The 60,102-nt window shown below is 37.5% G+C and overlaps 1 protein-coding gene across 1 annotated transcript; it reads left to right on the top strand.

The window, feature by feature from the left end:
* The first annotated feature begins 26,667 nt into the window (after positions 1-26,667).
* On the top strand, positions 26,668-57,316 carry LOC126828663 (inosine-5'-monophosphate dehydrogenase 1a). The gene is made up of 12 exons (XM_050558579.2): positions 26,668-27,507; positions 30,247-30,345; positions 34,577-34,625; positions 42,476-42,577; positions 43,397-43,471; positions 47,352-47,558; positions 48,861-48,948; positions 50,135-50,237; positions 51,725-51,821; positions 52,529-52,619; positions 56,683-56,778; positions 57,258-57,316. Exons 1-12 carry the CDS (start codon positions 27,410-27,412, stop codon positions 57,314-57,316), a joined length of 1,164 nt encoding a protein of 387 aa, XP_050414536.1. The 5' UTR covers positions 26,668-27,409.
* Positions 57,317-60,102: the final 2,786 nt, after the last annotated feature.

Genomic DNA, 60,102 nt, shown 5'->3' on the forward strand with positions numbered 1-60,102 from the left:
CGGCCGTGGTTTCGATTCCCCAATTGTACGTGACAAGGAGAATGGTCGACTGTCCAACCTCGTTGGTTTTCTCCGGGTCCTCCCACTGCTAAAGACCTCAACGCGCAAGCGAATTATTGAAATAAAATTGAACTATGTATAAGTCGCGAAATGACCTAGTTTGTGTCGAGTGGACGTTACACCCCATCTCTCTCTCTCTCTCTCAGTTATCAGGACAACTCCAGAGTGAATGATGACCATTTAAATCCCACATAATATTTATTATGATGGAAAGCCTTATAAATGTTAATAGTCAATAAAATTAGATTTCTATCAGGCGAGAATGTAATTATTTCTATTCAACATTATGCAAGAGCTAAATCTACCTATTGCAGGCCCCGAGTTAACAAAGCATTCTCAGCCTTAAGTTAAGAATTTACTCAACTTTCAATCACTGTTTATGAGAAATATCTTTGATCCAGAAACACAAAACTTTGCACATAGTTTCTTATTGGTGTATTTGATAGATTAAAACAATAAATTTTTTATAAAGTTCTATATTTTAGTTATTATAAGGCGAACAATTTTGAGTAAATTCTTAACTTAAACATGCAAGAGCAAAATCTGCTTATTACAAGTTTTTCTTTAGGCCTGAAATGTTATCTAAATTATCAATTAGACATTATTAACTTATCCAGACCATAATAAACTCTCGATGTCAAGGCTAGCCTTCGATGTTGGCTGGATTAGATTCCTATATGCCGCTAACGACCGTTGATAATTAAATCAAAAAAAGTGGATAATCGAAACTTGCTGTTTATATTAATGATTTTAGTAATGATGACCGAGACTATGCCAAAATTTCACGAGCTTCTTTCTCGGCTCATGGTGGATCAATTTGACTGAAATTTTCAGCAAATTACCTTTACACTATCTAGTTTTTAACTATTATAGCGAGAACTGCCATCTCGTTATCGTATCTCCCATAATGTATCTTTAAGTCTCAGAATGCTTTGTGAACTCGGGCTCAGGTCTTTCTAAGGGTCTAAAATGTTATCTAAATTATTAATTAGACATTAATTAACTTATCCAGACCATAATCAACTCTCGTTGGAGCGAACTTAAGTGCTAATTGTAACACGACACGCAAGAAGAAATATAAACAGTGAATGTTCAAAAAGATATCGATCAACGTAACTATTTTCTGACAATATGTGTTTAGTCAGGTGTGGTTTTGGTAGGTGAAATAACAAATATATTTATTAAATAAATAATGTTGATGTTCAGATCCACTTACTTACACCATTTGTTTCCAGTTTCAGTTCGAATCAGGTAATAAATATTTTAATGACATATATCAAGTCATCTTGGTGTATAAAATCACAAACTTTCTGATGGTGTTTTTCTAGGGAATCTGATTAAACCACAGATCCTATTTCGTTTCGTTTTTTATAGTTCAAAAATGTCGTTTTATATGTCTTCACAGCACTAGGATCATGAAGAGTTGTTATATATAGAAACGTCAACGCTGATTGATTAATTAATGTCTGACGTCATAGGGTCAAAAGCAGTTTATGACCCCAGTACCACTGGTCAGATCTTCATGTAGTGTAGGCCATCGAAATTATATAAAAACAAAAACGAAACGAAATATAGATCAGTATTTTAATCAGATTGGTTTCCAGGAGGAGTGTAGCTAAATAAAAACAGTCGTCTCCTTCCGATATTTCACATATCTATATACGAACGCCAGTGAACACATTTAACAGGGTAGAAAACTCGATCATGAAGCTTAACGCATCACTCTCCTTCCGATATTTCTCATATCTATATGCGAACGCCAGTTAACACATTTAACGGTGTGGAAAACTCAATCATGGAGCTTAACGCCCTACTCCCCTCCCGATATATATATGAGAACGACAGTTACACATTTAACAGTGTGGAAAACTCGATCCTAATTAAAGTGAAATCGAGCTTAACGTCCTACTCTCTGCGGACGACTAGAGACGGTTCCTTCCCAGACAGACTGTCCTACAACACTGGCAAGGGAAAACACTGGAAATACCGAAATGTATTAAAAGTGCCAGCCTTATCTAGTTATGTTTGGTGGTAATGTGTTATTGTAACCCATTAATGGACAGAATGCCATATTGTTTTGATTTTGACACAAAGTGCAGAATATAGATTGGAAACAAAGTGTCATTTGCAACATATCCTCCAAACAATTTCCTCATTCTTAATCCCGCCCCAATATTATTTGTAGAGTATTTTACAATGCATTAATTAAAGATACATTATGGGACATTAGATATAATAGTTAAAAACTAGATAATATAAAGGAAATTTGCTGAAAATTTCAGTCAAATTGGTCCACTCTGAAACGAGATTTTAGAGATATGATGAAAAAAACATATATAGTCTCGATTATCCATTTCATAATTAAATTATGAATGAAAGTCGAACAGCAAATCGGAACCTAATCCAATAAACATCGCAGGCTAGAGATGGCATCGAAAGTTGATTATGGTCTGGATAAGTTAATTAATGTCTAATTTATAATTAACATATCATTTCAGACCCTTAGAAAGACCTGAGCCCGAGTCCACAAAGCACTCTCAGACTTAAGTTAAGAATTTACTCAAAATTGTTCGCCTTCTAATAACTAAAATATAGCCCTTTATAAAACTTTTATTGTTTTAATCTATCAAATACACCAATAATAAACTATGTGCAAAGTTCTGTGTTTCTGGATCAAAGATATTTCTCATAAACAGTGATTGAAAGTTTTGTAAATTATTAACTTAAAGTCTGAGAATGCTTTATGAACTTGGGGCCTGCAATAGGTAGATTTAGCTCTTGAATAATGTATGTTGAATAGAAATAATTACATTCTCGCCTGATAGAAATCTAATTTTATTGACTATTAACATTTTTAAGGCTTTCCATCATAGTAAATATTATGTGGGATTTAAATGGTCATCATTCACTCTGGGGTAGTCTTGATGATAACTGAGAGAGAGAGAGAGAGAGAGAGAGAGAGATGGGGTTTACCGTCCACTCGACACAAACTAGGTCATTTCGCGACTTACACATAGTTCAATTTTATTTCAATAATTCGCTTGGGCGTAGAGGTCTTTAGCAGTGGGAGTACCCGGAGAAACCCAACGAGGTTGGACAGGCGACCATACTCCTTGTCACGTACAACCGGGGAATCGAAACCATGCCAGGTGAACCAATGAGACCTTATGATACAACGCCCACGCGTTAACCATTCGGCCATACCCCCCCCCCCCCAACAACAAGTGAAAAAACTGGTTAAACACATTTTAGATATAATTTTAACATAAGAGATCTTTGCTTCGGGTTGTGTGCTAAAAAGGAAAGCATGAGAGATATCTGCACTGCCTGAAGTAGAGAGCGATAACCAAGCCAGTTGACTCAATGACAGACCTCATGATACAGCGCGCACGTTCTAACCATTCGGCCACCCAACCCCCCTGATAACTTCAGAGAAAGACAAATAGTAGACTTCATTAACAACACTTATTTGTCCTTATTAAATGACGATTCGTCAACTTATCTACATCGGGCCACGGCTTTTTTTGCTCCTTTTACGTGGAGGGTGAATGATGATCTGTGTGGTAGTGGAAATACCTCTGAGTGGGAAGTTGGAGAAGACTGATTGGGCTTGTCTTGATCCTCGTTTGATGTAAAAGGGTTGGAAGACGCAGACGAGTCCATATCCATGTTCAAGTCAATTCTCCAAGACCATGACGGAACCAAAATGTTTCAACAAACCATGGTATAATTACGATTGCAAATTCGCACTTAAGGAGCGTGAGCGTATTCGGAGACGACTTAAGAAACACCCTTCCATGGACAATATTGCTGCATACCATATGGTCCGGCCGAAGGCCCGTAGAACCATTCGTCAAGCAAAGAAATCTTAATGGCAAGGGCATGTCTCATGCATCAATTTCCGTACTACATCAAAATCGGTGTGGGATAGGATTCGTAGGATTAAAGTGAAAGGTAGCTATAGTGCATTATCGGTTAATCATCTAAATGTTGATAATAAAATAAAACCAAGTACGAACAATCCAAACCATAAGACAGAATTCGAAATACCATCTTAACAACATTTCCTGATATTGCTAATTCTCTGGCCAGTACATTTTCATTTAATTCATCATTATCCAATTTCTCCTCTGGTGCCTTTTAATGTTTAAAAACAGCAACTGGGGAAAGGCGGCTTACTTTCAAGTCCCGTAATGATGAATGTTATAATGAGCCCAACAACCTTATTGCTGACCTCCAGTGTGGATTTCAGTCCAAAAGGAGCCTTCTTGTTGATCATCTCGTTCGATTTGAAACGTTCTCCAGGGACGCTTTCATCCAGAAGCAACATTTAGTTGCTATATTTTTTGATCTGGAGAAAGCTTATGATACCACATGGAAATATGGTATCATGTGCGACCTCTATAAACTCGGCCTACGAGGTCGCTTACCCATCTTTAATATAACTATCCCCCACTGGAATGAATATTTTCTGACCCATTTCCTCAGGGAAGCATATTATCCCCTACACATTTACCTTCAACGGCGAACACTTTATGCAAATCAAAGGAACTGCAATGTGAACCAAGTGGGCACCAACGTATGCAACACTCACCCTGGGGTATTTAGAAACAATTCTTTATAAAAAATCTGAAGAAATGTGGGACTCAGAATTTCAACAATATTTAGTAAAAAATTGGAAAAGATTTTTGGACGATTGCTTTATCTTATGGACTTATGATCATGAACGCCTTAAAATACTAAATCATGTTTTAAATACACTAGACCTAAACATTAAATTCACCATCGAAGTTAACCCAAAGGCGATACCATTTCTGGACATATTAGTGGAAAAAATAGGAGAACGAATTACCACAGATATTTATTATAAACCAACGGACACTCATCAGTATCTACATTTCGGGTCATGTCATCCTGGACACACAAAACGTGCAATTCCGTACAATCTAGCGAGGAGAATATGCACAATTGTGAGCGAAGAAGACACCCGAAAAACGCGCCTAAACGAACTAAAAATCTACCTCAAAGCACAAAATTATCCAGAAGGAATTATAGAAGATATAATTAAAAAGGCGAACGAAAAAGAACGAAAATCATTATTAACTCAAAAGGAAAAAGATAAACCTATGTCATCAATTATACCTCTAGTCACAACCCACAACCCACGGAATCGCAACATCAGTAAAACGGCAAATCATCTTACCACATTACTTAAAGAGGACGAAGGTATGAAATCTGCACTAAAAGATAAACAATTCATTAATAGTAAAAGACAAGCTAAAAATTTACGAAGAATTTTGTGAAAATCAAATTTCGAAGAAAAAACCGGCCATGAAGTTTGTAAATGCCACGATCCGCGATGCGGAACTTGTACATATCTACAAGAAGGAAAATCAAAGCAATTTGGACCCAGAGTTTACCGTTAATGCCAATATGACATGTGAATCCAAAAACTTGGTTTATGTTATAACATGCCCCGGCTGCAACGAATATTACATTGGAGAAACGGGTAACACCCTCAGAGCTCGGGTCCGTGTGCACAAACAACATATAAATGTTCCAGAGTACAGGGAGATTAAATTTAGTGAACATTTGGATATTTGCGGAAAGAAGAACTTTAAGATATTTCCATTTTATAAACTATTCTGTTCATACTGAAAATTTTCAGGTCATTTTTATTTATGAAGGATTACGTAGAACAATAGACACACCGACATGACGTTACTATAACTACTTATCAAATATCAACCCCAGAAATTTGGTTTCATACATAACTGGAAGAGGGTTGCCATCCAAGTTCAGGATCTGGATGCAAACCTCGGAAACCAACTGAATGATGATGGTAACCAACAGAATGTCTAAAAGACAAAGTGTCAGAATTCTTTGAGAAGGTTTTCTGTAAACAAATAGCTAAAGGATTGTATTTTTGGATTAATAATTGAACTTCATTAAAAAAAAAATATGGTTTTAATCCACAATACCATTGAATAATGGAATTGAGCATTGCCAGGGAAAATTAATTTTTGGTGGCTTACCGATTGGGTCCACATGGACACCCACTACAGTAATATCGTCAATCAGATCATCCCCATATTTATTAAAAAGAGTAATGGGTTTTTTTAACCTTTTGAATCTTTTTCTCGAAATTTTACAAAATTTTCATGTTTTTTTGGAATGCACTACTCTTAAATTGCACCACTGATCCAGTGGAACTGGAATCAGCAGTGTCAGCTTTAAAGGAGCGCAATGGAGGGACCCCATGGCTTTTTTGGGTGGGAGTATATGGATAATCTCAATGACTCCAGATCGAGGCAAACAGGATACAACCACACCACGTAGAGGTAGTGCTTTGAGTCGAGCACTCATTGGAGCTCGAAACCCCTTTAATATGATCTAGTGTAATAGTCAAAGTCTTAGGGTTTTTCTGCTTATGAAGCCAGGTTATATCTGTTTGAACAGATATGGTTTTAGAAGATACTTTACTGCACTTCCCTTCAGATGGAATGGGAAAAAGTACAATCAAATCTACCTGTTTTCGAGCATCAAAATATGGTATTTTTCGCTCTGACATAAGCTGTTGGGATTCTCTTCTCTTTCTGCCATATTCGACATTAAGGGAATAAGCAAAGTGCGTTCCTTACAATTTACACAACTTAATTCAGTCTGGCAGGTTGCGCTATCATGGCTTTCATGGCCACAATAAGCGCAGGTGTATTTACCTCTGCAGACAGTTTTGCTTTGTCCAAACGTTTGGCATTTGTAGCAAGGAAGAAGATTGGAGAATGTATGTTTAAATAACCTGTCTTGAGAGTCTTTGGTATGTCGGGACGATTGGATGTGAGAATGTAGGTGCTTGTTGGGATCGTCTTATCCCCTCGACGAACACTAATTCTTTTGACGTGTTGTACACCTTGAGAAGAAAGATATTCTACCATTTCTTCCCCACTGCTGCCCCCGGCAACGCATTACACCTCTACTAGAATTTAAAGACCTATGGGGAGACACCTTAATAGGAATGTCTGCCAAAGATGATGATTTAAGAAGCATGGTAGCATACTGTTCTTTGGCACATTCTATTAAGAGTGTCCCGTTCTTAAGTTTTCTAACAGCCTTAGGGTCACCAGCCAAGACAGCTATCCGCTTAGATATTTTAATCATAAAATTCCATTAGATTTCATAAAAATATAAATTTTTCCCCTGATAATGTTACTCTTCATATTGTAGCGAAATTAAAATTCCGATTTTTAAAAGAATGTAATCGCAAGGTTCGCCATTAAATACCATTTTATGTTATTTTTAAAGATAATGTATATGGGGCAATATTGCAGACATTTGTTTTTATTATATTATTACAGAACGATGTAACAACAAGTCTGGATACCAGCCATTAATTGGTGGATTATTTTGTATGAAAGCATCTAGCAATACCTTACAATGGTCGACAGCTAACGCAAGATGGTGGAAATTTGGTAATCTTGAAACAAGTTGAGTTAGCACTAAAACTTCCAGCAATTAAGATGCTGCCTATTCTGTCTGGTAAGTACATTATTGTGTGGACTAAAATATTTTCGATAACCGCGATCAAACAAAATCAGAATTTGCCACGAAAAGATGGTTTTTTTTAACTTTACCTAGAAAAGAAACCTCATTTCTCGATCCGGCATCACCTTTGCTTGATCAAGTTGCGGGACATTATCTTTTTAACAAAACTGAGGAACTATGCATAACAAGGTTGATATAGAGATACTTCACTTTTCGACATAGCAACAATAGACAATCAAGCTATGATTATGAAATATTCACACAAGCTTGGTTTGTATGTCAAATGACATTTTTCACTAATGGTTTAGGATGATAATACATAGCAACAATATAAATATAAATACATAGCAACAAGTCATATAATATTCATATCAGCTTGTTTGGTATTTGGTATATATGAAATCAGCATCTTCTTGCATTTAAAAAAAAAAACCCAAAAACTAACACAATTTCTTTTGCAGCTGTGAAACAATCCTTTCTTTCAAACAAAATATATAAATTATTAATTTTTGCGACTGGACCGTTTGAAAGGATACGTGAAGTTGAATGAAAGTTTCGGGTTACAATAAAATGGCTGCCAAATTATCATTCATGTACAATAATCGTTTATCGCTAAAAATTAAATCATGCCGTACGTAAGTGAAACGTATTGAGATTTTATCGCTCATGTTTAATCATGCTGAATGTTGTGAAACTTATGGATATTTTTTGATAACTGAGTATAAAGGATGTTATACTGGTTAAAGATATATTATTTAAAGTAGCTAAGTCCGTAACTCAGTTTCATCCAAAATCTTCGACATTGAAAACACGAATTTTTTGCAATTTAAATCAGCATTGGTGTTGTGATCTTACCTGGAAAAGATGGGCTTCTGATATCCAATATTTAAGACAAAATAAACATTTTACCATTGGTACACGAATCGTGTACCATAATGCGTTTCGGCGCCATTTGTAAAAAGGTGCTCAAAGAATGAGGCTAGGCATATTCCACAAGTCATGTCAAACGGTGATATCGTATTCTTTTTTGGAGAGCATGCGCAATAAATAATATCGGTGTTGACTGGAATAACCAGACGCTAGAAACTGACTTGCTATTCGGACTTCTGGCGTATTTCGCCGAACATAACTGATGCCAATTCACAGTAAGACGGACACGATTGAATGTAAATGTAAAACAGTTTATATAAATTCATATTACATGTGTTGCGACCCATTTGTGCCAATTTCTAGGTCCAAAATATTAGCCAACGTCTCATCCGAATGAATATACGTTGTCCATGGCTCTGTCCTGTACCAGTGGGAACCACGCCGGTGGAATTCGGTGGACTTTCAATATGATGTACAGGGAAAGGTCATCTACAAGTTGGTACCCAAAAAAAACCTTCTAAAGGAATTTGTGGTGGGTCTGTCAGTATTTTGACTAGACTAATACTCAAATAGACTATCGCGAGAATAGATTGACGCATATTACTGTTACAGAAATCTTCCATGTGAGCAATTGGGGGATATTTTGGCTGGTTTTTGGGATGGGGAACTTGGAAGCATTTTGAGGTACAGTCCCGCGAAATGCGGGACGAGTGGTCACCCTAATGTCTCGAGATGAGAAACCGTAATATATTGTTCTTTGCAGATATGTATGGAAGACATAGCGGTTTACTCTGATCAGGATCTTAAAATGAAATGTCACATTCATACTATTACATTTTTATCTATACAACATTGGTAACCTTCGACCATTTATAAGGACTGATATTGCCGTGGAAATGTCCTTCTGGGAATACGAGATGATTTCCTCACCCTGGCCTCTAAACCGAGGAGGCCGTGGGTATGATGTTCCCCTTGGAACTCCGAATGATGTCTAAAGAAGCTTAAATCCGACACGTTCTTCATAAAGAGGACACATGCATGAGTCATGTATTGAACCCCCGGGATTGTGGCCAGATACACCTTTATCTGATTGGTCAACTGCTCAGAAGCTACCCTGGATTTAAACCCATTGTACAAATATGGACATAAGGAGGACAGTTGCCCTCGTGTCTAAAGCACGGGATTACCATTTTTGGATTATCAGACTATGATGTCATTGCCCGATTTTAATCTACCAGACATATCCTTGTTAGCTTAGTTCTCTTTGTCACTGGTACTAGCTAACGACTTCAATACATTAACCAGAGCATTCCCAGAGAACAAAAATAACCTCTACAGTGTATAGGCCCTATAGTATTACAGCCAATGCGTCCATTCGTATAAATTAAATAAACTTTGAACACGTGCCAGTCTTGAAATGACCAAAATCCGTTTTTTTCTCTATCATTTTCAGGTAAATATTACTGGATAGGACTGAATGATATAAGTGTAGAGGGTAAGATGGTTTGGGTGGATGGTTCACCTCTAGATATCAACCTCTGGGCTCACGGTGACCCAAACAACTTGAATGGAGCAGAAGACTGCTGTACTATAGCGTCCCATTATCGGCTGAACGATATGCCATGTTCATGGAATAAACACTTTGTTTGTGAAATACCCTTCATGTTTACATTTTAATTTATTTTAACTCCACTTTATAATTCTTATTATTACCGAAATTTGTATGAATTAATGTCATTTTAGCTATCATTTTTTAGATTCGAAATTACATATTAATTTTCTAGGTAGAGGGGGTTGGCCGCACAGTACGCTGTTCTTTATTAAATGTCTATTGATCACTGTTGTACTTTTGGAAGGGAAATAAAATTGTCAATTCACTTTTAAGAGTTGTTTATTGAATTAGGTTTCTTTCTTCCGTTCTGTTAAGCCAATTACATCGTCACATAGTTGAAGAGATTAGGAACGCATCCACGAGAGGACCATGCAGAAATTGAAAAAAACGATAACCCAAATTTCATCCATAGTCGACAGAAGTCACACGATACAGAGAAAAGTTTGAACGGACAACTTCCGGTATAACTGGAAATTGTTGTTTGGGGCAAAATGTGACATATTTTGACCAATTTTTTACCCTAATTTCAAAACGCTTCTACCCGAAATGTTGTGTCTCTAAATGTTTGATATTGGTCAGGTATGATAGGCCTAGTGGTCGTCTTAAAATCCAACAGTCGTTTGGGAATGGATGAATCGTGTGGAAGTTTCTGTGAGTAATCTTAAAGTGGTCATTTTACATATGTTTAAAACTATGCCACCCTAAAACGTATGCAGCTGCCTCTTTGCAGGTCTGACATAAAATTGCTTGGTGTGGTTGTCAAGGGCATGTAATTTAGACACCTTTTATTGATCAGGGGTGAAAGACAAGTGAATCACTTACAAAGCTCTTCTCCCTACACTTTATAGGACGCTTTTGATGAATCGACAAAACAGTTATAGATGCTCATTATCGTTGTTAATTGACTTTAAAAAGAAAGAAATTAGGTCTACAATCAAATTCTATTAGAAATGTCAAGATTAGCCCTATTTTGTATAAGCCTGTTTTGTTTATTCAAATATTAATTTCCAAAATAGACAATTTCTACACAAACATTAATTTATAAAATACGGTTACTATGGACTACTCTTGTTTCATTTAAAGATGTATATCTGACCACCACCTACGTGCATGCCAATTATTAAGATAAAATTCTACTATGTTAGTCCCGAAATGATATAGTTTGTATCTATCTCTCCGTTACCCGGGGGCCACATTGGCTCAATGGGCAAGACATTGGCTCGCTAACCTGTGTTGACCGAGAGGAAATTGATCGGGACCCCCTACACCTGTTACCCGGGAGCCACGTTGGCTCAATTGGCAAGGCATTGGCTCGCTAACCTGTGTTGACCGAGAGGAAGTTGAACGGGATTTCCCCCTCCACACCCACACTGTCAGCGGTGCTGGACGGACAGCTTAGCCAGGGACAATGTATATTCGTTCAGGTGAGACGAAAAACCGATGTCACGTGTACACTTTGGCATGCAAGTAAAATATAGTGATAATCAACTGCTGTTCACGTTTTAGCGTAAAATTGGATAATTAAACGAGCTTAGCGTTAGGGAAGTGAAGTTTGATTGTAATTCTAACGAGTTATAGTCTGGAACGGAGTACTAGATTGCCAACACCCGACGATGAGTTCCGAAGCTGTCCCTGAACATTTTCCCTCAACAAGGGCTTTCCGGATAAGTGACATGCCAGTAGTTGAAGTTTCTTGTACATTGGATGGGGTATGTCTGGTTCTTGCGGTAGGTGCAAGAGTTTCCTCCCCTTTGGTAATAACGCTATACTGTCTATCAATAATCTCAACAGCATGGGAAACCAAACCTGGGTTGCCCAGAAAGGAGCTATTACAATCCCTGTAACTCTGTCCCTTTCGATCTACTGTAGAGCCTGGGTTAATACACTGAAAGGAGGAAACATAAAAATTATCCTTCCATTCTAATGAAAATTCATCAATGGCCATTGCATTCGGGTCTGGTCTGTAAGCTACGTATTTGTCAAATTGAGCATTAATGCGTGATCCATATCTGGCGAAACCTGCAGCATTTCGAGTGCACTTTGCAACAAAACACTGTTAAGTTTCCATTCGTTTTCTCGACGATCAACACGGGATTCCCTGTCAGCAATGGTATTCTTAACACCAGGGACATGAGCTGCAGACAGCCATAACTGTACTTTTTCTGCCTTCTCTGTTGTAAGTTTAACTGTCATATTGACAGAGTCCAAGTTGAACCCAAAAAAATTTTAATTTTGCGTGGGTTTGAAGATTGATTTTAAAGGATGTACCACAAATCCAAGGGAATCAAATAAATACACAGTATCGAGCACATTATTCAAACAGTCCTGTGAGGTGTTACCCTGTAAATAGCTGTCATCCAAATAAGGTACAGACAAATGACCTTAAATTGGCAAAAACTGCCTTTAAAAGCTTTGAGAATTTTCTAGGACAGCATGCCAAGCCATTGGGAAATACCCTGTATTGATACAATTGAGATTTCCAATAACTTTCAGTAGTTTCCTATGCTCTGGTGCCAGAGGACATGAATAATATGCATCCTTCAAATCTATGGATGCCATCCAGCAATTTGGTTTCATCATTTTAATAGCTGACAAGAGAGACTCCATTTTAAAATTGTTATATTCTACTAGTTTATTTAAAGGTTTTAAATTTAGAATAAACTCTTAACGAATTATCCTTCTTTTTGCGAGTAAAGATATTACAAATATATTCGCCCCTTTTCATGTTCTACTTGTTTTTCCAACAATTTATTAATTTCTTGATCAATAGCAAGAGCTTCCTGTCCATTAAACCTTATAGGAGCTGGTGTATAATTTTGAATTGGGACCTCATCAAACGAAATATGTGTACCTTGTACAGTATCTAAAATTTCTGCATCATTAGTTAATTTATTCCAAACGTCATAATAATTAGCAATTTGTCCCCCGGAAAACGACTGAGTTTTTTTATTTAAATAATCTAGTAGAAACGAGAAATTATTATTATTAAGTACCTCGTTTAAACATGCATTATGCAAGAGCAAAATCTGCTTATTACAAGTCTTTCTTTAGGCCTGAAGTGTTATCTAAATTAATAAGGTAAACAAACACTGCCAGAATAGATCCCAAATTCTATGTATTTGTGTGGATCCGTGTGCCTAAATTACATGCGTCACACAAAACTATAGTATAAAATAACCATGTCTGCTTGTCATGTTTGAAAAAATGTTTGTCACTCTTATTCTGTTGTGAGTATGTTGTTCTATGAAATGTTTTCCCCCATGGCAAAAAATTAGGCGGTCTCAAAAAAAAGTACTCACCGCAGTCGGTCTCAGACTAAATGAATTAATGAGGTAAACAAACAATTACAAAACAGGCGAAATTGACACACGATTCGGTCTCATGTCTTATCCTCACGTTAGCAAGAATTTGGTCCCGAAAAATGAAAAGCTCGTTTAATATCTGAAATTTTTTCGCGCCAGCGGCGCTCGATTCCGTTATAACATTATTCTTCTATTCCTCTGTTTTCTTATACTGCCCAGATATACTGGTGTGTGGGGCGTCAGACTATACAAATGTTATGTCAACTCTTGCAAAACAGGCGGAATTGACAGGGGCAGATCTTGAGATTCTGTACCATTGGTTCACATTTCTGGTCCTCTCGTATACAAGACTTTCTCCCAGCAAAGACCTCAAATGCTGGAATATTGACTCAATTTTTCAAAATTTTCTCAGGTTGCTCAGTGTTATAGGCACAATCATCATATATGACATAAACTTTATGTCAACTTAAATAAAACTGCTTTCCGGCGAGACAACGATCGGCGAACACTATATAATTATACAATTCTGTCTATGTTCTACTGGGACGCTTAATGTTATAGCCAGTATTTTGATAACATTCATTGTGGGTGGGATTGTGGATGGCGCCCTAGATTTGGAACCACCCCCACCCCTATTCCCAGCTTCTAGATCCGCTCTGCACATGGCCCCTAGAAAACTCGCACCTGCGGTGCGCAGCTCCTGACTGCGTCACTTGTACTGGGGGTATGTGCATCAGTCGGTCGCATTTTGGCTAAACACCCCCCCCCCCCCAAACAAAATCGTTATGTACGCCCCTGGTTTTTATGATCGTGTTGTAATTTGTTGATGGTTTCCTTTCGTGCATTTGAATGTAAGGAGCATTGCAAGAGGTAGTGATGAGGATCTTCAAAAATGTGACCACAGAGGCATGCGGGGCTGTCAGCAACATGTCTGAGGTATTTGTGGCCCTGTAGGTCAGAACATCGGAGTCTTAAGTTTACAATGGATTATCTGGAGTTTCCGCTGGCCGTTGTAGTAAAATGATGGAATTTGGAGAGATGATCGGAGAATATTTTAAGAATTCTTGAGTTTCTAGCAGGGAGGCTGAATTTATTCCACTCTCTTATGCTGGATGGAATAAATGATTTAGAAAATATTTCAGTACGACATCGAATTTCTTTAATTTTATCTTCATTTCGAAATGAATATGTATTGGTTGGTTCCAGGTTGTTTATAATTTCGTATAGTAATTTTAATTTGTGTCGATTTCGTCGTTCTTTGAGTGGAATAAACCCAGTTTCCGCGTAGAGGGAAGTGTGGCTAGTACCTTTAACCGCCCCACAAATAGTGCGTAATGCATCAAGCTGAAGGGATTCGAGATTATTAGATAAGTAGTCATTGCACCCGTCCCAGATAACATGGGCATATTCAAAGTGCGGCAGAATGAATGAAGAATATAACGTGTTTAGTGATTTTCTGTTTAAGCGATATTTCAAGGAGCGTAGGCAGTTTACTAATTTAGATACTTTACTAATTATACTATCAATGTGGCTGTTCCATTTACAATTGGTTTGAAAAGTAAGTCCAAGGTGTTTGTGTTCAATTACTTCCTTTATTCTAATTGATTTCATTAAAAGGGGTGGTTTCACAATATTGTGTTTAGTCGTGAGGGTTAGGGTTTCTGTCTTTAGGGGGTTAAACGTCACTAGCGACGTTTCCGACCATGCATTGTTTTTTTGTAGGTCTTTATTTAGGGTAACTGCGCATGCCTCTGGATCATCTATTTTTAAGTACAGAGAGGTGTCATCTGCAAATAGTCTAATGTTTGATTGTATATCATCCACAATGTCGTTAATATATAATAAGAATAACAGTGGTCCCATTACACTGCCCTGTGGGACACCAGCGGGGATGCCCCTGGAGTTCGAGGAGGTTCCATGTATTACGACGCATTGCTGTCGATTATCTAAAAAATTCTTGAACCATAATAATAACCCTCCTCGAACCCCAGCAGCATCCAGCTTGTGACAGAGTCCAGCATGCCAGACTCTGTCAAAAGCCTTGCTAATGTCACAAAAGACGATCCTGGTATATTTGTTATGATCAATTGCTTGACAAAAAAAATGATTTAGATCTATTAATTGGAAGATAGTAGAATCACCTGGTAGGAAACCACTTTGTAGTGTTGTTAGTATTGAATTGTCCTTGAAGAAATTAAAGACGTGTTTATATATAATTTTCTCAAATACTTTTACAATAATACTAAGGAGCGAAATGGGTCGGTAATTGCTGCATTCATTTGGGTGACCTTTTTTGAAAATAGGCGTAACATTTGCAAATTTCCATAAATTTGAAACAGTGTGTGTTTCAAGTGAAAAACGGAAGAGTTGGCAGAAAGGATTACTGATTTCAAGGAATAACACTGTTTAGATTGGTTTAATAAAAAATATCAAATCAAATCAAATTTTACTCCTCTCTTTAAATGTTCAAGCTTTCTGTAAAACTGAATTTCATCCACAAATCAGCGGTAAAATCACGATTTCGTACCTCCTTTTTTTAACCCCGAACTTTTCCAGAAATCTTCGTAGAAAATGGACGAACCGAACGCCGCTCAATGTCAATGACAACACATGAAGTGATGCCGTCAGCACAAAAAAAGTTCGTAGTTGGTACTGGTTGCGGAACCTCTTTTGAGACTCAACACACTGCTACAATGTCTTTTCTATTGATTATATTTAAAAAGTACAATGTACAAAGACATAATACCGGTAATGATAAAGTCAAAATACCTCTAAGACAAGAGTTAAATATAAAACGTCAAATGTTAAATGACAAATGTTTTGTGGGAAAATGCTTTTTTTGACGTGTCTACATTTTACATTTCTCTCATTACATTTTACATTTGCTCTCTGTCACATCCCATTTGTCCTTCACGCATTCTACATAGCATGTTTCGCACAGCATCAACTTGCATATGCAAATGTAGGATATCACGTGACTTATTAACATATACGGAAACCTAGCACACTATAAGCCAGAACAAGGATATTCACGACACTATAACAGGAAATCAGCCTAGCGCACAATAAAAATTCTCACCTTGACCCTTTGGATGGCACTTTTTCAGGTATCATGTTACATATTAGTGAAAATCACATTCATTTCTGTTTGTAAATATGTAAATAGTTTTCTGGTACAATCGTATTTTCATAATTTAAATCCAATAAATATCACACTATTAAAGGGGTATTCAAGTAAAAATACTGGTCTAAATACGAAATTCCAGATACCATGTTAAGTATCACTGATTGCTCTTTTCAAATATGCAAATAATGTTCTGGCACATTCATATTTGCTTAACTTTACAAAATAAGATTAAAGTTGAAGTGAAGGAAGGGTGGGGGGACTAAACTAAACTAAAATAAAGATACAGGGCTTAATCAGAAATTCTCTATGTCCATACTAAAAGATGTATAGTCATTCCTCTCTTTAAGTATATTATTTATTTGTTGGGCACAATGCTTATATATTTCTCTCTCTCTCTCTCTCTCTCTCTCTAGTTGATAAAGCACAATAGAATATAGAATAAACCCCTAGTGCTAAATCTATTTCTTAAGGCTAGCTCAATTTTTGTCAAGGGCGCTGAGAAGTAAAAAAAAAGGTTAGGGTCCGTGATTGTTGGCGAGATTATAGGTTAGGGTAAGCACTCGGATCAGGTCGAGGGTTAGGATTGGTAGCCCTGTTTACATCTCGTGACCTTTGACCAAACTTGAAGTTAGTCTTATCAAATAGATCTAACCCTATAAGCAGTGGGAGGATCACGTGACTAGGTGGGTAAGACGCTGGCTCGCTAGCCTGGAGGTCGGGTGTTCGATCCCTGCATTGGCCGAGAAAGTTCATCCTGATTTTCCTGCGTGGTTTCCCCTTGTCAGTGATGCAGGACAGCTGTCTAGTCGTTCGGATGGGACGAAAAACCGAGGTCCCGTGTATACATTAGAATGCACATAAAAGATCCCTTGGCAGTTGGAATTCGATATAAGAGTAGGCGATAGTGCCGCTGCCCGGGCAAAATTTCCCTCATAGCACACTCTATGGCGTATGCCCGTCTTCATTAGCCCAGTATAGGAGCAGAACAGTAGTCAATTTGACTTTGACTTTGTTTTGCATTTGGATCGCTAGGTAGCGGTTTAACCTTTTTGATATGTTGTAACCGAGTCTAAAAACATACACTTCATGCCATAAGATATGCATCTTCTGGAAAGTAGGCCGTTATGTCCATATGATGGAGATCATAGATTTACTGAACGGTAAACTATTGAGTGGCGTTCGCTGGAAGATCGGAATCCGCCGAAACTTGATCCGGAACTGTATTGCTGGGAGAAGGACACTAAATTGAAAACATTACAACCGATAAACCTGCTCACCATGTGGCTCATCAGATGTGGATGCAAGAGTGGCAGCTCATACAGTACGTGTGCTGTAGCTGCGCTAGGGATGGCTTAGAATATACAATATTTTGCGCTAGTGCTGTTACAGGTTGCAGCTAGAAACACGACTAAAGGATTAAACTGGATATTGCCTAGTTTTGTGGAGGTTATGTTCCTGTTCTGCGGGTAGAATTTGTTTTTTTTTTAAATGTTCAACAAACAGCTTGTGTCTCCCTTTTCAGGACCGACCCGTGTGGCTCTGGAGCCCCTGATAGGGATGTATGTGGTGTCATCCTATCACTCATACGCTCATATGTCCAGAAATATATAGTTTGTCTCTAAATATAGTTTGGTTCGGTGAAATAATCGCCCCCAACCGCGCTACAGAGTTAAAGGGCCATATTGTCTGACATGTCTGATATTACTATCATCGAATCACCCCACAACATAAATGATTTCAGTGTATTCCTTGTCCCCAGAAACATACGGTTAGACACCAAAATTATCATCCTAGAATAAATACTATGGGAGCTATAGGGAATTATTTGAAGTGGTCTCCGTCTTGGGCGCCATCTTGAATTTCTTAAAACGCTCAAGGGTTCACCCGGCAGATTCTGAAAAGGGACACCCTAGGCTACTAAGATTGATCATAAAAAGAACTTTGTATACAATTTCCAGGTTCAGCCATAGTTCTGCCGGACTACACAGTAAATAACCAGTGAACCCAAAACACAAAGTGACCAATACTGAGCTTTATTGGAGAGAGAGAGGGGGGAGGTTAACGTCAACTCGACACAAATTAGGTCATTTCGGAACTAACACATGGTTTGGTTTTATTTCAATAATTCGCTTGTGCGTAGGGGTCTTTTATCAGTAGGAAGAAACTGGAGGACCCGGAGAAACCCCACGGCGGGGGAGGGGGCTGACAAGGGGCAACGTTTATTCTTTCGGATGGCACGAAACAACGAGGCCCCGTGTACAACACTGGCGTGAACGTAAAAGAATCCTTGATAACAGTTGGAATTAATTCGGTATAAGAATAGACTGTAGTACCGCTGTCATATATTACATGACGTATGCCTGTCTTCATTAACCCCATCGAAGCAGACGTTAAACCCCATTTCATTTCATTTTCTTAATCATCCTCGGCTTTGTTTAAAACACACTTTCATCTTACTCTAGTCGGCTTCAGTGAGGATGGGAGGGGAGTAGTGGACTTAACCTCTACCCAATAACGGTGGCCCAGAGATGATCACGCTCTATTGGATTTGATTTAACGAAATGCAGGCATAACGTGGTCTCATAAAGTGGAAGTAGATTTGTATATACATACGAATTTTACTTTCGTTTTTGTCTTGGACTGTTGAACCAAAACAACACATCAGTTATATCCCTCAATTTGTGGATCTAGAAAATGTTAATATAGAAACGGGTTATTTCTGAATTATCAGTAGCTGTTAGGAAAGGGTCGGCAAATTTCTTTTCGGTTGTAGATTTTATATCACTGTAGATTAGGTAATTATGTTCAAGTATGACCTACCATAAGTGCGTTACACCACTCGATTACCAGATCCCCTCGGGATTATAAACTGAAATGAAATGAAATGAAGTGGGGTTTAACGTCCTACTGTTCTGCTCCTATACTGGGCTAATGAAGACGGGTATACGCCATACAGTGTGCTATGAGGGAAATTTTGCCCGGACAGCGACACTACTCTTATATCTAATTCCAACTGTCAAGATATCTTTTACGTGCATGCCAATGTGTACACGGGACATCGTTTTTTTTTTTGCCCGATCCGAACGACTAGACAGCTGTCCTTGTCAGGCGATTATAAACTGAAATGAGGTTATCACGTCTTACATTTCTGCATCTACCGGGATAATGACGACGGTCATGACATTGTAAGCTACTGCGTTGCACCGAAATAGTCTACCTCGGTAATAGACATTATTCATTTATGATAAATCTTATTTTTTTTTTTTTTTTTTTTGTGTCTGTCTTTATGGATGCAATTAAAACTGGGTTAATTAGCAACTGATAACTAGGCTACACTGTTGTCATGGTGATGTAATTGATTTTCATCGAACAACAGCTCGCACATCATTATCTAATATTATACCGTAACATATATAATCATGGAACATTGAGATGATTATTCACAGAATGACAAGCCTATCACCTGCCGCCAGCATAATTAACTACCTGAATGAGGTAAAAATATGTGACCAGTAGGGTCTGAAGAGATAGGTGAGGGGGCGACGGCTCCTGGAATCCATTTCACCAAAGTGTGAAATTATTATTTTTTTAATAATGTGCTATGGCTTACTCTTACATGTATATCGAATTCCAACTGTCAAGGGATGTTTTTCGTGCACGCCAATACGTACTGGGGACCTCGGTTTTTCGTCTCATCCGAATGATTAGACAGCTGTCCTTGTCAGGCCCTCCTTCCTGCATCACTGACAAGGGGGGATCCACGCCGGAAAATCTGGATGAACTTTCTCGGCCAATGCAGGGATCGAACACCCGACCTCCAGGCTAGCGAGCCAGCGTCTTACCCACCTAGCCACGTTTTAAATTTGAAATTCTCGCTATTAACTTAGATGTACAAATGTCTTCCTGGTTCATATTTCTGAGTACTTGGCCCCTAGGTCTATAACCTGACCCCTTGGTCTATACTTGGCCCCTAGGCCTACACTTGGCCTCTAGGCCTACGCTTGGCCCCTAGGTCTATAACCTGGCCTCTAGACCTGTACATGCGTGCTTTGGTCTTAAAGGTAAGGCCCACTGTAATTGCGGTCATAGGTCACGAGCTGTAATTAGGGTTAGGGCACGGGTTAGTGTTAGAGCTAGGTTTAGAACTATATTGGGGAACTGGCTACAGCCCAGACAGCCCCCTCTCCCATAATTAGGAGCCTTCCACGCAGAATTATTCACTGAAAATATATCTGATATTTATCCTGGTCCTCTAGTTTCCTCCCACTGCTAAAGACCCCTACGCGCAAGCGAATTATTGAACTAAAATTAAATCATATATTAGTCCCGAAATGACCTAGTTTGTGTCGAGTGGACGTTAAACCATTTCTCTCTCTCTCTCCTTTGGAAGTAGATTTGTATACATATGAATTTTACTTTCGTTTTTGTCTTTTATCCCTCAGTTTCTGGATCTAAAAAATTCAATGTAGAAACGGGTCATCATACAAACTATAATTCAATCTGCAACCTTACTGTTACCAAAATCAAAGTAGTTTAAGTTCATAACGGGGCTAACATATGGTTCATTTTATTCTAATAAATCGCTAGCGCGTGTAGGGGGCTTTTGAAGTAGGAGGACTCGGAGAAAACCCACGAGGTTGGACAGGTGAACCTACTCCTTGTCACGTACAAATCGATGAAAGACCTTATGACCCAACGCGCACGCGTTAACCATTCAAACCCTGAACCCTAGAACACAGTTGGTCTAGAAGGGTGGAATGTTAATCCGAATTTCATCTTACTGTTGTCTTCATTACCCCGGTAAACCCCCTCTTATTACCCCTCTTATTACCCCGGTAAACCCCCTCTTATTACCCCGGTAAACCGGTAAACCCCCTCTTATTAGCCCGGTAAACCCCCTCTTATTAGCCCGGTAAACCCCCTCTTATTACCCCGGTAAACGCCCTTTCATTGCCCCGGTAAACCCCCTTTTATTGCCCCGGTAAACCCCTTTTTATTTCCGTCTTCATTACCCCGGTAAACCCCTTTCATTTCCGTCTTCATTGCCCGGTTCGTTCTGAAAAGTAGGGCGTTAAATCCTATTTAATTTCAAGACTGCATTTTATTTCTTCTTTTCTCTCTAATCTTTTCGGTGTATATATATCCGATGAACAATCGCCGACAGCTCTAATTATGCGAGCCATTAAAGCTAGAATTTCATATTTTCTAAGAAAGACAAAACATAATTATTTCTATGTCTTTTGCTCAAATAGGTTGTCAACTCATTATTATACGATCATAGTTATCATTCTCACACTCAAAAATGTGTCACACCGGAAATAATAACACAATTACCTCCTATTACCTCCCTTGTTTTTCTATTCCCTAACATGGAATAGCTCTCTTCAAACGTTTGAATTTGAAGTTGAAAATGATATTTTTGCCAATTTCTCAACTGGCAATAGTGAATTATAGAATTATTTTTTATCAAGATAGGACTGTTTATACATAGCATCGATTTTAAGGCTTTATTTAATACATTTTAAACATATAACTTAAAAATATGAAATTGTAGCTTTAATGTTTTTTTTCGTTCTCGTTTTCATTTTTTTCCGATAATGAAATGGTGCTTAATGTTCTGCTCCGGCTTGGCTAATGAAAACAGGGTTTTTCTGATAATGAAATGAAATGAAATGGTGCATAACGTCCTACGGTTCTACTCCGGCTTGGCTAATGAAGGTGGGGGATTTTCCGATAACAAACGGAGGGCAAATAACAATTCACATATTCTCGAAGTAAATGACCACTGAAGCAGAAACGGGTTTAGCGTCCTACTTTTTTTCGCACCAACCGGACTAATGGATTTTGCTCGAACAGTGGCGTTTCCGCCTACCCTTTATCGAATTCCAAAAATCAAGCGGCGAAGGGCGAATGGTTTAACGTGTGTGCGTTAGATCAAAAGGTCTGTTATTGAGTAAAATGGTGTGGTTTCGATTCCCTATTTATACGTGACAATGGGTATACGGATCGCCATCCACAGCAATTGAACCAGACTTAAAGATACATTATGGGAGATTTTTATAGAGAGTTGGCCATTCTTGCTATAACAGTTCAAAAGTAGATGATGAAAGAAGAATATATTGAAAAATTAAGTCAAATTACTTTATTCTGAACATAGTTATCATCGTTGTAATATTTGCCGATCGTTTGATTGACAGGCGTTAACTCCACCTACATATCTCGATTATCAAGTAAAGTTTTCAATGGCATTCGGAAACGCTTTACAGCGGCCTCGCTAAGTACACTCTATCATTTAGCCTCGATCTAACTGACGTATTTTCATCAGGTTACCCCTTATCTGATTTAATCAATTAGTGAAATCCTATTTAAATCCGAGCTGTAGCCGAGCCATCCGTGGGTCTACAGAGTTGATTTTGGTCTTGTTGTTTAAATAAAGATCTAATTTATAATTTCTATAACATCTGAAGCCTAAATTAAGACTTGCAATAATCAGATTTAGCTCTTGCATAATGCATGTTTAAGTCTCGAAATGAACTAGTCTGTGTCGAGTGGACGTTAAACCCATTTTTTTTTCTCTCCAACTATCAATGGTTATTTTACGTGTATACGGGACCTCGGTCATTCGTTCCATCCTAACGACTAGACACCGTGCCATTTCGGTGGGGATCACGGTGGCTAAGTGGGTAAGACGCTGGCTAGCTTGCCTGGAGGTCGGGTGTTCGATCCCTGCATTGGCCGAGAAAGTCCATTCAGATTTTCCGACGTGGTTTCCCCTTAAATGTCAGTGATGCAGGACGGGGGGCCTGTCAAGGACAGCGCTGTCAAGGACAGCTGTCTAGTCGTTCGGATGGGACGAAAAACCGAGGTCCCGTGTACACATTGGCGTGCACGTAAAAGATCCCTTGACAGTTGGAATTCGATATAAGAGTAGGCCATAGTGCCGCTGCCCGGGCAAAATTTCCCTCATAGCACACTGTATGGTGTATGCCCGTTTTCATTAGCCCAGTGAAGGCGCAGAACAGTAGGACGTTAAACCCCATTTCATTTCCATTTCGGCATACCCTCCATCCTATCAACACGCGTATAGCCATAGGGAAAACACGCTAACTCCTAAGGACATCGGAATCTTCTAGTTAATGCGTCTGCGTCTTGTCCACTGGGGCACTGCGGATCCGGACTTGGCAAAGATTATTTGATAATGATTAAATCAATTTTGGTAAGGCCATCTTGACAATTTGCTGCAGTTTGTTGATTAACGTAATCATACACTTATCATCTCATTGGAAGCTGGCGACCATTTTACACGCAAGTAAAAATCGATAATAAGACTGGTATTATGTAGGGGGTTTTACGGCGACTGGGTGAAACACGGATGTGGTATAGATTTAATCCTGTAGACGAAACACATTTTACAGCTGACAGCATAAAAACCACATCAAAAACACGACATGGATGAGTGTTAGCGCTAAGATTCCTAACAATTAATGGACGATTTTATCCTGTTTTTGACGTTTTCTGGTGTGATCTATTCGTGTCAATGCTCCAGTTGTTTCTTGACGTCGTCGATACCAGCTCCTGGTTGTGGGTAATAGCCGATAGTACCATCGCTACGTGTACATCTTTATAAACATTTAAACAGTGAAGGTTTGGAGAATTTGATTCTTTGAGTGGGTCTGGATGTTCCTGATTGTGTTTTAATAGCTCAGCTGTGTTAATCGATATTATTGAAGTGTGTCAGGACTGTTATTTATTTAATGGGTTGTCGTTCTTGGTCGTTTATCCGGCATAAGGAATAAGACGGGAAAAGTGTCGATATTTTATATAGTGCACGCTTATTTATTCATCAGCTGATTGGCAGACGTAAACACAGAGACAGACGTAAACACAGAGACAGACACAGAACGCCTTCGTGTCGTCTTTATAGTAAGTACAAGTAATATGATTCTCATATGGACGGCCACGCGGTTATTGGAATAATTAATATGTAGACGTTAGTAGGTTAAAGTCCTACATTACCCCACCAATAGGGTTAATGAACATGGGAATACGCCATGCTGTGGCCTAGTAAAAAAAAATGTCCGGGCTGCTGCGTTTTTGCCAACTGTTTTTAAATCATACCGCTGAGTCAGTGGCGCAGCATAGAGGGCATGACAGTGTCTAGTCAAACGGATGGGACGATAAACCGAGGTCCCGTGTACTCATTCATGGCGAGCACGGAAAACAGCCCTTGAAATATCCCTTGACAGTTGGAATTCGATAAGAGTAGGCCGTAGCGCCGCTGTCCGGACACACTCCCCCCCATAGCACATTGTATGGCGTATGCCTGTCTTCATAAGCCCAGTCGAAGCAAAACAGTAGGACGTTAAACCCCATTTCATTTCATTTCTCTCCTATTCCATGACGGGATTTGAACCTGGGATACTGGCCGTGTGTGTTCAAATCACGTGTCATCTCTTTCTCTATGTAACACCTGCGCAGCTGACATTCCATGATCTTACACACATGCCTGTTCACTTTGACAATGACACGTGGTTAGATGAAATAAAATGGGGTTGTCAGCTCCGATTGGGCTAATGAAGACGCGTAACGGCCTACTCGTATATAGAATTCCAACTGTCAAGGGATCTTTTACGTGCCCGCCAATCTGTACGCGGGACTTCGGGTTTTCGTCCTATCCGAGCGATTAGACAACGATTTTCCAGCGTGGTCCCTCCTTGTCAGTGTTGTTGAGGGCCTGGCAAGTGACAACGTATAGTCTTTCGGATAGGACAAAAACCGAGTACGTATATAAAAGAACCCTTGAGAGTTTGAATTCGAAATAAGAGTAGGCCAGAACGCCGGCAAAATTTCTTACATAGAACACTGTATGGCGTACATGTATGCCAGTCTTCATTAGCCCAGTCGGGGCAGAACAACAGCATGTTAAATCTCATTTCATTTCTGTCCGTTTTTGACGATATTGATAAAAAATATTAAAACATTCTTGTTGATTATTGTCGGTGATTAGCAGGAATAAGGATGGTGATATTGCGTGATCAGTTACTCAATAATTGTTAGTAATTAATGTATCAGTTATTATACAGTTACTCAATAATTGTTACTAATTAATGTATCAGTTATCATACAAACTGATATACATCATCTATAGATTCGGGCTAATTATTTATAACACAACTGCAGCAGGTCGCTTGTGAAAGATAAAATGTAAAGTTGGAGAAATGAAATGGAATCTAATAAAAGAGAGAGAGAGAGAGAGAGAGGGGGGAAGAGAGAGAGAGAGAGAGAGAGAGGGGGAGAGAGAGAGAGAGAGAGAGAGAGAGAGGGAAGAGAGAGAGAGAGAGAGAGAGAGAGAGAGAGGGGGGAGAGAGAGAGAGAGAGGGGGGGAAGAGAGAGTTTATCGTCCACTCAACACAAACTAGGTCATTTCGGGACTAACATGGTTCAATTTTATGGTTCAATTCGCTTTCACGTAGGGGTCTTTAGCAGTGGGAAAAACCTGAGAAAACCCACGAGGTTGGAAGGCGATCCTCCTCCGTGTCACGTACAACCGGGGAATCGAAACCACGCCAATTGACTTAACGCGCACGCGCTAACCATTCTGCCATGCAACCCCCTAAAATAGACGAAACCACAGTAATTGTTATCCATAAATAGTGTGTTATTTTATTATAAATGGCGCTCGAAACCGTAGAATACACCACTCGTGTAATGATTATAAAATGTTCATTGTATCTGATATATTGGATATTATGATCCTATTTTCACGACAGGATAACAACATCCATATTGATTGACATAGACCAATATTGAATTCTAATTCCGTTTTTTGTTTCATTTCAAATATTCTGGAAAATATTGAGCCCTACTCTTCTGTTCCAACCGGGATAACGGGGTTTAACTGTCTCCTGTTCTGTTCCGCCTGGTGAAGACGGAGAATTTTCAACTAAAAATGTTACTTTTAAAAGACGGAGATGATTGGCAGTATGTATCATGCGTGACGAGGCCGGGTGGAGTAACTAATTAGGGCAGTGGCATTTATTACATTTTGTTCACAAAATACTAGAGAGTACGAGTCCGGGGTGGAGTAACTGGCCAGGGCAGTGGCGTTTATTTAATTTTGTTCTGATCATATTTTTTTTATAGGAAGACGATCAACGTTGAATTAATACGGATCCAGAGGTAGCTGTTTTAAACGATTCGAACGATTGCAAGGGTTGTTTTGTTCAAGAAACGTACTATATGGACACAAGAACGAACAGTCACAGAAACTACATGTCCTTGAATATTTAAAGTTAATAAAAAAAAAAGAACGGAGAATATTGACATAGATTTTATTTTGTAGGATTCAGTGCGATATTTTATATATGTTTTAGTTCTAGGCGACAAGAGAAATAATCGACTTGGCTAACTATATATTCACGGGGATCGTACCACTATAGATTATTTCAATCGTTGATGATTTATGAAAAATAGGCTTCGTGGTCCATTTCGGTGGTGATCCCAAACAAGAGAAAAATACTTCTTATTCTTCCAAGATAGGGCCGAACGTCCGCTTTCCCGGAGTGTAGTGTCGCAGACTAGACTTGTTACTGAACTTTATAATATAGACCAACGCGTTTTTGAAATCCTGGGGTCACCGCATCGTTTTCTCTTCAAATAACTGAAGCGCGGCGACTGGTTTGTTTTGTGGGTGTGGCCAGAGACAACTTTCACGGTTATGTGATAAACATAAAGCAGACAGTACAGTGAAACTCGGATTTGATATTTTGAGGGAATTAATGTATAAAACGATATAGTGTACTCCCCAAGATTATTCTACTTGTGATATAGACAAACATTAGAAACTGTATGACGTCATTCGCTATTTTGTACAGCACGAGTGAAGAGGTGTATTAGATGTCGTCTGCTACAGGCCCAGGTAGATCTTCCGGTCACGAAGCGGTCGGGAAAAGGTGTAACAGTCGGTTTCATCAAACAGGTTGCGATAATTGCAGGTGAGTTTGTCTATTTTTTGTGGTGTGGTGGGGGCGAAGGCGTCTGGTTATTGGGCTGTTCGTTCCATCCGACTGACTAAACGTTGTTCCTTGACAGGTCCCCCATTCTACTAATAAAGGGAAAGGTACGCTGGGGGGACCCTCGGGTACTTGTTCGGCTAACACGGGATCGAGCTTCCCCTTTGCTGGGTTGGACCCACAATTACGTTGTTATAGATTAGGAGAATACGGATGAGATGGGGGGGGGGGGGGGTAAGTCGTACTCCGGCCCAGGTGTGAACTGGTGGAAATTTCCTCAGGGCCACATACCTGAAACATAACAGCACTGACAGTATTAAAATTATGCTTGTTATAAAATTTATTCGGTCCAGCCATTAAATATATTTTAATTTTGCTTTTTTCTTCTTCTTCTTCTTTTTATTATTTCACTTTACCAAAATTTGTAAAACAGATATTTGGGTTATTCTAATAAACAGGGATCGTATATCGATGATGGACATTGTTTTCAAGCCCTGCTCCCATATTTCAGGAGCTAACGTCCATAGGGACAGTGAGCACGGAAACCCGTGGGTATAAGCCGTTGGCTCAATAACCTGGATGTTCCGTGTTCGATCCCTCTCATCGGAATTTTTCGACTTGGTTCCGCTTGGTTCCCCGAGGTCCGGTGAACACATTGGCGAGCACGCAAAAGAACCCTTGTCAGTTGGAATTCCATATAAGAGTAGGCCATAGTGTCTCTGTCCAGGCACAACTTCCCTTATAGCACACTGCCCGTCTTCATTAGCCCAGTTGGATCAGAATAGTAGGATGTTAAACCTCTGTTTCATTTCGTGGGGTTGTGTGCCTAGTCCTACTGATGGGTCGATAAAAACAAGACCATGTTTTTCGAAAGGTGACGCACGTAAAAAAAAAGATCTTTGTAATTCAGAAAAAAAGAATAGGCGAACGATCGATTGACCGGGCAACTTTCTCCCTTCATTCGGCATACTATAGTTGATTACGCAGTTCATTCACATGATTTTATATTACGTCTAGTCCCTGGGTTCCGGGTCCATTCACTTGATTTTATATTACGCCTAGTCCTCGGGTTCCGGGTCCATTCACTTGATTTTATATTACGCCTAGTCCCCGGGTTCCGGGTCCATTCACTTGATTTGATATTACGCCTAGTCTCCGATTCCATTCACTTGATTTGATATTACGCCTAGTCCCCGGGTCCATTCACTTGAATTGATATTTGCTGTTTATTGCTTAAAATGAATGTGTAGTTTGTATCTTCTCTTATCGGTTTTATTTTCGTTTCCTGTCCTTGCTAGTAGACAATACATCTACTTTCCCTTCCTTTCCTGAGATTGGGGGGGGGGGGGGGTGGATGGTTGAATGGTTAGCGCTGTATCATAATGTCGGCCATTGAGTCAACTGGCGTTGTTTGAATTCTCCGGTTGTACGTTACAAGGAGTAGGGTCGCTTGTCCAACCTCGTGGGTTTTCTCTGGGTCCTCCAGTTTCCTCCTACTGTGCGCAAGCGAATTATTGAAATAAAATTGAACCATGTGTTAGTCTCAAAATGGCCTAGTTTGTATCGAGTGGGCGTTACTCTCTCTCTCTCTCTCTCTCTCTCTTTCTCTTTTCCTGTGAGATCTGTATTGATGATAATTTCACAGTACATGATATGTGACATGTTGTGGGTTATCTACGTCACTATCTCGACTGTATACTCGTGTTTTGACAGCCCCATTCATAATAAACGTAGGGCCTATATATCAAATAATGAATTAATGAAATGGAGTTTAACGTTCTAGTTTTCTGAACGACTAAAGTATCAAATAAAATTCTAACGAATTGACAGAAGAATTTAATATAATATAATTTTGTATAATATCAAATTTTAAAAAATCGTAGATAAGGCCTATTGGGCTAACGAAGATGGGCAAACAGGGAAATTTTGCCGGGACAGCAAGTGGATTCTTTTACGTGCACGCCAGGGTGTTGACTACATGGGACCTCTCTCTGATTTTTCGCCCCATTCAAACGACTAGACGTTTCATGTACCTTGCACCACTGACAAGGGGAAACCCTGTGAGTAAGATCCGGAGGAATTTTTTGGGCCCCTAGACCGGTTCAAGCCCAGTCTCGTCACTATAAAACGGCTTTGGCCGGAAAAGTTACTTTGGATTTTCCTACCAGATTTCCCCTCGACAGTAATTGTGCAAGGTAAATGAAACGTCTAGTTCTTCGAATGGAACGGAAAAAACGAGGTCGACCCACCTTGCAATCGAATCGTTGAAAGTTGAAGACGTACTACGACGAAAAGGGAATTTGACAGGGCCGCATTAATTGCGTTGGTCCATATAAACAATCTGTGACCCTTTACGCATTCCTCATGTTAGTCAATCCTTTCAATCTGGAAGCCTCCTATGGTTCAGTGCGTTCATTCTGGATTTAGAAAATCGCATTAATTGTTAGGGGGAGTGCTGAATGAGTAATTTCGGCTACCCCGCTGAACCTTTGCCCCGAAATGAACTTTGGTCATTGTTAACCAGTCTTTTTGTAACATTGTTTTCGCAATAGTACACGTCCGTTGACTTTAAAGCGAATTGAGTGTCTGGTTAGTACGAGACTAGTTTATTTGTAAAAAAACAGGATCGTCCTTGAACTTGAGTAATTACAACTCGCCATTGATAAATTGCGAGCTTTTCAAGAATTGTAATATTGTATTTTCTGAATTGTTTTCTTTTAGTATGGCTGATTATCTTATTACCGGTGGTACAGGGTATGTCCCAGATGATGGTCTAACAGGAGCGCAGCTTTTTGGCGGCGGAAGTGGCATGACATACAAGTAAGTTGAAATAAATAACAACTCCACGTGTTTTGGTTTTTGGATTATTTTGTTCACGTGTGAAAAGTATGACAATATCATAACTTAAAGTACAATGTATGCCTTATCTAGGCTGAATTTAATTTCCAAGGTTTTCTGTCCACAAACTTGTCTTACTACTTCTAGGTATCTATAGGCCTAGAAATTTGGTGTCCAGGTAGGCCTAGGCCTAAAAACACGGCTCAGCGTCTATCTATTATGTAGTATTAATAAATAACACTATTTATAAGAACAATCACAGACCAGTCGTCTGCTTGGGTTTTTGGAAGATGTTGTCATATGAAGATGTTGTCATATGAAGATGTTGACAGGGTCGGCAAATTTTTATACTTCCACATTTTCATGTGGAGGTATATTGTCGTCGCCCCTGTCCTTCCGGACGTTCGTCCGTCCACAATTTGTTTGTGGACTCTCTACAGGTCACAATTCTTGTCCGATTTTGACGAAACTTTAAATAAAGGTTTATCCCCAAAAGATCTCGGCTGCTTTCGATATTGGCATGTATCGGATCGAAACTTCATGGATTATGGCCCCTGTTTGTACGAAAAATCACGTTTTTAGCTTGTGGACCCTATAGAGGTCACAATTTTTATCCAATTTTGTTGAAACTTGACATGTAAGTTTATAACCCAAAGATCTCAGTTCCTTTTGATATCCGTGCATATCGGACCGTAACTTCCTGAATTATGGCCCCTGATTGTACGAAAAATCGCGTTTTTAGTTTGTGGACCCTATAGAGGTCATAATTTTTATCTGATTTAAAAAAACGTATTATTATATAACCGTTACACCCTAAGGAAGGTTGAATTGGAATTTCGTGAAGATCGGACCAAAATTGACAGACAAAATGGCCACTGTTTGTACGCGATAGTGTAAAAAAATATGGTAAATCAAGGTTGTGTACCCTGTATGGGTCACAATTTTAATTCGATTTTGATGAAACTTGAAATGCATGTTTATAACCTAAAGATCTTGGTTCCTTTCGATATTGTCGCATATCGGATCGTAACTTCCTGAATTATTGCCCCTGATTATACGAAAAATCGCGTTTTTAGCTTGTGGACCTTATATAGGTCATAATTTTTATCCGATTTAAAAAAACGTATTATTATATCACCATTACACCCTAAGGAAGGTTGAGTTTGAATTTGGGGAAAATCTGACCAAAATTGCCGGACAAAATGGCCGCCGTTTGTACACGAATAGTGTAAAAATAGGGTAAATCAAGGTTGTGGACCCTGTATGGGTCACAATTTTAATTCGATTTTGATGAAACTTGAAATGCATGTTTGTAACCTAAAGATCTTGGTTCCTTTCGATATTGTCGCATATCGGATCGTAACTTCCTGAATTATGGCCCCTGATTATACGAAAAATCGTGTTTTTAGCTTGTGGACCCTATATAGGTCATAATTTTTATCCGATTTAAAAAAATGTATTATTATATCACCGTTAGACCTTAAGGAAGGCTGAGTTCGAATTTGTTGAAAATCGGACCAAAATTGCTGGACAAAATGACCGCCGTTTGTACACGAATAGTGTAAAAATAGGGTAAATCAAGGTTGTGTACCCTGTATGGGTCACAATTTTAATTCGATTTTGATGAAACTTGAAAAGCATGTTTATAACCTAAAGATCTTGGTTCCTTTTGATATTGTCGCATATCGGATCGTAACTTACTGAATTATGGCCCCTGATTGTACGCAAAATCGCCTTTTTTAGCTTGTGGTCCCTCTGGAGGTCACAATTATTATCCGATTAAAAAAAACGTTTGATTATATCACCGTTACACCGTAATGAAGGTTTAGTTCGAATTTCGTGAAAATCGGACCAAAATGGCCGGACAAAATGGCCACCGCTTGTACGCGAATAGTGTAAAAATATGGTACATGTGTATATGTAAAGGTTGTGGACCCTGTAGAGGTCGCAATTTTAATTCGATTTTGATGAAACTTGAAATGCATGTTTATAACCTAAAGATCTTGGTTCCTTTCGATATTGTTGCATATCGGATCGTAATTTCATGAATTATGGCCCCTGATTATACGAAAAATCGCCTCTTTTAGCTTGTGGTCCCTCTGAAGGTCACAGTTATTATCTGATTTTAAAAATCGTTTGAATATATCACCGTAACACCATAATAAAGCTTGAGTTCACATTTCCTGATAATCAAACCAAAACTGCCGGACAAAGGTGTAAAAATATGGTATATCAAGGTTGTGGACCCTGTAGAGGTTACAATTTTAATCCGATTTTAATGAAACTTGAAATGCATGTTTATAACCCAAAGATCTTGGTTCCTTTCGATATTTGCGCATATCGAATTGTTACTTCATGAATTATGGCCTTTGATTGTAGGAAAAATCACTTTCTTTTTAGCTTGTTCTCTATCCATCTCTCAAAAATGTGGGCGTATCCTGCCTGGCAGCCGCTGGTTTGTTGTATTGTTAAATTATTTAGGATAATATCAAGGAAAAAAAGTGGAAAACACAGAATCTGGCTTTTTTTGTTGAAACCAAATTTACAAAAATCTATTAATGTTGATCATAACAGACGCTTCTATCATAGGTTTTATTTTCATAAATCCCACCCAAATCATAGAATTTCATTTTCCTCTGTTCAATGCGAACATATCGGTCCTGTCACCTTGTTATGATCACTAACCTAGCTATCACTCAGTGGTTAGAGTATAAAATAAGATAGAATTTTTATTGTCCTGTCAAGACAGCATAGCCTACAATATACAAAGTATAAATATACAAGTAGGGCCTACAAAAGTTATGGACACGCACAAATTTTGAGTACTTACATAACCAGACAGCATAGAACCTAAAGGAACTACATGGAACTCACATACAGGGAAAAAGTACAAAAGTACAAAAATTATGGACACACACAAATTTTAAATACTCACATAATCAGACAGCATAGAACCGCTAAAATAAATATGGCATCGTGTGCTAAATACATATATTTGGAATAAGCTCACTCAATAAAAATGGAAAGTTTCATCTCATGAAATGTTAAAAACAGAATTCACCATGTGTAAAATAGAATTCAAAATAGAATTCACCATGTGTAAAATAGAATTCACCATGTATTAAAATAGATTTCACCATGTGTAAAATAGAATTCACCATGTGTAAAATAGAATTCACCATGTAAAATAGAATTCACTAAGTATTAAAATAGAATTCACCAAGTATTAAAATAGAATTCACCATGTAAAATAGAATTCACAATGTATTAAAATAGATTTCACCATGTGTAAAATAGAATTCACCATGTGTAAAATAGAATTCACCATCTGTAAAATAGAATTCACCAAGTATTAAAATAGAATTCACCATGTAAAATAGAATTCACAATGTATTAAAATAGAACTCACCATGTGTAAAATAGAATTCACAATGTATAAAATAGAATTTCCAGTTTTTGAAACAGTTTTACATGCATACTGTCATACACCAGGTCATTGAGTTAACTGGCGTGGTTTCGAATCCCCGGTTGTACGTGACAAGGAGTAGGGTCGCCTGTCCAACCTCGTGGGTTTTCTCCGGTTCCTCCGGTTTCCTCCCACTTCTAAAGTACCCTACGCGCAAGCGAATTATTGAAATAAAAATTAAACCATGTGTTAGTCCTGAAATGACCTGGTTTGTGTCGAGTGGACGTTAAACCCCATCTCTCTCTCTCTCTCTCTCTCTCTCTCTCTCTCTCTCTTTAAATTATGAGTATTGGACTTTGGAGTGAAATCCTATAAAGAATTGGTTAAGTTGGAGAAGTGAAAACGGTAGTGTTATATTGGAAACGTGATTTTCTAGTATCAAATACTGCCATTCTAACACTCATCAATTTCTAGCTGATATTTTATTTAGCTACGTAGACGTGGATTTACACTGTTGGATTTCAATTTTATCCCCTTGTAGTGGTGGGTTATCAACTTGAATTTACTGTGTAAAAATGATCTAAAAAAATCCATTTCCCTTTAAACATGTATTATGTAATTTTGAGCTAAATCTGCCTATTGCAGAGTTTTTTTTCTGTTTTCAAATTCCAGGTCTGTATATTAATTATTATTTAGTTATTGTGGAAAAGGGTATAATTAGATTTATTACATATGTAAGGAATAAAGTTTATGATTTATTAACTTGAACAAATCTTTGTATAAGAATATTGTTTGTTTGTTTTTCAGTGATTTCCTTATTTTACCAGGTTTTATTGATTTTTCTGCAGAAGAAGTGGTAAGTTGTTCACTTGGTTCTATGATTTCTGTGTAGGATAAAACACGAGACTTAGGTTAGGCTGGGGAAAAAAACACTGAAGAAAAAAACCTGAAAAAAAGAAAATCTGAGAGGTTTTTTTTTTTTTATTTTAAGTCTTTCTTCCCCTGCAAATCTGTAGTCGAAAACTTTATCTTGCTTATAAATCGTTTACATGTACGTAAAGTGAGAATATCCCAGAATTCCTGTTAAAAAACCTTATATCATGTTTTCTTATGGGAAATAAAAACCTACCCTGAAAGAATAACCCAGTACAGGTTTAAAGAAAAACTTTCAGAAGAATAACCCCAAATTCCACTGTATATATTTAAAGTCGCCCCCGACTTCCAGACTGCAAGTTATTCCGGGCATTAAGGCTTGGAATCGATATGAAATTTCAATATCGATTATCGGCAAGAATTTGTCAGCGATTATCGATAATAATCGATTATCATTTTTCCGGAAAAATCCAAACTTTACCGACCTGTTATTAATATTTGTGTTGATCGAGTTACAGTAGTGTTATTATCCTAGTCTAATACTGTGCCGATGTACGTAAAAAAATCAATTAATGTAAAATAATTAGTTGCTAAATGTAGGACTAACTTGAGTATTATTCTAAGTTCTGTTCTTGATTCATTTGAACCTTTTTTTATCTCCGATAAATACAAAGACAATACATGGTTTCTCTTTGCAAGTGACTGGCGATCACACAGTGTTACTAATAATAGAATAAAATATAATAGAAGGCGTCTATTGATTGGACAATAAAAAAATAATTACGAGCTTTCAAAGTAGAATTTTTATGATTGGTTAATTTAGATGAAAACCAAAGTAGAATTCTTCCACGGAATTACGAGAGATATAGATATTTTCCCTGGAAGTCAAAAACGTGTTTTGTATGGGCTGTGTCTGACATGATTTAGTAATAAAAGCGGAGTTGATCATTAATAATACAATTAGTTTTATTTTATTTGAATTTCAATATCGATTATCGTATCGCTAAATAACTTCTACCGATTATCGATTATATCGATATTTTTGCACAGCCTTACCGGGCATAGAATATATCCCAAAGATCAATTAAATTTAACGTTATAGGTTTGTAATAGAATGCAGTAGAATCTGCATTAAGCAGTCACCCAAGGGAATTTTCACAACTGAGTGGCTGGTCATACAGATTCTACTGTAGATGAAATGGGCGTTGCATGCGACCAGTTTTCCCTGTGTGTAGTTACTAGTTTTTTTCGTATTGATCTTGGCTAAGTGGTTAAGATGCTGGCTCGCTAGCCAGGAGGTCGCGTGTTCGATCCCTGCATTGACTGGGAAAGTTCATTGGAATTTTCCAGCATGGTTTCCCCTTGTCAGTGATGCAGGACGGAGGGCCTGACAGGGACAGCTGTCTAGTCGTTAGGATGGGATGAAAAACCAAGGTCCCAAGTACACATTGGCGTGCACGTAAAAGATCCCTTGACAGTTGGAATTCGATATAGAGTAGTCCATAGTGCCGCTGCTAGTGCACACTGTCTGGCATGGGCCGGTCTTCATTAGCCCAGTCGGAGCAGAACAGTAAGACGTTAAACCCCTTTTCATTTGGTATTCATTCATTCATTCTCAGTGAAAGGTCTCTTTAATCCAACAGTATCATTTATTCTCAGTGAATGGTCTCTTTAATTCTATAGCACCAGAATGATTTACTTCTTACAATTTGATTAATGAACAGATGACTGATTGTAAATATTGATAATAGAATTAACGTTCAAGGTCAATCAGTACCAATTCATTATTCATCATTTTTTTAGCCGCGTCGACTCAGTGCGTAAGACACTGGCTCGCTAACCAGGGTATGATCCTGATGAGGAGGCCACGGTGGGTAAGACACTAGCCTGGAGATAGGGTGTTTGATCCCTGCATTGACCGAGAAAGTTCACCCAGATTTTTGGGCAGGGTTTCCCCTTGTCAGTTGTGCAGGACGGAGGGCCTGACAAGGACAGCTGTCTAGTCTTCGGATGGGATCGGAAAACCGAGGTTCCATGTACACATTGACGTGCACGTAAAAGATCCCTTGACAGTTGGATTTCGATATAAGAGTAAGCTTTAGTGCCGCTGTCAGTGCAAAATTTCCCTCATACGACACTGTACGGCGTATGCCCGTCTTCATTCGCCCAGTTCGGAGCAAAACAGGACGTAAAATCCAATGATCCTGATGTTGGCAGAGAAAGTCCTTCAGGATTTTTCGGCATCGTTTCTCCTTGTCAGTGGTGCAGGACAGAGGGCCTGACAAGCAACAAGGTCTATAGTCTGATTCAGTTTGTTACATAATTCCCATCCGTCGGCTTTTCGGGTAGAAATCGTGGAATAAGCTTTATTTTGAGAGTTCATCAGGATTTTCCGATGTGGTCTCCCCCTTGTCAGTGGTGCAGGATGGAGGGCCTGACAAGGACAGCTGTCTAGTTGTTCGATTGGGACGAAAAACCAAGGTTCCATGTATACATTGGCGTGCACGTAAAAGATTCCTTGGCAGTTAGAATCGATATAAGAGTAGGCAGTAGTGCCAAGCGCGCAGGCAAAATTGTCCTCAAAGTGCACTGTATGGTGTATGCCCGTCTTCATTAGCCTAGTCAGAGCAGAACAGTAGGATGTTAAACCCCATTTCATTTCAATTGGTTTTGTCTTGACTTCTGGCTTTCTAGATAGTTGTTGTGTGTGGTTTCATCCTCCTACACTTTTTACTAGACATGATGTGTGTTCAACTGTTGGTGGTTATTGTTGATAATGTAAGAATATTGATGGATGTTCTGTGTAACCAATAACGACAGCCTTCAGCATGTATGTATTTAATTGGCTGTTTGCCATATTGATAGGTTACCATGGAGATGATTATATGTGACATTTTCTCCTCTAATATATTGATGGAGAAAAAAAAAATACAGAAAGACAAATAAAAACAGAGAAATGATTTGGTTTGTTCATCTATTATAGAATTATTTTATTTTATAGAAATATTACCTACATATTCTGTTATGATGAAAGATATAAGTATTGGTAGCCTTACTAAAGAGAATTTAGCCCAAACAGCAGCAAATTCCAACATAAAAATAAAGAAAATATGTGTTCTGTTCATCTAGTCGAGTAATATTCCTCAAAAATATTACCCCAAACACCCGTCTTCATTAGCCGAGTTTTGGAGTAGGACGTTAAACCCCATTTCATTTCATTTCATACCTTAAACATACATTATGCAAGAGGTAAATCTGCCTATTGCAGGTCTTTCTTTAGGCCTGAAATGTTATATAAATTATTAATTAGACATTAATTAACTTATCCAGACCATAATCAACTCTCGATGTCAACGCTAGCCTGCGATATTTACTGGATTAGGATCCGATTTGCTACTCAACTTTCATTCATGATTTAATCATGAAATGGATAATCAAGACTATGATTTTATCATACCGACTTTAGTAATGATGGTCGAGGCTAGGCGGAAGTTTCAATCGCTTAATTCTCGGTTCAGAGTGGAGCAATTTGACTGAAATTTTCAGCAAATTGCCTTTACATTATCTAGTTTTTAACTATTACAGTGAGAACTGCCAGATCGTTATCTAATCTCCCATAATGTATCTTTAATATTCTGTTACCTGGTATGATTAAAGACATAAGCATTGTGTTGACTTGACTAAAGAAATAATTTTGTCCATACAGCGGAAAATTCCAAATTTATAAGATATTACCTAGATATTCTGTTGCCCCTACTGGTGAAAAGAAAAAATACTCAGGCCATTTCTGGTTTAAATTTGTAGATTTCAGCCCAGCAGCAAATTCCAATTTATGAAATATTACCTGGATATTAATCTTTTGATTAAAGATAAAACGTAATGTTGGCCCAACTAAAGAAATGAAATTATACTCAGCTAGATTTTTGACTAGCATATCGAATTTTTTCTGTGAGGGAAACAATTTTGCACACATACAACAGCGAATAAATTTTTGATGGTCTTGGTCCTAAAGAATGTTCATATTTCAATAAACCATAAGAATACTTGCTATAATAACATTTTCCTTGCTTGTAGTCATTTAGTTGCTGAAAAATATGAAATGATTCATTAAAATGTGTTGACGTTATATTTTTTTTTTACTCCAGACATTTGTGGTCATGGTTATAGAAAATCTTGAGATCGTATTACCAATTATGACTATTTTGGGATGTAATTATTCTTCTAATGACATCAGTTTGTAAGATGAGTGCCCTTAAGGACTTGTTTGATCTCTCTTGCAGAAATCTGATAGTCTTTTTATAAGTAATGGGCCTAGCTAGATATTCTTAAATAACGGTGCAGAAAAAAATTAGAACGTTTACTCTATTTCAATTCTTAAAGGAGCTCAGTGCTAAAATTTAGAATGTTAAACTCCATTTCATTTCTCAAAGGAGCTGAACTAAACCACTTTGATTTAAAATTAAATAAAGACAGAAAGTGTGCAATGGAGGAAATTTTGTCTGTTCGGCCTATTCCAACTGCCAAAGTTTCTTTTACGTGCACAACAATCTTGTTGGGTTTTTTTTATACAATCTTTACAACTAGACACTTTTCCCTGCCAGGTCCTGTACTCCTGTACCACTCACAAGACTAAGGGAAGCTGATTTACCCTATTTTATCATGTTGACCACTTTTAGTATGGAAATTCTGGTCTCTGGTTGTTCATTTCAGAATAAATTAAACCAACAACATAAGGAATAATAATAGTTAAATATGAACTTCCCCTTGTCAGTGGTGCAGGACAGAGGGCCTGACAAGGACAGCGGTCTAGTCGTTCAGATGGGATACAAAAACATTGTCTCGTGTACACATTGGTGTGCAAGTAAAAGATCCCTTGGTAGTTGGAATTTCCCTCATAGCACACAGGCGTATGCCTGTCTTCATTAGCCCAGTCGGAGCAGAACATTGTGACGTTAAACACCATTTCATTTCATTTTTATTTGAGAAATGTGTCTATAGGTTTATAAAACTCAATAAGTTTATAGATGGCCATAATAAAGTATGTTTAAACTCCATGTAAAGCTGGGCGTGGTTTGTTTATATATATTGATAATACTATTGTTACATGTACTCGGGTCTGGTAATAAGGTTTCTGTGTCGGACATTATGACAGACATCGGTGGAATTGTGTCTGACAAAGTTTGAATTAATGTCTTTTGTCAGTGAAAGATGGCGTATTTCCATCCTTGTATGTTCTTTATGAGCTCTGGAAAGCATCCTGGTAATTTTATTCTTTGGAACATTAAAATAGACAAGAGGGAGAAGAGAGAGTTTAACCTCTATTGGAAATAAACTAGGTCATTTCAGGACTAACACATAGTTCAATTTAATTTCAATAATTCACTTGCACGTATGGGTCTTTAGCAGTGGGAGAAAACCGGAGGACCCGGAGAAAACCCACGAGGCTGGACAGGCAACCCCGGGATTCGCAACCACACCAGTTGACTCACTGACAGACCTTATGATACAACGCACATGTGCTAACCATTCGGCCATCCAACCTCCAGAATTACTTATAGTTAAATATGAATATTAATTTTAAACTTCTAACAATTATCAGGATTTTTCGGTGAGTAAGACGCTGGCTCGCTAGTCTGGAGGTCGTGGGTTCGCTCCCAATGTTGGCATAGAAATTTCATCAGAATTTTCTGGCGTGGTTTCCCCTTGTCAGTGGTGCAGGATGGGGGGGGGGCCCTGACATGGACAGCTATCTAGTGTGCATGGTGTGCAAAATCAAGGTCTCGTGTACACATTGGCGTGCATGTAAAAGAACCCTTGTCAGTGGGAATTTGATATAAGGGTAGGCAGTAGCACCGCTGTCCGAGCAATATTTCCCTCATAGCACACTGGCCACTGCATGGCGTATGCCCGTGTTCTTTAGCCCTTATGATATACTGCTCACATGCTAACCGTTCGGCCAGACAACTCCCCATTGAGTTAGAGGTGTAGCCCCTTTAAGTACGTATGTAAGTCGTGTGAAACAGGCGTATGAACACTCAATAAAATAATTTATAAATCAATGCCAGTGCAATAATACGATGGTGAAAGTAGTTCAATTAATTAAATTAATAGGATTATATTTTTAGGCGAATGAAGATCAATTTAATCAAGTTGTTGGGTTCATGTCTGCAGTCGACTGATTTGACTAATCAATGTTCCGTATACAACTAGTTTTACTACCTCATTATTTGATTGATGGATTTCCGACTTTGATTTCATTTCCCTTTCGTTGTTTTTATTTTATTCTACATTGTTATCAAAGTGCGTTTATATTACAGCTGTGTGTCTAGGCCTAGTTGTCTACAATTGTTATATCAAAGTGCTTTTATACCACTGCTTGAGGTGTCTGTACAACGGGTTAGATTGTCAATAATTGTTATTTTAAAATGTGCTTAAAAAGTGTGCAACTAGCCTGATTGTCTATAATTTATATTTTGATGTCCGTTTATACAACTGGGTCAGGTTGTCAATAATTGTTAATTTAAAGCGTGTTCATGTCACTGCAAAAGATAACCGGTTCATGTAGTTATCATTGACATAAAAAACTGTGTGACTAGGCCCGGGTTGTGAATAATTGTTCTGACAAACTGTGTGCTAAACGTTTGCCGGGTTGTTATTTCAAAGTGCGTTTATATGGTCAGATCTAGTTTGCATGGCCATCTGCAGATTTTGTCATAGGTCACAAGATATAAAAAGGGCTAGCACTAACCCTAACCCTAGCTCAAGACCTAGCCCTAAGCTTTACCCTAGACTTAACCCCACAATCCTCGGCAACAATTACTTGCCCTAACCCTGTTTAAATCTTGTGCCCTTGGGGAAAATCTGCAGATGGCCATGTGTAATAGATCTAACCTGGGCCCTTATTCACGAAAACTTAAACTAAGATACAATCGAAATTTTAAGAAATACTGCAATTCAATTGGCTGACAGTAAAATCAATTTGCATATAGTGTTTAACATCCTACTTTTCTGCACCAACTGGGCTATTGAAGACCGGTTAATCTTCACCGCTCTATCTAGGAAATTATTGTGGAATTGACAGAACATGAACTCTCTGCATCAGAGCATTAAACTTGTGTATAGCATCCATAGATCCACAAGAAGACTTTCTGCCTGTCAAACTTTACAGCTTTATTTTAACATATTCTTTAAGTGGCATTTAGCGATCAGGGAACAAATTAACAGAACACAGTTTTTATGGGATACAATCACTAGTTTATTCTAAAAGCACGACGTTTCGACAAGTATCCTCTTATCGTGCTTGATAACGATAAGAGGATACTTGTCGAAACGTCGATAACTGTTAACTGTTTTTCTTCAGTGAATCGCTTGCACATAGCTGTATGTATACTTTCAAAATACATCGGAAGTGTCATCAGATGCTCTAGAAATTATAAAACTATGCTGCCTTGTGCATGATCACTTTAAACTATGAGAGATAGAGGTGAAAAGATGGAGGATTGTTTCATGTGTGATAAATATTCTGAGGAATGGTTCGAGACTAAGAGTTTTTATAATTCAACAAAGTTTGGATTTCTTTTTCGTCCACTTGATGTGGTTAGTGGTAGATTTTCTTAAATTCAAATAAATTCAAAACTGTTATCTTGAAAGTTGGGAAGGGGGGAGGGGGTATCGACTAGCCTGCAGAGAAAATATATCTATTTGTTCACATGAGACAGAACAAGATCCATCTGTGTACGCAGTTGTGTGCATGTAAAAGAACCTCTGACGGTTCCTACTTCCCTCACACATGTAGCACCATTTTCTAAACAATTATTTATGATGTTTTTTCAGGAGTTGACGTCAGCTTTGACGAAAAAGATAACTTTAAAAGCACCATTACTGTCTTCACCCATGGATACAGTTACAGAATCACAGATGGCTATAGCGATGGCTGTAAGTATCTTCTATCTCAGTAGAATTGGTAGTATCATGAATATTGAATAGGGAGGCAAATAGAACATTAATTTTTTTTATTTTGCTCTAATGATGAAATGAATTTTATTTCATATTAGTTAGCTGCCTAATGTCCATATTATTGTCAGTTTTATTGTCTATAATTAATCAAAAATATTGGCCATCAATGTTAGGTATTCCCCTCATTTCTCACAGGAATCTTAAACTGACATTACCGATAAATATGTTTTACTGTTAGTTTGTCCTTTCAAATGATGAGTAGGGGGTTGGATGGCTGAATGGTTAGCACATGCGCGATGTATCATAAGGTCTGTCATTGAGTCAAGTGGTGTGGTTTCCATTCCCCGGTTTTACGTGACAAGAAGTAGGGTCATCTGTCCAGCCTCGTGGGTTATCTCCTGGTCCTCCGGTTTTCTCATACTGCTAAAGAGCCCTACATGTACATGCAAGCGAATTATTGAAATAAAATTAAACCATATGTTAGTCCCAAAATGACCTAGTTTGTGTTGAGTGGACATTAAACCCATCTTTCTCTCTCTCTCTCTCTCTCTCTCTCTCTCTCTCTCTCTCAAACCATAAGTTACACAGAATTTGTAAAAATTAAACTATACTTTCAAGTGCAGATCTATAGCTAATTATACCCCAGCCACTAAAATATATTCAAAGTTCCCCTTTTATATTAGTGTAGATCTTAAGTCGAATTGAGTTTGTGCCCCTGTCCAAAAATTGATGGATGTGAAATTGCCATCCACCAAATAAGATATATTTTATAAGATAAAGAAATTTGTTTTTTTCTAGCTATGTGGCGGCGTGGGTGTTATACATCATAATTGTACACCCGAGTTTCAAGCTAATGAAGTTAGAAAGGTCAAGGTAAGTGGAGACATTGTTGACATTTTGTGTAAAGCCTTAGAGGGATAGTCTTTATAATTCAGACTCTACATTATAAACCATCTTTTTTACAGGAAATAGAATATACCAGATAAACATTGTGTAATACCATCATTAACTGGGGGAAAATCATAATGTAACTTTGCTAAGGGCTAGGGGTCATAAATTTGAATATGCTAAAAAAATAAGGAATCAAACTTTAACTCTGCTTGAGTTTTATTGACACTGCAAAGGGATCATACTTTAACTCTGCTGTAGATTATATTTTGACACTGTCAGAGATCTTATTTTAACATTGCTAAGGGATCATATTTCATCACTGCTAAGGAATCATTCTTTAACTCTGCTTAGGATTATATAAACTAACACGAATGAAGAGTTATTATTTAACACTTCTGAGGTATTCTATTTTGACACTACGAAGGGCTCATATATTTAGTACCTAACAGGAATCATATTCTTAAAGGTTCTTACGTTCGTTGACATGGTAACATAAACTTCATTTATATATAGATTATACTAATTATTTCCCTTCTTTGTGAATTATTAAACGACTCGGAGTAATAAATGTACTAATAGAAAGGATAATTAGGTAGATTGTTTCAGAAGAAGGAAATAAAGTATTGACTTATCTATTAGACACACATATACTTGACTTCAAGACTGTAATTCTACTCAGTAGACCAGGGGGGTTGGATGGACGACAAGTCGTTTCTATTCCTCTCTTCTATGTGACAAGAAGTAGAGTGGTGGGTTTTTTCTCGGTCCTCCCACAGCCAAGAACCCCTGCACACAAGAGTATTATTGAAATAAAATTGAAGCATATTGAAATGTTCAAATAATGGTATAGACAATGTGTGACGATTTCATTGAAATGCACGTGTAAGAAATTGTATAATATATCGATACGTCCTTGACCATTAAAACATACATAATATAATAATAATAAAAACTCAACCCAAATGAGCAAATTGAACCGGAATCAATTGATTTTTGTTTTGACCTTGGTGTTATAAGTGCCAATCAATATATTACATACAAACATTCATTAGGTTTATATTGAAAGAGACATATTATAATGGGTTTTTCCCCTAACAACAAATGTCAATATCGTTATTCCATTGTTTAGAATGAGAATGCAGCCTGCGGCCATGGTTTATTCCCAATATTTCAACACAATTATATATGCAGATTGTTTATCATTCAGTCAATCAATAGACATGCTGTCTTTTCCCCGCCTGAAATAAAATGAAATGAAATGGGGTTTAACGTCACAAATAGCTAATAAAGACAGGTATTTGCCATACAGTGTACTTTGAGGGACTATGGCGTACTCTTATATCAAATCCGTACTGCCAAGGGTTCGGCTTTTCATTCCATCAGAAGAACTATACATTGTCCCTTTCTCCCCGCCTGCCCGTTAAACTGGCTTTCAGTACCTAATATGGTTACCTTGAGATATTTTGCTTTTGATTTCCTTTAAAAGTTATCCACAAAAATATAAACTTTTAAATAATATATTCTGTGCATGTGGCTCAGTGATTGAAGCGCTGGCTTGCTAAAAAGGAGATTCAATCACCTTGTTGGCTGAGAAAGTTTTACTCAGGATTTTCCAGAATGGTTCCCCCTTGTCAGTGATGCAGGAGTTAGAACATGGCAAATATCAAGGTCGTCTACATTTTGGCGTGCATGCAACAAAACCCTTGACGGTTGGAATTCAGTTGCTGCCCAGAGTAAATTTCCCTCATACCACACTGTATGGAAATGAAATGAAATGGGGTTTAACATCCTACTGTTCTGCTCCTACTGGGCTAATGAAGAGGGGCGTACCCTGTACAGTGTGCTATGAGGGAAATTTTGTATGGGCAGCGGCACTATGGCTTACTCTTTTATCGAATTCCAACTGCCAATTGATCTTTTACGTGCACTGTATGGCGTGTGTCTGTCTTCATTAACCCAGTCGGTGCAGAAAAGTTGAACGTTAAACTCCATTTCATTTCATTACCCATCTTCCCATTAAGCACACAACTGTAGTATTTAGCAATGTCCATTTAAGGCAAGATTCGTACAGAAATGTATTTATAAAATAAAATTCCTTGTTAAACTGATCCGTAAAAATGGTCATTATTATTATTATTATTATACCCAAATGGTAATCAATGTAAACGATAAATAATGTATATAATCAATCAATTAAAATATAATGAAATATGCTGTAATGAGACTATGTTTCTATGTTACAAATTAAAAATCAATGATTCATTCAGATCAGTTGGGCGTGGTTTCGATCAATACTTGTATGTGACAGAGAGTAGAGTGACCTGTAGTCGAGCATCTTTGATATCCCCAGTGGTCTCATTCCGTTCAACTCCATTAATCCCTGGGTTAATCCATAGGGGACTGTATTCAAGTTATCTGCCCTTGATGATTGTGCTAATTTATCGACCAATCCCATAAATCATTAATTGCAACAAGCCGTCATTGGTTGTAAAAGTAAACAAAGAAGCTAAAGAGTCTTAGAAAGACTGGTTTGTAAACTGTTTTTTGATTGGACCACAGATTCAAGCTACAATTAAAGCCAGAGCAGATAATTTGAAATCATGGAAACCCTATGGATTAACCCAGGGTATAGTAGACTAGAACGGAATGAAACCACAGAGGAAACCGAGGATGGCAGTGGTTTTGATCCCATACTTGTGTGTGACAGAGTAGGGTCACCTGTCTAACCTGATGTGTTTTCTCCAGTTCCTTTGGTTTCCTCCCACTGTGCTTAAAGCCCATATCACACACAAGCAAATTACTGAAATTAAATTCTACAATATGTTAGTCCTAAAATGACCTAATATATGTTGAGTGGCTGTTAAACCCCATTTCTCTCACTCTTGTGTGACTTCATAAGGAAGAAACTTTTGCAGATTGTGCTAGGGTGGCCCATGCACCTACAGAAATACAGTCAACCGCTGATAGTTCGAGACTACCACTGAAGCGTGCACATTCGCTGTGTCGAGGCCAACTTTCTGACAGTATGATACTATAAATAGCCATGGCACGTGCAATTCTCTACAAATCTATCAACTATTACAGCCGTAAAAAATTTATTGTTGACGATTTTGAATAGCAGTAAAATTAAGCTTCTTGGTTATTACAGCAGATTTAGAAATTACGTTCGTTTCATTTTTTAAATCGCTTTATCATTAACTGTACCGTTCAGAGCAGCATCTTTTGGTTTAGTACAAATAATATCTCTGAAGCACTCGGGTTAGACAGGAACATGATACTAGCAGTAGTTTCATTTTACTTTTACAAGCTTCTTAAAACAATTGTTGAGCTAGCTAACGTGCTCATTTCTAAATTCAATTTCTTGTTATAGCTTTCTGTTATGTTTCGTAAAAAAGTAGTCTTGATTATCCCGACCTGTCAATCAGCCCTTGAATGGTCGATAGACTGGTTAAGCGAGACTAATTTCAAAACAAGGGCACGTAACCTATTTTTTACTCAAGAGTGTCTGGATGTTATGGACGACACATGGAACCAGTTTTCAGTCTATTATTTATAGATGATTAATGGTCATAGCTTATTAAGTTTAACATGATCGTTTATTTAGTGACTATAATTGTGTGAAACTGATTTGAGGCTTGGCATATATATAAATATTGTGGCGAAATTGTCGAGATATATGGAGATATTTATTTATGGTGGGTCACCCTAATTGTGCTAGGTTTATCAGTGACAGAGTTATAGCCCTTGTCACCAATAGATCATGCATGATTTACAAACTGTTTCTCATTCAAATATTCAAACATTTTAGCCCATCTATCGCTGTGTAAGAGAATAACTTATTTTATGAATTTTTATTTTCCAGAAATACGAACAAGGGTTTATTTTAGATCCAGTAGTTATGTCCCCTAGTCACACAGTGAATGATGTTCTAGAGGCCAAGAAAAGATATGGATTTTCAGGAATACCAATAACTGCTAAAGGTCACATGGGTGAGAAATTAGTAGGCTTGGTTACCCAGAGAGACATAGATTATTTATCTCAAGATCAATACCAGACACCTATATCAGAAGTAAGTCTACTTTCATTTTTTATAAACTCACCCAAATAATTGACACCTTGAAACACCGGAAAAAATAGCAGCACACCTGGCTAAATATAATATGAAAAATATTTGGATTTTGCAAAATAAAAACATGGCAAGTCATAGACGGCATACAACCATGGACACAGACTAGCCATAGAATGACTCAAACTAAATAAAGAAAAACACAGCTATGAACTTAGTTTATTGTAGTGTTTCAAATTTCATCTGTTAAATAGCTGGCTTCTTTAGTGAGAAATTTTGAATGGCACACTTGAGAAGATCTTGTGGCACAGTGGTTGAGAATCACTGTTTTAGTTCTATAGAAACACTTGTGAAAGATGAATCTCGGAAAGGACTATCAGCCCAGAAATGATTGAATTCCGTTCCGTATTTACAGAGAGGTGTGGAATTGAAATCTTACCAATGTATGCTGCTCGCTATTCGATAAGCTGGTCGAGATTTTTGTTGTCTACGAAAATTTATTGATAGGCCTTCTTTTGATTTTGTTTTCTTAATTAAATGTTAAATAATCAATCTGAGTACAGATTAGGGTTGATTAAGCCGTGAGAGATTTTAGCGTAAAATGCAAATGGCACACATAGCCTGTCCTCAATACATTATATTGAAGGCCTTCACAATAATACTGTTGTTGGGTCCACTGTATCCCCTGTATATTATAATGGAGGGCTTCACTATAACACTGTAGTTGGGCCTACTTATATAACTTGTGTCCCCCCCATATATTATAATGCAGGGCTTCACTGTAATCCTATTTAATAAACTATAAACATACTTATGGAAAACAGCTACTGATTTATTTAGACGACGTTTCGAAAAGTATTCTCTCAACGTTTTCAAGTTAAATAAATCAGTAACTGTTTTCCATATATATGTTTATAGTTTATTTATCTGCCCAATTACTAAATGCCATTTAAAGAATATAATGCTGTTGTTGAGTCCATTGATATGACAAGTCCCTTATATTGTGGTACCCCCGGTTGTACCTGGCAAGGAGTAGGGTCGCCTGTCCAACCTCGTGGGTTTTCTCTGGGTCCTCCGGTTTCCTCCCACTGCTAAAGACCCCTACGCGCAAGCGACTTATTGAAATATAATTGAACCGTGTGTTAGTCCCGAAATGACCTAGTTTGTGTCGAGTGGACGTTAAACCCCATTTCTCTCTCTATATATATATATATATATATATATTGTGGTACCCTACTGTTAATTGTCAATAAATCTTGACTTATCTCTTTCTATTTGATCAAATATACCTGTGTTTCTCTACAGGTAATGACGACATATGAAAATTTAGTTGTAGCTAAAGCAGGTGTAAATTTAAAAGAAGCTAATCATATTTTACAACAAAGTAAAAAAGGTGAGTGATTTTATTAAAAATATTAATATATACATTCACTTGATATGACACATTCTCCAACATTTATTGAAGATTTCATCCAAAGTTTTCCTGGTAGTTCCAAATTTGGGTTATGCGCACAATTCAATAACGCTTTCTTGTGGTAGTACAAATTCAGGTTATGTACAATAGCGCCTTCCTGTGGTAACACAATAGTGACTTGTTGTGGTAGTACAAATTTAGGATACTCTAAGATACGTTTGATATCTTGACAAAATATTCAAATTTGAACATTTGTTTTTAGTCCAATCTACTCATTGGTCTGTATGTAAAAGAAGCCTTAGTAGATGATATTTGAAGAATAGTAGTTGGAATGGAAGCAAAGTGTCTTCTCACAATTTCTCTTATTGAGTCAACTGGCATGGTTTCGATTCCCTGCTTGTACGTGACAATGAGTAGGGTCACCAGTCAAACCTCGTGGGTTTTCTCCAGGTCCTCTGGTTTTCTGCCCTGACTAAAGACCCTCTACGAACAAGCGAATCATTGAAATAAAATTGATCCCTATGTTAGTTCCGAAATGACCTAGTTTGTGATGAGTGGAGGTTGGAGGTTAAATCGCATATCTCTCTCTCTCTCTCTCTCTCTCTCTCTCTCTGCACTCTCTCTGCCAACAGTCCTGTTTCTGAGGTTGTGCTCAGTGGATTAAGAAATAAACAACAAGTGGCAGCAGCTACTGAGCTACACCTGTACTGTGTGAGTTAGTTGTATTTTACGTCCACTTTCACCTGTACTAGTCTCTCGTATGTTTAATAGAGTCTGAACAGGATGCCTGTTGTCACTAAAACTACTATCTTGTTAGGTTATCTTTTACTGGTGTAGAGAATAATCATAGCTAATAAATAGAGTTATTCAAGCATTTCGCTTTCTACAACATAAAGTAATAATAATAACTTTATTGTCAAAGGGTTGTAAATTAGGCCAGGAGGCGTATCTTACATTCTGCCCTTTATAAAAACAATACAGAAGTTAACAATCAAATATGAAGAAAGTAGAGAAATATTAACAAAATAACGATATAGGAAAAATACAATCATAACATCTTTTGATAATGCATGTGATTACACATTGCGAAATAGATGGTTGTTAATTCCCTGTATTTTGGAAACGACAATAGTTTTATGTATTTTTTTTGTCATGTTTATTTTAGGTAAGTTACCAATCGTCAATGAAAATGATGAATTGGTAGCATTGATAGCACGAACAGACACAAAGAAAAATAGAGATTTCCCTCTAGCATCTAAAGATGAAAGGTGAGAACAAAATTAGTTTTAATTGTGTATACAGTCAACGTCTTTTACAGGATTTCTCCCTGTATATTGGGACTCATTAGGGACTTATTAATCAAACGGGCACAAGTTAGAGAATTTACCCAGGGTTTGTACAGAGTGGTTTCCCCTTTTCAGTGTTGAAGGACGGCACAGTATTTAGTCGTTCATCTCATTTGGTGTTGTAAAATTCACTCCGTCGCATTCCGCACATTACTGGAAATGAAATTAAATGGGGTTTAACATCCTGCTGTTCTGCTCCAACTGGGCTAATGAAGACGAGCATATGCCATACAGTGTGCTATGAGGGAAATTTTGCCCGGACAGCAGCACTATGGCATTCTCCTGTATCGAATTTCAACTACCAAGGTATCTTTAACGTGCATGCCAATGTGTACACAGGATCTCGGTTTTATCGTCACATCTGAACAACTAGATAGCTGTCCTTGTCAGGCACACATTCTGGAGCAGAAAAATAGAACGTTTAACTTCCACCTAACACCTGAGTTGAGAAGAACCCGCAGTATCTGGTTTTCAAATATCAGTACTATTTCCTTGAATAGAGATTCCTTGAATAGAGAGGTTTTCACCTATCAGTACTATTTCCTTAAATATAGAGGTTTAAGCTATTCAGATATATATTCATTTTACATTATCTATATTCAAACTAATAATATAGCATCAACCAGCTGTTTATCTAGGGGGATCACGGTGGCTAAGTGGGTAAGGCGCTGGCTCGCTAGCCTGGAGGTCGGGTGTTCGATCCCTGCATTGGCCGAGAAAGTTCATCCAGATTTTCCGGCGTGGTTCCCCTTTGTCAGTGATGCAGGACGGAGGGCCTGACAAGGACAGCTGTCTAGTCATTCGGATGAGACGAAAAACCGAGGTCCCGTGTACACATTGGCGTGCACGTAAAAGATCCCTTGACAGTTGGAATTCGATATAAGAGTAGGCCGTAGTGCCGCTGTCCGGGCAAAATTACCCTCATGGCACACTGTATGGCGTATGCCCGTCTTCATTAGCCCAGTTCGGAGCGAAACAGTAGGACGTTAAACCCCACTTCATTTCATTTCTGTTTATCTAGATCTTACATAATGTAAATCTTTAACAAGCCAACAGTCAGGCTGATGTCCCCCGCCATAATCCCAAATAAATAGATAACACATATTAATTAATAGGACATTTATTTTTTTCAAAAGTATCAAGCAATCAAACTAATTATCAACTATACACTAAGTTTGTTTCATCACTCTCTATCAGATAGAATCAAAGCTATCTTGTTCCAAAGCATCAACCAATGAAATTTCTTATCTCTGCTTACTTGGCTTTAGCTTGAAATGTTAATCATTGAATGTTTAAACATTCTACCTTAATTAAAATCAGAGTTTTTATGTTCCAAAGTCTTCGAAAGGTGGTGGACAATAAGATATATGTTAGACGATAGATTATAAATTATGATGATATTATTCTAGGAAACAGTTATTAGTAGGAGCAGCAGCCAGTACACAAGAAGATGATATCCATAGAATAGATCTACTTGTACAAGCTGGGGTAGATTTTATTGTTCTAGTAAGTTTTATCACCTTTCATAATTTATTTCTATTAAATGAAAAGAAGATGGGCATGTGACATTTTGCCAGGCAGCAACGTGTTCTCCTGCTCTTCATCAAATTCCATGGGGGTGTTCGCCACTTGTACGTGACAAAGAGTAGGGTCACCTGTCCAACCTTGTTGGTTTTCTCCAGGTCTAGTGTGTCTCAAGTGGACCTTAACCCCCATTTCCCTCTCCCTCTTTCATCAAATTCCAACTGGTAAGGTTTCTTGTACAGTACAGCACGATCCACCATCACTCGTCAAGGGAAAAAAATGCTGAAAAACTCTGAGAAACTGTCTTAGCCAACATTGTTATCGAATCTGGGACATATTGCCTATTGCCTTAGTACCAACTCACAAAGCCACAGTGGCATGCACGCAGTGGTTCGTTGAAGCCTCATCCCAGGCCCAACACCTATGGCTCAAGAATAAGGCCCAGTACTGAGAAATGTAAAGAAAACGTTTTAGATATGTACAAAATAACGTTTTATTTAAATTTAGTTGGCAAATTGTACAATAAACTTAACAGTGACAATTTCACAAAACTTTGAATGGATGACTCCCAGAAATGGATGCCTGGTGTTGTCGCCCTTTCTGCCCCTCTTTCTGACTCTGAGTCTACTTATACTGTTTCGACAGAATGTCCAATATTTTATATTATTTACCAATATATTTTTTATTAGGATTCGTCACAGGGTAATTCTATATATCAGATAAATACAATACGTTATATAAAACAGAAATATCCTGGTGTACAGATTATTGGTGGTAACGGTGAGTTTTTTATTTTAATTTCAATCACGACGTCTGTATTTGATCAGACATTTTACGCTCAGCAGGCCTGGATAGAATTCAAACAGTTGAGGCGAATCTAATTCCAAAAGTTTGAGGTTTCATTTAAAGTTATCTCACTTTATTATTCGATGTTTTCACACCATTTTTAGTTCTTTCCCGCCATTTCCATTTCATTTTCTGATCCTTCCCGTTTGAAAACAGCTTGATCGATTTTTCTGAAACGGGAAATTAATACGATTCCAGTAATATAAGTCTCAGTAATCTCCCTTATTTTTCAGATTATTTTTTCGCCTGGCTGAAATGCTTTTCACTATATTTTAGCTTACAACTTCGCGAGCTTTTGACTGATTTTTAAAATTATTTTTCTTTTTGAGATTCTTTATATGACCCATGACACATTACAGGAAGTGACCATGAATATAAACGCTTTCATATCTGCTTGGCAGTCCCTATTCGTATCTATGGAATTCACTACCTTTGTCAATTAGGATGTCCAAGATTATAGAAAGTTTCAAATCTCAGCTTTAAACTCCTCTTTTCAATCAGGCTTGTCATCCGTGAATAAATCTGGTCAAATTAGTCAAGCGCAATAGAAACTAGCATAAAGTATTTTTGCGATATATAAATTGATAATTATTAGTATTATCACACCATAATAACATAATTTTATCTGAATGCTTTTTGTGAGTGCTACTAACATATATATAGTATGAATAATAGATTGTATTTTTGAGAGATGTGCAATATTATTTTAGAAAAATTCTCCATAAAATTCTTGCTTCCCTATAATAATAGAGTACTCTTTTAGTTTTGTGTGCTTTATTTTTTATTGTCTTAGTTTACAATTAACACTAATTGTGTGTACTGTTGTTGATAACCGCATTCTTCCTGGTTTTTCTTGAAAGCAGGCATGTAAACGACAGAACTTCTGAATTCCTCTGCTCTTTGGATTATTCATATGCTATATTGGAATTCTAGGAGCTGCAGTGGCTCAGTGTGTAATGCTGGAGGCCACAGTGGCTCAGTGAGTAATGCTGGAGGCCACAGTGGCTCAGTGTGTAATGCTGGAGGCCACAGTGGCTCAGTGACTAAATCTAACCAGAAGATTCTTCATTCAATCCCAATGATGACAAAATTTCCCTCATAGCACACTTTATGGCATATGTCTGTCTTCATCAGCCCAGTCGGTGCAGAACAGTAGGCCATTTCATTTCACTTCATTTAGTTAGAAACTGTCATAATAATGAGCGACGAGATCGTAATTGTGTTAAATACAGTATATTATTACAAAAGGACCAGGACCTTTTATTTTTTAAATACTTTAGTCTGCTTTCAAAATTTTAAAAAATCTTATCAATCTTGAATCAACAGGATATTTCTGAATCATGTTAAAATACGTGTGATTTTTCGAGAACATTTATCTAAAAATAATATTGGACGTCTCTCATGAATTTATTCGTGGTTTTAATTTGAGTCCTGGTCCTTTTACAGAAATATGCAACGAGGGTGGCAGTGGTAAGTTTAATACAGGGCGTATTTATAGCATGATTAATAGCATCAAGGCACCTAAAACCTTATAAAAGACGTATGGCTCTATTTTTTGGAACCTTGAAATAGATGAAAATGGGGTTCTAAAAGCACATATTAATGTTATGAATGTATGTAAAGTAATTTATATTCAGTTTTTAAAACAAATGTTGTAATTTCTAAACAATTATGTTCGGTGAAATATGTGAACAGTTCAAATTGAACGGCAGTCGTTTACGCCTGCTTAGTACATTCTACACGTTTTTTAACTTATTTTTTTGTCGTTTGTGAATCAGCCTAAAGTTGTAGGATATGTTTTTATTTGTTCGTTACAAAATGACACCCAAAACCATAGGGTACACTAATCGTGTACTGATTATAAAATGTTAATTGAATCTGAAATATTGGAATCCCATATTTTCACGAGAAGATAACAACATCAATATTGATTGAAATTGATCAATATTGTTTTTAATTTCGAAGATTATATAAAGTATTGAGTTAGAGACTTAGCTTCTTTATAGTCACTGATTATCATTTGGAAACTACAAAAATGGGGAAATTGGATCTCTGAAATCATTGAATTCTGTTCGTATTTATAAAGTTATGATAAATTGAAAATTTTAAAACATCCGGCATTATCTAATGATGATATAAATGTATTATATAACAAATATTTCAGTTCTGGTTCTTTTGACAATATTTTGGAATATTTTGGTTTCAGGCTGTTTTGGTTTTATCTGAGCACACTTTCGCTTGAAGTAAGCCATGAAAAATTAGATATTATAGAAAAAATTTTTTCCAAAAAATGAAGATCAGCAGGTCTAATTTAAATACATTAACAAAATTTAATGAAAAAATATAATTTAATAAGGGGAATTAAAGTTAGACACAAAATATTTGAAAAGAGAAAGCCTAATATACTTAATCTTTTATTTGTGTAATAAATGCAGCTCTTGTTGGGGGCTTGTGTTATATTATCATAACCATTCTTATTTTGGAAACTATTCACATTTTGATTGAGTGCAATCATCTCAAGAATGTAAGATCAAACTATTACCGTTGCCAGTCACTACATCAATTATTTTCTCAACCAGAGCTGTATGGAAAATTGTTAAACTTTTTAAAAGAGACAAACTTTTATTACAAATTTTAATTGTATATATATATCCGTATTTTTGTTTTTAATTATTTATATACATAGGGGACTTATATTTATTTATATTTATTTTTAACAACATTGTCTGTGATACTTGTTTTTATTTATGTATATAAATATATTTATGTGATATTGATTTAATTTGTCTCGTCAAAGTCACCATGTGTTTGGCACCATATAGCCCGGTTGGAGCTGACGTGCCATAAAACTCCATTTCTATTCACTTATTGTTTTGTACTGTCTGCTTTATCTTTTCAATGTTTATTGTTTTTTAATTTTTATTTGCACACATGTTGATGTTGTTGTGTTCTGCTGTCGCCATGGTTATGTGGCTGTATTCTGCTGTCTGTCAGTCTTTTGTTAACCTTTTTGTTGACACAAAAATGGTTTTAATTATGATCAGATCTTTCTGAAATGTTTATGTCATCTAAGGAAGAAAGTTTATGATAGTCAACTCCAGAGTTATCCCCCTTTGTTTAGAAATTTTGTTAGATCTTTAAAGGTTGCAATTAGTAACCAACCCATCTTTCTGAAATGTATATTGGATGTTTACCTTATTCATAAGAAAACCAATGGATTTTCAATTGTCTTTGATAATAACACAAGAGTTATTCCCCTTGGTTACAGAATCTTGTTAACCCCTTAATGGTTTTAAAGTTGTTGTCTGATCTTTTTAAAATTTACATGTGCTGTTTAACTCACTACTGGGTAATGGCATCCGTTTCTTTGCATAGCAATCTATCTTTCTGTTGTTCAGTATGTTATATTAATTCCTATTGTATTCCTGCTATTCCTTTCTGTTGTTCAGTATGTTATATTAATTCCTATTGTATTCCTTTTACTCCTGCTTGTTTATCTAACTCTCTTTGACATCTTCCAGCATTTTATAAATTGCATGCATGTTTAAAACAAACATTAGGGAAAATTTAATGGCATGTTTAATGGAGAGGAATCACGGATCTCACAGGGTAGCTGTTAAAAAAAAATTAGATTAAACTAAGAGTAGACAAATTAAATGTGACAAAATAGCTTGCCTGAAAGTGTCGTTCGAAAGTGATTGCTGGATTTCCTTAAATGGTGCTACATATCCTGTTCAAGGAACTCCTCTGTTGCAATTATACATGTATTAGTCACGTGGAAATTGCAATGATTTTTAGAGATATTTTGTTGACTATAAATGAATGGGAGAATAAGTTGACTGACAGTGAAATTGACAGACTTATATAATTGGAATTGGAAGTTTCAACAACAGTTAAATGTTTATGAGAAAAAGCGTCTAAAATAGATTTAAAACTTTTCTTTGGATTACAATCTAATCAATAGAAGATTGCTATGGAATATTATTGTTATTTACAGTTGTGACAGCAGCACAAGCGAAGAATCTGATAGATGCCGATGTTGATGGGTTACGAGTGGGTATGGGTAGTGGTTCTATCTGTATTACACAGGAAGGTTAGTTTATTCAAATTTATAAATTACATTCAGTCATTCAGCAGATTCCATGTTTTGTTTCTGTATGGTTACCATGGCAAAGATAGACAAAGAGAGTTGCTAGGCTATATCACTTGTAAGGCCCCTCCCAGTCCCCAATGATATTACACTACCACAGCTGTATATTAGGTATATTGTGTATTACAGTAATGGCGGTGGGTAGACCACAGCTGTGTATTGTGTATTACAGTAATGGCGGTGGGTAGACCACAGCTGTATATTGTGTATTACAGTAATGGCGGTGGGTAGACCACAGCTGTATATTGTGTATTGTGTATTACAGTAATGGCGGTGGGTAGACCACAGCTGTGTATTGTGTATTACAGTAATGGTGGTGGGTAGACCACAGCTGTGTATTATGTATTACAGTAATGGCGGTGGGTAGACCACAGCTGTGTATTATGTATTACAGTAATGGCGATGGGTATTGTGTATTACAGTAATGGCAGTGGGTAGACCACAGCTGTGTATTGTGTATTACAGTAGTGGCGGTGGGTAGACCACAGCTGTATATTGTGTATTACAGTAATGGCAGTGGGTAGACCACAGCTGTATATTGTGTATTACAGTAATGGTGGTGGGTAGACCACAGCTGTATATTGTGTATTACAGTAATGGCGGTGGGTAGACCACAGCTGTGTATGTGTATATTGGGTATTGTCTTGTGTATTACAGTAATGGCAGTGGGTAGACCACAGGGTACAGCTGTATATAAAGTAGCAGAATATGCCAGAAGATTTGGCGTTCCTGTCATTGCAGATGGTGGTATATCATCTGTCGGCCATTGTATGAAAGCTTTATCTTTAGGGGCATCTACAGGTAAGTGTAAAGTGATTTAATGCCACTCAACAGCAATATTACACAACATCCAGTCATACACTCCTGATACAACATCCAGTTATACACACCAAATACAATATACAGTCATGTACTCCTGATACAGAGTTCAGTCATGTACTCCAAATACAGACATTTTTTTCGATGGCATTTTGTAACTGAACTGGAAATACATCGGTCACAATTCTGTGGAATATAAATTCTGTTTGTTTATGAGCAATGTTTTGACTAGGCTACTCAGGTCTTTATCATGTAATGATCTGTTATGTTAAACATGCGGATGATTGTTCATACATTCGTTCGTTCATGTTTTATTGTCGTAATACATGTGTTCCTTTCCCGAGCCATCAGAGGGGTTGAATTACCGAATAGTTAGTGTCTGCCCGATGTATCAAAAAGTCTGACATTGCGTCAACTGCCGTGGTTACGATTCCCTGGTTTTACGTGACAAGGAGTAGGGTCACTTGTCCAATCTCGTGGGTTTTCTCAATGTTCTTCGGTTTCCTGCCACTGCTAAAGAGACCCCTACACGCATGCAAAGTATTGAAATAAAATTTGACCATATGTTAATCCCGAAATTACCTAGTTTGTGTCAAATGGACGTTAAGCCCCCTCTCTCTCTCACTCTCTCTCTCTCTCCCCCCCTCCACCCATCAAGCATGTTCAAGAATTATAATTTACATTTGCTTTATTTTTAGTAATGATGGGTTCGTTATTAGCGGGAACATCTGAAGCACCAGGAGAATATTTCTTCGCTGATGGCGTCAGATTAAAGAAATATCGCGGTATGGGTTCGTTAGATGCGATGGAAGCACACAGAAGTAGTCAGAGTAGATATTTTAGGTAAAATGTGGGGTATTTTTGAAACCTTGTTTAAAGGATGGAGACCTCTTTTATAAAACGTCTCTGATCGACATTTAATCTTGTGAATGTTTTTTCTCTAAAACGAGTATTAGTCCAAAAATTGTTCAGTTCCGTTCAACTGTACACAAGTACAAATTAGATTATTTTTGGTGACTTTAAACGATTTTTACAAATTTTTAACAAAGATTTGACATTAAACAAATGTGACAAAAATTAGTGCTAGATACACAAGATTAAATGATACCCGGGTAACAGTGATAAGTTTTTTCATTGAGCCAAGTGGTCCCTAAATGACTTAGTTTGTGTCAAGTGGATGTTAAACCCCCTTTCTCTCTCCCTTTTATTGCCTGTTATCTTTTAGATCCTTGGTCACCCAGAACCTCCTAGTCTTCAACGTAGGGAGGGTCTGGGGGCCATGGTCAATATTTGACGAATTGTCCATGCATAACCGAGAGTTTGGTTTTTAATGGGGTTGATTATTCAGTATCCTTGGTCAAGACAATTAAGAGTTGCGCCCTTCCCGCAATAAATCCCATAATTTTTACATTAATATAAACAACCATGAATCGTGACGACGAATTAGGATTAATATAAAAAACATAATATGGCCCATGAAGAGAGAAATTTTACGACAAAAAAAAATATATAAGAGTGTTGGATATTGAACTGGCATGCAAATCAAATGGATTTTTTGAAATGGTATTTTTGAATTAATTCATGGGCATCAACATCTTGTTTTAGGACTAGTTACCTCCCTCAGACTTTATGTATGGTAATGTAAAAGACCGAATAATCTAGCCAATGACCTATTATTCTCAAATGTTGACAATGCATCCAGACTAATATTCGTAGAATATTTATCTGAATGATAGAGACTAGTTATCTTTAATTGTTTTCTTTTCCAGTGACAGTGATAAAATAAAAGTAGCACAAGGTGTATCAGGAAATATTGTTGACAAAGGATCCGTCCAAAAGTTTGTTCCCTATCTAATAGCAGGTATCAAACATGGCTGTCAAGATATTGGAGCTAAAAGTCTTTCCATTTTAAGGTAAATTGTTCATTCTTCATATGTGTCTTGTCCTTTGGATGGGCCAAAAAACTAGGGTCTTGTGTACACTTGACAGCTGGAATTTGAGATAAGAGTAGACAAAAAGGCTGCTGTCCAGGTGAAATTTCCTTCATTTTCTCAGTTGATGCGGAATGTAGTACATTGGTTTGATGTATACTTAACACTCATGTACCATGTGAGCTGGTATGATATAATCTAGTTAAACCATGTACCATGTAGAGCTGGTATGATATAATCTAGTTAAACCATGTACCATGTAGAGCTGGTATGATATATTCTAGTTGTACCATGTAGAGCTGGTGTGATATGTAATAGTTATTAGCACACTTTCCGAGGTGTATCGGTGAATATCAGGACAGTTTTGGTCGAGGGGCCATTTTGTGAAGCAAAATGTGAAAAATAGTATTTATTATCGAGTCGTTTCAACCGAAAAGTGACAAATACTTTCTGCTCTTTCATTTATCCCTTTCTGAGCATCACGTTACATTTCATGGTAGAATGATTTCGCAGTGGA

Source organism: Patella vulgata, chromosome 7, assembly GCF_932274485.2.
Source record: "Patella vulgata chromosome 7, xgPatVulg1.2, whole genome shotgun sequence".
NCBI lineage: Eukaryota > Metazoa > Mollusca > Gastropoda > Patellidae > Patella > Patella vulgata.

Excerpts from the sequence above, each read along its gene's own strand:
- LOC126828663 (XM_050558579.2), top strand. The coding sequence starts at position 27,410 with ATGTCGTCTGCTACAGGCCCAGGTAGATCTTCCGGTCACGAAGCGGTC. Across the intron at positions 43,472-47,351 it reads ATGAAGTTAGAAAGGTCAAG|AAATACGAACAAGGGTTTAT; the intron begins GTAAGTGGAGAC and ends TTTATTTTCCAG. Across the intron at positions 47,559-48,860 it reads ACCAGACACCTATATCAGAA|GTAATGACGACATATGAAAA; the intron begins GTAAGTCTACTT and ends GTTTCTCTACAG.